The 69681-nt window shown below is 44.5% G+C and overlaps 6 protein-coding genes across 12 annotated transcripts; 2 read left to right on the top strand and 4 right to left on the bottom strand.

The window, feature by feature from the left end:
* Positions 1 to 9292: 9292 nt before the first annotated feature.
* LOC120646907 (pre-mRNA-processing factor 39-like) lies at positions 9293 to 17782 on the bottom strand. Its single transcript, XM_039923442.1, has 14 exons — positions 17595 to 17782; positions 17137 to 17496; positions 16920 to 17026; positions 16210 to 16439; positions 15384 to 15551; positions 14716 to 15058; positions 14076 to 14219; positions 12998 to 13150; positions 12800 to 12916; positions 12346 to 12426; positions 12106 to 12255; positions 11120 to 11380; positions 10573 to 10674; positions 9293 to 9801 (listed from the first exon to the last, which is right to left on the bottom strand). The coding sequence occupies exons 2-14, from the start codon at positions 17447 to 17449 to the stop codon at positions 9664 to 9666; spliced, it is 2307 nt and encodes a 768-aa protein (XP_039779376.1). The 5' UTR covers positions 17450 to 17496; positions 17595 to 17782; the 3' UTR covers positions 9293 to 9663.
* A 20914-nt stretch (positions 17783 to 38696) lies between these two features.
* On the top strand, positions 38697 to 41467 carry LOC120646905 (uncharacterized protein At5g01610-like). Its single transcript, XM_039923439.1, has 3 exons — positions 38697 to 39060; positions 39549 to 39603; positions 40865 to 41467. Exons 1-3 carry the CDS (start codon positions 38965 to 38967, stop codon positions 41239 to 41241), a joined length of 528 nt encoding a protein of 175 aa, XP_039779373.1. The 5' UTR covers positions 38697 to 38964; the 3' UTR covers positions 41242 to 41467.
* Positions 41468 to 42677: 1210 nt separating this feature from the next.
* LOC120646904 (uncharacterized protein At5g39570-like) lies at positions 42678 to 44303 on the bottom strand. Its single transcript, XM_039923438.1, has one exon. It carries the CDS (start codon positions 44165 to 44167, stop codon positions 42959 to 42961), a length of 1209 nt encoding a protein of 402 aa, XP_039779372.1. The 5' UTR covers positions 44168 to 44303; the 3' UTR covers positions 42678 to 42958.
* Positions 44304 to 44719: 416 nt separating this feature from the next.
* LOC120646906 lies at positions 44720 to 45895 on the top strand. 2 transcript variants are annotated; one of them, XM_039923440.1, is made up of 4 exons: positions 44720 to 44974; positions 45108 to 45233; positions 45331 to 45424; positions 45516 to 45895. In XM_039923440.1, the coding sequence occupies exons 1-4, from the start codon at positions 44815 to 44817 to the stop codon at positions 45652 to 45654; spliced, it is 519 nt and encodes a 172-aa protein (XP_039779374.1). In that variant the 5' UTR covers positions 44720 to 44814; the 3' UTR covers positions 45655 to 45895. The 2 variants fall into 2 exon arrangements, with proteins under 2 accessions (XP_039779374.1, XP_039779375.1); XM_039923441.1 differs by having other exon boundaries at positions 44723 to 44974; positions 45108 to 45197.
* Positions 45807 to 54815, bottom strand: LOC120646901. Of its 3 annotated transcripts, none has more exons than XM_039923431.1 (9): positions 54322 to 54812; positions 53261 to 53449; positions 52644 to 52736; positions 52269 to 52451; positions 52094 to 52196; positions 51835 to 52020; positions 48814 to 51212; positions 46897 to 47510; positions 45807 to 46187 (listed from the first exon to the last, which is right to left on the bottom strand). In XM_039923431.1, the coding sequence occupies exons 1-9, from the start codon at positions 54520 to 54522 to the stop codon at positions 46184 to 46186; spliced, it is 3972 nt and encodes a 1323-aa protein (XP_039779365.1). In that variant the 5' UTR covers positions 54523 to 54812; the 3' UTR covers positions 45807 to 46183. The 3 variants fall into 3 exon arrangements, with proteins under 3 accessions (XP_039779365.1, XP_039779364.1, XP_039779366.1); XM_039923430.1 differs by having other exon boundaries at positions 46897 to 47513; positions 54322 to 54809; XM_039923432.1 differs by lacking the exons at positions 45807 to 46187; positions 46897 to 47510 and adding an exon at positions 47533 to 47664 and having other exon boundaries at positions 54322 to 54815.
* Positions 54816 to 58171: 3356 nt separating this feature from the next.
* On the bottom strand, positions 58172 to 66878 carry LOC120646903. Of its 4 annotated transcripts, none has more exons than XM_039923434.1 (9): positions 66326 to 66878; positions 64855 to 65043; positions 64570 to 64662; positions 64195 to 64377; positions 64020 to 64122; positions 63760 to 63945; positions 62473 to 63617; positions 60648 to 61261; positions 58172 to 58769 (listed from the first exon to the last, which is right to left on the bottom strand). In XM_039923434.1, exons 1-9 carry the CDS (start codon positions 66524 to 66526, stop codon positions 58748 to 58750), a joined length of 2736 nt encoding a protein of 911 aa, XP_039779368.1. In that variant the 5' UTR covers positions 66527 to 66878; the 3' UTR covers positions 58172 to 58747. The 4 variants fall into 4 exon arrangements, with proteins under 4 accessions (XP_039779368.1, XP_039779367.1, XP_039779370.1 ...); XM_039923433.1 differs by having other exon boundaries at positions 60648 to 61264; positions 66326 to 66877; XM_039923436.1 differs by having other exon boundaries at positions 58172 to 59504; positions 66326 to 66877.
* Between the last annotated feature and the right edge of the window lie 2803 nt (positions 66879 to 69681).

Raw genomic sequence — 69681 nt, 5'->3', positions numbered from 1 at the left:
CCATCCGTCTCTTCCCTAGCCCTAGCGCTCATGCAATTGTCTTTCTTCTTTTTGAAGACCTGTGGCAACTCCCGCAAAAGCAAGAGAAAAAGGTAAATTAACTTTTCTTTTACCACCGTTTCAAACCTGGGGACTGTTGAACTAAACAGGGCCCTGCTTTCACATTTTAAGTTTTTAACCACTTCATTTCGTTACTTTTCCAAAGAATGAGCACTTCAGGTACGGTCCAGCAGTATAATTTCCGTGAAAATTTTACAGAAAGAGCGAGGTTAAAGATCTAAACACCGAAACTTTATAGCGAGATAAATTCTAGACTTCACTTTGAAAATCTCTTGTCCAGCGATTCGAGTAGTAATTGGACCGGGGTTCCATTCCAACCTCAGGGAGTAGTCAGGGTCAAGGCGTTGTCCTGTCGTTGGTAAAAGTAAAAACACTGGGCGTGAGAGGGCAGTGGACTGTCTGTGCGCAAACCACCAAAACTGGGTGCGAGAGGGATGGGATGCATGGGGATGGAGGAACCCATACCCATACATACATCCATAGGGTTTGAACACAAACACACATGGCTTCAACACCATCGTACCGATCTTGGGGCCTGTTTGGTTCCGCCTATTGCACCTATCGCAAAAAAAAAAATTATATGTATGGAGTACTAAACTAAATTTATTTATAAAATTTTTTCATGGATGATTGTAATTTTTCGCGATAAATCTAATAACGGTAATTAATTGATGATTGGCTACAGTAATGCTACAGTAACTAGCCTCTAATCGTCGTGTGTCAAAGGCCTCATTCGATTCGTCTCGCGAAGTAGAGCAAGATTGTGAAGTTAGTTTTGTAAATTATCTTTATTTAATATTTCTAATTATTGGTCAAAATTTACGATACTTCCTATCACAAACAAACCAAACAGAGCCTTGATCATATCTTTGCCGTGGCCATGGAAACGGTGCTGCCTCACTGGCAGGGGAACCCGCTTTGTTTAGTTGTCTTCAAAATTTCAAAACTTTATAAAATTTTGCATCACATCGAATGTTTCAACACACGCATGAAGTATTAAATGTAACTAAACAAAATAACTAATTATACAGTTTATCTATAATTTGCGAGACAAATATTTTAAACCTAATTAACTTATGACGAGATAATACTTACTAAATACAAACAAAAATACTATAATATTTTACACAAAAAATTTACACATCAAGACGAATCGATCGATCTCTGCCAACTCCTGCGGCAGATCAGACCAGCTCTTTTTGCGTTTACCGAGGAAATTCCATTCCTAGCTATACTATAGCCGCGTTTAGTTCCCAAAAAGTTCCAAACTTTTCCGTCACATCGAATTTTTCAACACATGCATGAAGTATTAAATGTAGTTAAAAAAATAACTAACTACACAGTCTGACTGATTATCACGAGATGAATCTAACGACGTTAATTAATCCATGATTGGACATTAATTATCAAATAAAAACAAAATATGCTACAGTGTCGTAACTAGGGATGGCAACGGGTACATACCCGTCGGGTAGTGGCCACCCATACCCGTACCTATTAGGATTAAATTTTACCCGTCGGGTTACCCATACCCGCATACGGGTAAGAAAATGATTCCATACCCGTACCCGTCGGGTAATTTTTACCCGTCGGGTAACCCACACCCGAAATCATACCCGAGTATTACATATAAATATTAGACATTTACATGAAAAATAAATCATTACAAGCTTCATTTCAACAAGTTAATGGCTCGTATGGGTTAACATGAGTTAGAGAGGGTTCAACAATATATATACTAGGTGGGTTTAATTGGATTTGAGCTAAATTCATAGGTCATATGGGCTAAAATGAGTTAGATACTTAGGCTCATTTGTTTTTCCTGCGGGTATTTCTTACCCACGGGTAGGCGGGTATGGGTAGTATAAACCCACACACGTACCCGCCATACCCAATGGGTATAGAATTTTGTCCAATAATATACCCACGGGTAGAAAAATCATTCCATACCCACCTTCTTATCGGGTAAAACCCGTCGAGTACTCGGTTTTCGGGTACCCATTGCCATCCCTAGTCGTAACCAAAAAATTTCGCGATCTAAACGCGGCCTCGGCATCCTCACCTTGCTTCCTTGCTTGCAGTTTTGGTGCATCCGTTCAGAATCGGCCATCGGGCCCACACAAAGCAGGACATAAGGAGAGGTGACAAGACCATGGCCCTTCTGAATAATCACTGCTGAAAATTAAAGAAAGTAAACCCAATATGGCTCACAAATATCGGCTGTGATTTTATTTGAAATCACCTGCTAGTCCGCGATCGCCCTTGGGTCCTCGACGATCGCGTGCGCCCGTTGGCCGTGCAGGCGCAAGCGCGTGGGCGTGGCAGCTAGCAGTTAGAGTAACTCCAACAGACTATGTAAACTAAGATAAGTAAAACTAGCAAAACTACAGCCTCTCTATCTCGTTCTCGTAGCTATACTATGCGGTATCCCTCATCCCGCGCTTGGTAATTTTCCACAACGGATCGCACTCGCCATCCACCTCCCTCCCGCGTGGGACCGGGCTACTGCGCCCTCCTCTTCCTCCGATTCCCAGGACCCACCATGTCGGGCGGTGGCGGTGCCCGCCGACCTTGGCCGCCCCGACTGTCTCGCGCCGGCGTCCCCGCCCCCGACGTCCCGCGCCGGCCTGCCGGCCTGCCGTCCCACGCCGCCAGCAGATCCAGCCTCCATCAGCCAGCCCCGCCGCCCGCCTTGCCCCGCCCGGTGGCGGAGCTCGGGCTCGCGGCGGCGCTGCTCGCGCACGGCGGGCGGAGCTCGTGCGGTGCGCGGCAGGCGGAGCTCGCACCCGTGGGGGCGCGGCTCGAGCGGCGGTGGGCGGAGCTCTCGCCCGTGGCGGCGCGGCTCGCGCGCGGCGGCGGCGGCGTGCAGAGCTCGCGCGCGGCGGCGGAGCCCTCGCGGCGACGGGCGGAGCTCGCGGTCGCGGCGACGGGCGGAGCTCGCGGTGGAGCTCCTCTCGCGCGGCGGCGGGCGGAGTCGGCGGTGAAGCCCTCGCGGCGGCGGGCGGAGCTCGCACCCGAGGCCGCGCTGCTCACTCGCAGCGGGCTGAGCTCGCGCGCGCGGCGGAGCCTGAAGGGCACGACGAGAGAGACGGACGGGAGGGAGGTGATTTGGAGAGTCAATTTGGAGAGACTATTGGTTTCCTATCCTTTTTGAGAAGCTTTAATTCTTTTAGATAGTCTTTTAGCTCTCCATTTAGCTAGAATTTTTAGCTAATCTTTTGAAGATGCTCTTAAATCCCATCTCGAAAACTTTTCCAAGAAAGAAAGAATAGCATCTTGAATATTCCATCACCAGAAAACGGGATGTTCCTGTGGGTTTAAGTTTTTTCGTGTGGCAGTGAATTGGCGTGAGAATTGCACATGGCACACGACGATCCTGTGGTAGATAGATACTTGAGGAGGTTCATGGCTGGGCTCACCGGGACCGGGCGTGCCGTGCTGCTGTGTAGTACGCTTGAGTGGAAACCCCCAAAACCATATTAATTACCTTTCGTAAAAACTATCGGCCCCACCTGGCAGTGACCACGCTCCACACGTGTGAGCTGCCGGGGACATGGGAGCAGGGTGGGCCGCCAGTTGGCTAGGTGTAGATTTTCTTTCGTAAACAAGTCTCTTGCTGGCTGGGCTCACTGGGTCCGTCCTCCTTGCAGGCAGCCTACCAAATCAGAATCTGTAGCAATACCCCGCAGCCGCAGAGAGGGAAGGGCGATCATCCGTGGCCGCATTGGATCCCAGCCAGCCATTGAAGGGGTTGTAAACTTGCAAAGAGAGAGATGGGTTCAGAATGAAAGGTTTGGGTTTGCCAAAAAGTTTGAGTTTTGGTACTGTAACATATTTCGTTGTTATTTGACAAATACTGTCCAATCATGGACTAATTAGACTTAAAAGATTTATCTCGTGCTAATCAGTTAGACTGTGTAATTTGTTATTTTTTTCAACTGCATTTAGTGCTCCATGTATGTGTCAAAAAATTTGATGTGATGGGTGTGTTAGAAATTTTTTTGAAACTAAACAGGACCATGATACTACTACAGTAGTAGTTGACACTTTCGCCTAGGGACCATACGAGCAGCAACGGAGAAAGGGTCCAAGGCTGCTCTCTCGGGTCCCCTTCCAGCGGCTGTGTCAGGTGCAGAGGGAGCTGCTGCTGCTTTCCTTCTCTTGTGTCGTCTGCACAAAGAGGAACGGCACAGGCACTTGTCGTTACTCGGGTCTCTGACCACGCAGCGTGGACGAGAGCAGGAAGCCACTCGTTGAGGATGACTAGGATATGAAGGTTTTCAAAAGGGTTCTATAGGCAGGAGGAATGCACAGCGCTTTTCTCTCCCCCTCTCTGTCTCGGTTCATTTTGAATTGCGAGTTTAAATTTCAAATACAGACGGGTCAAATTGGGATGGAGTGGAGGCAGGCAGGTCAATTCCGTGCCAGATGCGCCGGGGCAGCTCGGCCTGCTTTTTTTCCCCCGTTATGTCGTCTAAGCAGCAGGGGTCAGGCTGGGCCGTGGAGGAGCTGCAAGTAGGGGTGGTAAAGGGTTTAACATTTTGAACTAGAAAATTTAAGGATCGGGCTCTAAAAGGGTCGGGCTCTAAACATATGTATTTTTGAACTAAAAATTTTAAGAGCTTTATTGGGCTGTGAAGAGATCATTAGGGTCATGGCCCATTACCACCCCTAGCTGCAAGTCATGCATGCATCCATGGAGGGGCACTGGTCTGCATGTGCCTCTGTGGTTGGTTGCTGTACCGGCGGGAAAGAGAGCCAGCTGCTGCCGTTCGTCCAGTTGCCGACAACTTTTCACGGCCCATCGCATGCAGGTCGCCATCTCCTACCCCGTACTACTGCTGGCTCCTGATCAGTTCTGGCCGTACTACTGCTAGCTCCTGATCAGCTCTCCTAGCCTGGCTTATCCAATGCAAAAGGTACCTCCTAGCCAGGCTTAGAAAGAACGAGCAAAATGGCCGTTCCCAGCAAGCCAGGCTTGCGCCAGCGCAAGAAGCCTCGACGAGTGAATTCTATCACCTCCGCCGGTCCTTCCTCTCACCTCCGTTCGCCATATCCCCTTTGTCTCTACCTCCGTCAGTCGCCATGCCGCCTCCAAACATGTTCATCCACCTCCGCCTTGACGGGAAATGCGCTCTCGCGCAGCTGGCGCCGCTCACGCACGAGGCTCCTGCTTCCCGCGCCGCCTAGCGCAGCTCGCTCGAGGCCTCCGCCGGCGGAGCTAGCCCATGGTCGCTCGCACATCTAACTCCGGAAGCTTTTTGCGGGCTCCTACAAGCGCCGCCAGGGGCTTGCCCGTCGGGCAGAGCTAGCCCATTGCCGCCTCGCGCAGCTCCTACCCATGCCGCAAGGGAGCTCTCCACGGGCCACCTACCAGCACTCACTAGTGCTCGACGGAGCATGGCCGCGGCCGCTCACGCGCGCGGCTCTTGCTTGCGTTGTCGGCCGGAGCTCACCCACTGACGCCGCGCCTACGGCTCCAGCACGCGCCGATAGCCAGAGCTTACCCACCATCACCGCGTGCAGCTCCTGCCCGCGCCACCAGGAGGGGCTCTCCTGCCCCGAGTCGAATTTGCCTGCGTTAATGAATAAACTTTGCTATTCATCAGCAAGAGGGGTAACTCCACCTCTATGCGGTACAGGGTCTCATGGCCAACCAACCAAACGGAAGCTAAACTAGCACAAGCTTATATTTAGCAGACAACCAAACGGCAGCAACTGCACTGCTCAAACTAGGCTTAACCCAACCTGGCTTAGATTTTAAGCTTGGCTAGCCTAGCACAAGCAACCAAACGGACCCATTATGGCCAAGGAGGGCCATGCCCCCCGCGGCCCCGCCCAATGAAAATCCCCAATGCATGAACAGTAAATAATTGCTGTTCATTAATTTTTAGAATACATTGCTATGGATGGCCCCCAGCTGGTAAGCGCTCCGCCCGCCAGCCCTTTTTCACCTGTGCGATCTCAGAGCAATCAAGAGGGTTCTGTTTGATCCAACGGGACGTGGCGTGGCTTACAAGCAAAGCTGATGCTATCTCGTCGCACGATTTTGGACGTCGTAATTGCATGCGCGCGGTGCGGGCCCTGTTTGTTTCCCTATCATAGCATAGTACACAATTTTCGAGAAAAAAATCTCACATACATGGAGTACTAAACAAAGTTTATTTACAAAAACTTTTTCACGGATCAGTGTAAGTTTTCACAACGAATCTAATGATAGTAATTAATCGATGATTGGCTACAGTGATGCTATAGTACCATCGTCAAATCGTGCAGTCAAAGACCTCATTAGATTCGTCTCGCGAAGTAGAGTAAGATTGTGGAGTTAATTTTGTAAATTGACTTTATTTATTATCCCTAATTATTAGTCAAATTTTTTGTGCTACCTGTGCTGTCGCAACCAAACAGGGGCGCGGCCGCTACCCATTTTCGCTTACGTTGGCGCGCCCAGTGGCACCTCTCATCTCTCACCTCCTTCAGTCCTTCCTGACACCTCGTAATATACACGGCTCAGCCTTTAATGTACACTGGAAAGTTGTCTCTTTATTAGCACGATTTTGGACGTCGTAATTGCAATGCGCGGTGCGGGCCTGTTTGTTTCCCTATCATAGCATAGTACACAATTTTCGAGAAAAAAATCTCACATACATGGAGTACTAAACAAGTTTATTTACAAAAACTTTTTCACGGATCAGTGTAAGTTTTCACAACGAATCTAATGATAGTAATTAATCGATGATTGGCTACAGTGATGCTATAGTACCATCGTCAAATCGTGCAGTCAAAGACCTCATTAGATTCGTCTCGCGAAGTAGAGTAAGATTGTCGCAACCAAACAGGGGCGCGGCCGCTACCCATTTTCGCTTACGTTGGCGCGCCCAGTGGCACCTCTCATCTCTCACCTCCTTCAGTCCTTCCTGACACCTCGTAATATACACGGCTCAGCCTTTAATGTACACTGGAAAGTTGTCTCTTTATTACCATGGCATTGTTTAGGGTGTGTTTAGTTCGCGAAAAGTTTGCGAAAAAATTGTTATAGCACGTTTTGGTTTTATTTGGTAATTATTGTCCAACCATGGAGTAATCAGTCTCAAAAAATTCGTCTCGTCATTTACAACCAAATTATGTAATTAGTTATATTTTTTAACTACATTTAATACTTCATGCATGTATCGTAAGATTCGATGTGATATGCGTCAGTGAAAAATTTTAGGAACTTTTCGCGGAACTAAACATAGCCTTAGTTCCCCAAAAAGCGTCCAAAATTATTCACTCACGCACGTCACATCAAATATTATGATATATGTATGGAGTATTAAATGTAGTTAAAAAATATAACTAATTGCACAGTTTAGTTGTAAATGACGAGACGAATCTTTTGAGATTAATTACTTCATGGTTGGACAATAAGTGTTAAATAAAACCGAAACATGTTACAGTCACTTTTCGCGAACTTTTCGCAACCAAACACAGCCATGCGATCCTTTTATTTCAGTGGCGTATGGACTTTGGCCATCTCTTCTTGATCGTACTATACACGGTGATCAGGCTAGCAGGGGTGGTGTCCTCAAGGCCCTGTTTTGTTCAAGCGAAATTTTTTTTGTGTTGGAATCTTACTAATTTAAAATACTAAATGAAGTCTATTTACAAAACTTTTTACACAGATGAGTTGTAAATCGCGAGACGAATCTAATGGTGCTAATTAATCCATGATTAATCAATAATTAGCAGATGGTTACTGCAGCATCACTGTTACAAATCATGTATTAAGTAGGCTCATTAGATTCGTCTCACGATTTACAGCCCATCTATGCAAAAAGTTTTGTAAATAGACTTCATTTAGTACTCCATGCATGTGTCAAAATATTCGATGTGACGGTTTTTTTTTGCGTTTACGGGGTTTATGGAGTGAGAACTAAACAGAGCCTTATTTCGCACTGAGTTCTATTCTTACCCGTGTTCTAGTAGTAGTACGATGCCGATTTCTTCAATAGTTCAAATGGACTCTGGAAGCCTGCGCACATGGTCAAGAAGCAGTTCGTTCCTGCGGAGAGCTCAGCATCTCACAGAAGACAAGTGATTCTCATGGTTTCTTGTAGCGTGTCAGCTTTATTTTTCACTCATGCATCTTTGTGAAGATCTATGTTGTCATTTGTGATGAATACTACGATGTAGTTGAAACTAATTTGCTAGTTTGAGTAGTCTTTCTAAAGTTTGCCTATAAGCTCTTGTTTGGGGATTACATTAGAGCAAAATTCCAATGAAAGCTAGCAGTTACCATCATAAAACAATATCTCTCCTTTCTTTTGTTACCTTTTTTCTTGGGGGAAGATATTTCTTGTAAAGTTGCAGTGTACTAAAGCACTGGTGTAGCTCAGTAGAATGACCATGTAGTAATATTTTTTTTTTGGATAAAAATCATTCAAGACATTCGCATCACTTTGTGTAAGGTTTGCATCATATGAGCCCTTTCTGATACAAAATGGCTCAATATCTGTGCACATTCAATCTTTCTGCAGAACATAATTTGAAGCTGCAAATCTCGTGTTAGCATAGAAAAGATTGTAGGACCAGAAATTGATGCGCCCAAGTTCTTTTAGTGGTTTGGTAAATCTCATATCTTGCACAAAGTCATGGCTTGATGCTGCAGTAGCTAATTGCATCACAGCAGCAACATAAACATAGATGGATTACAAGGGAAACAGTCTGGATTTAGGCAGAACATGAGTTGATCAATTGCCCGACCAGGGGATGGACAAACAAGCCACGGATATCAGCAGGGCAAGCTAGTCGCTCTAATCTAAAATCACCTACCACCATATTGCAAAAGCTAAGCTGGCACCAACAGCATTAACTGCTTGCCAAAATTGATTTTGCGCGAATGACATACACTTTCATCGTGTGCTTCATGTTTTCAAGTAGCTCAAAGAGGCAGAGATCTCCCATCTGCCACTTGTTGTCACGAACAAACTGTTTCCACCCTTGCAAGAACCTTTTTGTTCCGGGGTTTCCCTTCTTAAGTACACACCGCACTTCCCAACTCTTGCCACAGCATTGAAGCATCAATGTTTGGTCCACAAATGGCAGATATACATCAGCATATACTCGTGGCATGTCCTGATTGCAGTAGAGAAGTGTTAGGTGGGGGAGCAGCAGCCGCGTCGAGTCGCGCACGACCACGATAGTCGGGGAACTATAGTTTACAACGATAGACGGGAAATTCACAACTAAATTGGCCACGACCAGGAATAATGTTGATTATGAATAAAATGGCAATTCATATGCATTGCGAACACGGCTTTACCAATCACCTCTACAGTTAGCATTAAGCTAAATGAAAATTCCTAGACAACATAATGTTCTGCCTATTCAAATCTCAGATGGGCTCAAGTGGTCATCCACGGTACACTACTGCAAATAGCATCCAGATAAAAGGCGATTACACTTCCACATTCACACCGTCTTCCAGGAAAACTAGCCGTACAAAGGGCCTCGCGATACCTTTGACCTGGGGCACAAGCAAACCTGCCAATTAGACTGCAGAACACATGCGCAAGGCAGGTTCACAGGCTCAATGAATCACCATCCAGATCACTCTACAGATCAGTAGTAGGTTGTGCCATAGTAGGGTTGAGCTGCTGCTGGTTGTTGAGGGTAAGCTGCTGTCGGTGCCGGTGCCGCTGCAGGCACTGGTGCTGCGGCCATAGCTGCAGGTTGTGCGTAGCTTTGTTGCGTGTAGCCCTACAATAGGTTTCAAAATTTGAATCAGATGACATCCTTCAACACAATAGAAGGGAGATTTTTTTTTATATAAACAACACAATAGAAGTTAGTATAGTTGTGAACATATGGGGGAAACCCTCATTGGACAATTGAGGTATATCAGGCACAAGAGGCAAGTGTAAGCACAAAGTTGAGAAACAGCTCGAGTTAAACATGACTAAGACTTCTACCAGGTTTAATCTAGATGAGCATGAACTACTGCTGACTTCTACCAGATTTAATCTAGATGAGCATAAACTACTGCTGGTTCATATCTTCTAACGGCAATACTGATTGTACACACATAACGATAAACATGATTCAACTAAACAAAACATAGGTTACAGCCGCTAGGCCTGCTGTACATCAATTGTTTGACAGATCAGAAGCAACTATTTGCAATTACCATCAGTAAAATTGACTGCCAGTAAATAATGCCATGTTTGGATAAGACTGCCTAAGAATCCATCAGAAATAAATATATGGACTAATGAGAACCATCGAAAGAACGACAATAACAACCCTAAAACACAATTGATTACAGCTTATACTCTGCCATGACCCTATTGAAATTTGAATGTAATTTTCTTTATTGGGGATCTGGATACATGTAGGAAATCTAGATGGTGGGAAGAGTGATTGATTGTAGCATGGTCATTCCTTGCAACGATTTTTGGAAGATACTAAGCATATTATTTTTACTTTTGAACATAGCATTTCCAAAATAAAAGCAGAAATAAAATTCAATACCTGAGCAGGGTATGTTGGAGGGTATGCACCATAAGCAGCTTGTGCAGCAGGCTGAGGCATTTGATGGCTGTAATCATAAGTTCCGTATGCAGGATATGTAGCCTTCAATGCAAAAGATGTTGAAGTCAAAAACAACAAAATGATAACATCATCATTTTAGCCAAACAAATAGAAAAGGTGGCTAATTGTTAATTTTAAAAGAAAAAAAACATCTAAATCCCCTGGCCCTGGGTTCTAAGTTATTCAAACACAGTTGTGAAAGGAATAACAGAATGAACTTCTAGATCTAGCAAAGAGCACGCCAAATCAGATGAAACAATTTACAGTGAGGTGTCAGCTTAGGAAACGTGGATGATAGCTGCAAATTCAGGTAGGCATAATGGGAGGCATTAAGATATTTAACAATTTATATCTATTGTGTTTGGGAAGATTTAAAGAGACGATCAAACAATATCCCTCTTCTATTCTTTTTTTCGAAAGTCCATCCTTATCTCGATTAGTGCACCCAAAAAAAGCTGAATCTCGCAAATTTATATGAATACGTGACCTGAGGTGCATATGCAGCTCCCCATGGTTGCCCTGATGCTTCAGAAGTCGCAGGCCAAACTGGAGGATTGGAAGCATTAGGGTCAGTCCCCGTGACTGGCCGAGTGCCACCAGTTTTAGCCAACTTGTCCCTGTCTGACACAATAGCATCATCTGCTTTCCGTTTCTTTGATGGCAGAATGCTTCTCTTGCATGAAAAGAGAGTTGTGTGCCGAGTTAAAGATTTCTTGATTGACTTCGCATCCCCAAAGAGATCCAAAAACTGTAGGCAATTTGTAAGTGTCATTAATATAAAGTATCAAACTGGAAAAGCCCAAAATACAAAATAAAAGAAACTTAGATCATTTACATAGTACAACAGAGATCATTGTGATTCAAGAATAGGACTTGACTTTAACAAGAGTTCTGCTTGCATATAACTTTCAATTCGTTACATAAACAAAAGTTGCAAAACACTACAGCTTCATTGAACCAAAAGTCCAAATATTTTCAGAAAATACTTCATGTTCCCAAAGATGAGGACTCAAAAAGACTCGACCACAGGAGGTGATGTCCCCTTGGTTTGTCTTAGAGGCGAGTACCTAACCCCTTTAAGAAGCTACTCACAACCTACGAGCACACAGGTTTGTGCCAGCAGCCTCTCAACTGGAGGCTCTAGCGGTCTAGCCATCACTTGCAAAAAATTATCACAAAATACTTCATGTTCCAAAAAGATGAGCACTCAAATAATGCTACCGACCAGTTATATGATGGTCCTTAAATATTAGTCAAGAGCATTAATGGCATATAGTCCTGGTAATCTTTCATCTTGCACTATATATAATCAGCACTAAATACACCATTTTCAGGAAAGCATTATCATATATGGCTTTCATTAGGGAACGATCTTACTTCGCACTTCTAATTTCACTTCAGCTATGAAATTCATGTAATCCAGCCAAACAAGAAGGAACTACGATATAGAAGGGCGCAGTTTTTGATTATTACCTCCAAAAATATGGAAGATATTTCTTCTTTGTCGACAAGACTTGACCCCTCTCCGTGAGATGACTCATGTGTAACAAACTTCTCCACAAGTGAATCTAAAAGGTCAATACGCTTTTCACATGGAAGGATTGACTCTAGATGAATGACAGCCTGTAAAATAAAGAGGTAATATTAGACAAATTAAGGACAAGGATGCAGAGGAAAATCAGAAGAATTCGGAAAAATCTTGAAAGTCGTAACCTCAAGAACCGGTTTCGTTATGTTCAATTGCTCATGCAATTCAGTTAAGGTCTCCCTTGCCTTTTCCAAGTCTCGGATGGCCTACACATTTCAAGGAATACATCACTTCCACCAACTGAAATTGTGGATAGCAGGTAGAAATAGAATAATGCTGGAAGTTCCATCCAATCAATTAGTCAATAAACAGTAAATGAAAAAGAAACAAAGAGAAGAACATCTCCTAGCTCAAACTGACAAAACTGGAGTGCCTAAAAATGCAAATTGCGAGATGTATGCTAGATAACATATTTGTTACTATATGAATCCTGATCAGGTGCAGTTTTTCACACTACTTTTTTAATGGCTAACCACATATGTTCAATCAAAACAGTCAGATATTCAGATATACAGCATAAAAGGCTTTACCATGCTTTTTTCACATTTTGATAATATAGAAATTGTTATGAAAACCTACCAAAAATAAGAAGCGTGAGTACTGAATAAGCAATGTTGGCAAGAGCTGGCTTTGCTCCTTTTCCCTTTCAGCAGCAATGGCCTTCTCATAAACTGAACAAGCTGATTCTTTATCACCCTGCAAACAGAGACAGAATAAACAAACTCTACAAGGCTTTAAAAAGGGAAAAAAGAAAAGGTTATTTGTTCAAAGATGTACCAGTCGGTGCTCCATATTAGAATGCTTCACGATGGCCTCTAGAAAGCCAGGACATAGTACTGAGTAAAGATGCTGATATTCTGCACGTGCTCCAGAAACATCTCCATTAAGCTCCTTAAAGCGGGCACTAAAAAGATGGATTTCTGGCTGCTTCTGTTAAAAATCAGAGAAACAAGATACAGCTATCAGCAAATCTAAGACCACTTAGCATACATAATGCTGCACTGCACAAAATCAATCATTGCTGTCTATGTTTTTCTTCTCAATTAGATCCGTGTTGTTTCTGCAACCTGCTGGTGGTGATGTGGTTGATTTTGTAAGAGACTGATTGTTCTCTCTTTGCCTTTAATACAAAGATACGCAGATCAATTGTGTGCTCAAGAAACCAAAATTGACCATGACAGTATAATATTTTTATGCTTATCATAGCATCTGCATTCAAATGAGATTTCAGAAAGCCAATCTTCCAAAATCAGAATACCATCCGCAATTTCATCTGTAAAGAGTAAGTAAACATTTGAAGATCCTACAACCTAACTAATGCAGCTGTTTAATTGACTTCCCATTTTGTTCTCTTTATTTGCATTTGTTCATGCCAATAAGGGATTTGGACTAAAAGGAACACTCATCTTAGTACAAAAGATACAATCAATAATGTTTACATAGAATTTGGTTAGGTCCACTTTCGAACCTTGTTGATGGTAAATTCACAAAAAGAACAACAGATAAAGAAGAGATAATGAATAAAAAAACAGAAAAAATAAAATGGTATCAACTATCAAGTATACTCCCTCCATACTTGAAAAGAATGTTGTTTTGGACAAGATTTGGGTCAAACATTGGGAATATAAATCATGAATAACTTTCAAGTTGTTGAGTTTCAAAATAGATACAAAAACCATATGAATAGATTTGTCTTGAAAAATACTTTCATAACAGTATAAATATATAACTTTGCGATAAATATTTTTCTAAAAATAAGAAGTCAAAGTTAAGCTTTGGAGACCGTGCCGCTGTCCAAAACAACATTCTTTTCAAGTATGGAGGGAGTATTGTTCTACATGCTATAAAATCATACCTTCACAAAAACATGAGTAGCACGCGCCAGGGCATTGTTTGCTAGTTCTAGACTACCTTTATCCTCCATACATTGCACGTAGCGGATCCAGAATTCTGAATAATTAGCACACGCAATAACACATCTTTCGTACAATTTGATAACCTGAAAAAGTATAAGGCGCCATCAGAGAACATAAGCATGAGGGGGGAAGGGGGTATCTAAAGGGAATATGAATTTGTTATTGACAAAAAAAGAGAAGTTCACACAGATTACTCCATTAGCTGATTACGGAGGCCCCTCCATAAGAAAGGAGGGACCATCCTTGCTTGATAGATAGATGGTTAAGAAGGTGAGCATTAAGCAAATACCTGCATATATGAGATTAAAAATTCAAACAACTGGTATTTGGTACCATATATCATTAACCCAGAACGACCACTGCCAAATGAAAGTTTGGAGTACTTAGCCTCATCGAAACCAAATATTATGTCCACGCTCTATCCTCAGTTCAATATCCCATTATAAAGGAAGCTTCTCCAAATACTAGCCGTTAAAGCATATAATGGAGCCAATAAGACTGGATTGTAAGTTTTTCAAACATTCCATAAAATCTACTAAATAAAAGAGACAAAATGTTGCTAGAAGTGCAAAATCATACCTTATTGATGTCTTCTTCCTTCTCGATAAAGTCAAGGTAGTTATGCCAATTTTCAAGCTCTGGATTGTCAAGAGGCTTGACGTGAAAATATGGTCTTCTAATAGCTAGCTCAAAACCAATAATCTTAGATTCATACTCTTTAGCCTTCTTGTACATCTCTTCTCTCATGGATATATACTTTGCAAGGTTCTCTGCTTCAGGTTTGCTAGATTTATCAGGATCATCAGGATGTGCCTCACCATCAAGAGCTTGATTACTGTTCTCAGAAGCAACACCATACACAGAAGCTTCCTCCACAGTCAGTATATCTGAAAGAGCCCGTGTTGAAGCCAACTCCTTGAGGCTGTGCAAAAATAACAGTTAGTAGAACTATATGTTTACATTTGTTGTATTTTCATAAATGAGATTATATATCATGACCCCAACTCAAGTGTTTGAAATATCAAGCACAATTAAAAGCAAGAAAAGGAAATTATGAAATGGTATGAAGGAGCAGGTGTTTGTTTCTATTCACACATGGCACAAAGTGTTGTCAGTAATATGTTGCCTTGATCCACTTATCAGCCAATGAAGCTAACATTTAGTATGATGCCGGCAAATAACATGCACAAAAGAAAGCTTCACTTCCAACTTCCATATTCATAACAGAAGTAATACAAGTGACTTACCAATTAAAGTACCGATCGAGCTGTTGTATGGGATGCTCTAATATTCTTGTATATATCACAGCTAGATGACTCCATGCCTGCAGTGATTCTTCGTACTTAATATACTCATCCCACAAAACATTAGATCGATAGTCTGTTCCAACGTATGCCAAACCTCTTTCAAACAGTCTGCAAAAACATAAGATGCAAAGGTACTGAAAAGGTGAGGAAACGGAAAAGTTACTAATTAAAAAATGGAACAAGAGACAAAAAGAACAACATCAAAACACAGTTCAACTGGAATATGCAAATGCTAGTATACATCTAGGAAGGACCATTGTTCTTGACCAAAAAAAGCTCGAAATACCTAGTATGACTATATGCTGTTTGTATCTAAAGTTTTTTATTTTATTTTATATATAAAACAAGCATGCTATTATGTGAAGTATAACTACTTAACTAATGTATGAAGTCTGAAGTAACATTTTTCTCAAAAGAAATGCCTGCATAGGGTTTTAAGTCCACAGGAGGTGCAATAAATAGTTTATATTTAATTAACTAGAGGCAGGTAGACTACTGGTACTGGGTCATTGACCATTGACCCATCAGTATTCAGAGACAGGCAAATCACTCTGATATCATACATGAAATTTAACTGTACTATATTTTCGGATGGAAATTGCTGCCACATGGAAGACAAGTAGGGCTCTAACATATTCTAAAGAGCTTAATCAGGAATTCCTACATACTATAAAATTCAAATGCCCAGCCATTGAAAATTAAGTCAGGAGACAGATGGTAGGCACATAAACTTCATCAGAATAGGAATGTTGTGTACGATTGGTACCTTCGGATGATATCTGGGTCCTCATATGTTGAAATTGCAAACTGACAGTAGTTATACCAAATTTCCACTGAATAAGTAACTGCAAGAATTGCTCGTTCATAAACCTCTATAACTTTGCTGACGCCATCAAGTCTACCTTCATGATCTGCATATTTCTTCCAATAACCAAAGCAAAGAGGGAACTCCGCAAGAAATGCATCATACACTTTCCGTATCTTCAAAATATTGCTCTGGGGCGAAAATATACAAAAACACACATTAGCATAAAGATTTTCATCATATCAAGAGTAAAGAGTTCCATTTTTTATTAAGATTGACTACTCAGATAGATTACATCAAGTGCACTTTATTTAAACAACAAAGACACACAAGACTGATGCATTAAAAGTATGAGGGACATCATACAGTTCAAAGTTCAAGCTAGGTGGAGGAAACACAAGGATCACGAAATCTACAATCAGGATAGAGGGATGAAGCAATTACTCAAATTGCAAATTCATTGTACAAAATAAAGGAAGCAACTGTGTTCTACACATAGTAAATGCATAAAATCACAAATATATCCCATATCAAAGCCACAAGGAACTCATGTTCTACATATTGAGAAATAGCATATATCATAAGCTGTTGTAAAAATTACAAATTAGCTCCTCTACACATACTGCAAGCTCAGCCAAAATCTCAAGAATAGTTTATGGCCAAGCTATTACCTCAGCATTTTTCTCTGTTTCTTCAATAAGTGCAATCCAAGAATTGAAATCTAAGGAATTCGCAGTAACAACACTCCACAGCCTAGCCTCTTCCGCTGAAAGCACAGCTGCAATGGAAAGCAGCACGTTAAGAGCAAACTGCAGGTAGGATACAGATTTAGGGGAGCGTGTGACCCCAGCACACAAAATTAGGGGAGCTTGCAAGCCCAACATTTACCTTCTTCATAGGATGGCTCCGGAACAGGCTCGCCCATCTCGTTGATAGCTGCGCCGCCGTTCTCCGCAGCTCCTTGGTAATTAGCCATCTCACCAGCCGTCCCATTCAACGCCGCGTGCTCAGCCGGGTAGGCAGAGACATCAGGTGCCTGGGCTCCACCGTCATGGTCCACGGCGCTCCCGGCGGTGACAGCCGGTGGATTATGACCGTACGCGTTCGCATCAGGATTGGCAGTCGTCAAATCGAAAGCCATGGCACCAGGCTCCGCGCTACCAGAATCGACACCGGCAGCAACGCTCTGATCTTGCTCCATTGCGCGCGAATCGCAGGAGTCGTACCCCAAGCAACCAAAGCGAAGACCTAAGCGGAGAGAGAGGGAGCGCGCATGGAAGGTTAAATTACCGCCCGAGAAGTGGAACGAGCGTGTAAAAGTGAAGGGGAGGATGAGGGGCACGCACCGGAGAGCAGCCGATGAGTGGAGTCGGGAGCCGGGGAGTGTTGGTGTTGAGGGCGCCGGCGAGGAGGAGAGGGGTGCGGCGCCTGCGTCCGAAGTGGCGCTGTGGAGAGCGGAGAGCGAGGGGTTAGGGTTGGATCGGGGCCTCGCCGCCTCGGGGGACGTCGCGGTTGGAGGAAGAAGAGGCGCGGATAGGTGGGCCGGACAGGGGTAGACGCCGGCGGGCTTGCGCGCTCAATTGGCCGGCCCGTTGAACGTTTGGCCCATATTACGCTTCATGCCTTCTTTTTCTTTAAAATTCAGAGCTCGCACTTTTATTACTGGAAAAATATTGAATGCAAAGTCGAAACGTGAAAAATCCCTTAAAACCATACTTGAGAGTATTTAAAAAAATAAAATGATGCACATTCGTAGTGTATCTATCGGATGTACTTTGTGGAAGTTAGGATACAAAAGTATTATGTAGAAATTCATTAAAAAGGATATTTTTCAAGTGCATGTGCACTCGGATACAAATTTTGAGTATTTTTTTCATCTGGTGCACATGAACATGAAATTTTGTATTTTCATTTAAATTTATCTAGTTTGAGCTTGCATTCCATTTTTTTCACAAAGTACATCTATTGATGCACTATGGATGTAGGGGGAGAGCAAGAGAATAATCGATGCGATGAAGGAGAAGGTCGCACACCAGGGGTAGAAAAAAGAAGAGTAGATCCAGATGACAAGGAGCGGAGGAGCAAGAGCAGCAACCAGCAGGGGGCAGAAAAAGGATAGGAGAGAGAGGGCGAGGATTAGGAGCGACGGCTGCACATAGAGAGGGGGTACAAAGTAGCGGGGAGCGCCACTTAACGCCGGATGAAAAGTGGGGTGCGCCCCAGACGCACGGCAGTGCTGGTGCACCCTTAGTGAATCGTGCGCACTCCTTAATCGAACGGTCATTCTCCCACATTTCCGCAAATCGGGCACTGGGCCCGCGTCGAATTGAAGCCGAGCTGGCCGTGTGGGCATAAGGTCGCCAGATGCGGGCGGGGAGGGGGGCAAGTGGTGGTCATCTAGACCGGGGGCGCGTCAGCGCTGTCGTGCGCCCGGGGCGCACCCAATTTTCTTGCAGCATGAGGGGGTGGCGATGTAGGACGAAGACTAAAGAGAAGCAAGCAGAGTGAGAGAGAGAGGGGGCAAGAGAGAGACATAGAGAGGGCGTAGATAGGTGGATGACGCAGAAGGATGTAACAATAATATGGATAAGGTATAGACCTGGTGACATACATATTGATCAGTAAAAATCATCAACCTCAAAAAGACGAGGTGTGTGCGATGCAATCCATCCATCCCTAAAGGGAACGATCGAATTATGCTAAATCCACCCAGTGCTGCCCCCTCCCCCCATTGAGACGCTCAGCAAGTAGTGCACCCACTGATTTGTACCCCAAATCTTCACACTGTAAAAATCGAGGGCTCAAAATACACCTAGCAGATCTACAACTCCATCTAACGGACCTGGAACATCTGCTTCAACGCGTTGAAGCGAAGCGACCACCCCATCGCCCGCGCGGCGCGCGCGGCCGCCCCTCCCCCGCGCCCTGCGTTTGAATCTTGCCAAATTGGTGTCGGTTCTTCTTCTGGCCGGACAGACTCCCGCGCGCCGAGCGGCCCGCGACCTCTGCCCTTACGCGGCCGCAGCCACGCCGGCCTCCGCCTCCGCCTCTGGGTCCGCCGCAGCCGCGCCGGCGGCGCCCTCCGCCCTGACGCGCGCCGGTTGCCCCCTGTGCCGGACTGAAAGCATCTAGGTCCCTAATTCGAGTTTTGGTAATTAATGACAACGGTTTGTGGATTAATGATTTCATTTGAGATAATGAGTATAGGTTGATCCACGGATGAAAGAGATTTGGTTGTGAACGTATGGAGTTTTGGAGATGATGAGCAAAGCTCGGGCTCAAGGCAAAGGTATAAAATAGGGTTTTTGCATTTTACCGGTCACAAGGCGATTAGTGGATGAAAAGTGACCGGATTTGTTGGATAGATAGCCGTACTATCAAGAGGGGTTGTGTACTCATGCTTGACGGGTCTTTAGTGCCATTTTGCTTAAAATGTCTAGTTGCATGCATGAGGGCTAACGGCGTTTTGAAAAGATTTGAAAAAGACTAAGTTTGAGAGCTGACTGAGTAACGGCGGACAGTCCGCACCAGAGGGGCGGATAGTCCGCACCCGTTCCAGAGAGCTTGCAGAGGCTCTGGTGGGCTGGCGGACAGTCCGGCCATGGGGAGCGGACGGTCCGCCACTGTATTTCAATTTAGTACCAGAAAGGGTGTCTCTCTGGTGTGGGCTTCAAAGTTGAACGGCGGACAGTCCGGCCATGGGGAGCGGACGGTCCGCCGGCTAATCTTAGTTTTGTACCAGAGAGGTTGTTTCTCTGGTTTGGGCTGAAAGGTGAACTGCGGACGGTCCGCTCCTGAGGCGCGGACGGTCCGCAGGCTAATCTCAAAGTTATTCCAGAGACGATGTTAGTCTCTGGTGGTGTGGAACTCTTAACTGCGGACGGTCCGCCCCTGGGGCGCGGACGGTCCGCCAGGGCTTAACGGCTAGTTCTGACACGCATTAAATGCACTCTGACTCACTGGTTTATAACGGCGGACAGTCCGGTTTTTGAAACGCGGACGGTCCGCGACTTCGCAGAAAAGAGTGTAACGGCTAGTTTTTGAAGGGGTGTCTATATATACCCAATGCCCGGCCATTGGGTGTCTCTCTTGGCCATTTGGACAGCATTCTTGACACATTAGAGCTAAGGCATCCCTCTCTCACACACACTTGCTTAGAGATTGCATTCTTGAGAGTGTGAGAGCTTCCTAGTGCATTGCATCAAGAGTTTGAGCTTTGTGGCATTAGGGAAACTTCAAGCAAGCGTCATCAACTTGTTACTCTTGGGAGTTGCCGCTACCTAGACGGCTTGGAGAAGAGGATTTCGTGGAGCACCTCCAAGGAGATTGTTGAGGAGCCCCGATTTCGGTTGTGAGAGGTCTTGTGCTCACCTCACCGGAGTGGTGAAGAGCAACTCTAGTGGAATCGAGGTGTGGAGCGGTTCCTTGATTCAAGCCGGCTCAAGATCAAGAGGTTCTTGATAGAGGAGCGGTTGATTCTTGGAATCCACCTCAACGTGGATTAGGGGTGACCGGCAAGTCATCGACACCACGGGATAAACTCTTGTGTCAAGCTTGGTTACTTCTCTTGCTCTCGTTAATTCTTGTTTTACTTTGAGCAATTTACTTTACTAGAGCTTGTTTTGCATCTTGTCACCCTAGGTTGCAAACCCATCTAGAGATAGTAATAGCTTGACATAGGGCTTTCCTTTGGTACTAATTAAATTTCTCTAGTGTTGTTGACTTTAGATTTTAAACCGCCTATTCACCCCCCTCTAGTTGGTGTTCTTGATCCTACAAGTGGTATCAGAGCTAAGTACTCCATTAATTGCGGATTTAACCATCTTGGAGTAGAATAATGACTAGTGATCATGAGATTCATGTTGGGAAGCCACCATTCTTTGATGGAAACAATTATGATTATTGGAAGACTAGGATGTCGGCTCATCTCAAAGCCATGAGTAGAAAACTATGGAGAGTAGTAAATGATGGATATGTCATTTTGGACCCAAAGAGTTTGACACCCCTAGATGAGGAAAATGAGACACTAAATGATCAAGAGGTTAATGTGCTCTTTAGTGCTCTTGATGTGAATGAATTTAATAGAGTCAAGAGCCTCACAAATACAAATGACATATGGAAGAAGCACATGGAAATTCATGAGGGCACATCAACTGTGAAGGAGGCCAAGTTATATTTGCTTAAAGGGAATTTTAGTGAATTCACCATGAAGAATGATGAGAGTATAGCCGAGATGTTCTACCGGCTAAATGACATTGTGAATGACCTCAAGGGACTTGGATTTGAGGTACCGGATGGGGATTTCAACCACAAGTTTCTTAGATGTCTGCCAGGAAGATATGACACAATTGTGACCTTACTTGTAAGGTCAAATGTGAAGACCGCAACTCCCACACAAATATTGGGAGAAATTCTCACCCATGACATGTTCAAGAAATCTCAAGATGAAGCTCATGGTGGAGAAATTGATATGAAAAAGAAAAGTGTGGCATTCAAAGCTCAAGATAGCAAAAATGAAGAAGAAAGTGGATGCCAAGAAGAAGAATCGGATGAGGAGATGGCTCTATTTGTCAAAAGATTCAATAGAATGATGAGCAAGAAGAACTTTGGCAAGAGAGGTCAATCATCAAGAAAGAATCATTTTGTGGACAAGACTTGCTTCAATTGTGGTGAAGTAGGTCATATCATTGTCAATTGTCCAAACAAGAAAAAGGACAAGAAAAATAATGAAAAGAAGAAGAAGAAGAAGTTCATCAAGAAGAAGAAGAATGGCCTAGCTTATTTTGTTGAATGGGATTCCGATGCAAGCTCCGATGATGATGATGATGATGATGATGATGATGATGATAACAAGCCATACAAGGGAGTTGCCGGGATCGCCATCAAGGAGGCTCCATCACTCTTCTCTACACTACATTGTCTTATGGCAAAGGGTGGTGCAAAGGTACAACAAGATGGTGAACTTGATGAACTTTCATATGATGATCTTGTTGAAATGCTTAATGATGCCGATGAATTCATGACAAAGGAAAAGGCTAAGTTGAAGGACTTGAAGTTGAAGTTTACTTCTCTTCAAGATTCCTATGAGGAGCTAAAGACTTCTCATGAGAATCTCAAAGAAACTCATGAGAAGCTTGAGGAAGCTCACAATACCTTGCTTAATCATGAAAAAAAGCAACTTTGAGCATTGGTGTTAGTTGTGATTTAATTGATGATAAATCTTGTGGCTCTAGCTCTACTAGTTCTCTTTGCACCAAAATTGATAACCCTACTTGTAATGAATCTTTCATTATGAAAAATGATTTGTTAAAGAAAGAGGTTACTTGCTTGACTAATGATTTGAGAAAATGCTATGATAGTAGAGCAAAGTTTAATCATTGTTGGGCAAGCCAAAAGTTCACCTTGAACAAGCAAGGGTTTGGATATATTCCTAAGAAAGGGAAGAAGGCTTTTGTGCAAACCAAAACTACTTTTGTGAAGAGTAGTGGCAAGCCATATTGTGAAAAATGCAAGAAAGTTGGTCATGTTTAGAAGAATTGCACCAACAAGAAAGTCGTATCTTTTGATTCAAGTTACATTCTTATGAAAAATTCAAATGGCAATGTTAGTGCAAAATTTGTTGGGATACCTATAAATGGTGCTAAAAAGAATGCCATTTGGGTGCCAAAAGTCTTGGTCACTAATGTGGTCACTAACATTCAAGGACCCAAGAAAGTTTGGGTACCTAAAAGAGTTACTTCCTCTTTGTAGGTGAATTACAAGTCCGGAGGAAGACATTGTGTGCTTGATAGTAGATGCACTCAACACATGACCGGAGACCAATGATGTTCTCCTCTCTAGATGAGAATGTGGGTGGCTATAGTGACATCATCTTTGGTGACAATAGCCAGGGCAAAGTCAAAGGAGTTGGTACAATTCCTATCTCAAGTGATCATTCTCTTTCAAAAGTATTGTTGGTTGATTCTCTCAAGTTTAATCTCTTAGCGGTCACTTAACTTTGTGATTGTGGATATAAGTGTAGCTTCACTAAAGATGATGTTGTAGTGACTAGCTTGGATGGAAAAGATCACATCTTTACGGGATTTAGACATGAGGATGTATATCTTGTGGATTTTGCTACTAAAGAGGCAAATTTGTCTACTTGCTTGTTCACTCAATCATCCTTGGGTTGGTTATGACATAGAAGGCTTGGTCATGTTGGCATGAAGCAACTCAACCGACTTTTGAAGCATGATTTAGTAGTTAGGTTGAAGAATGTGAAGTTTGAAAAAGATAAGCTATGTAGTGCATGTCAAGCCGGAAAGCAAGTTGCAAATACTCATCCCACTAAGAGTGTCATGTCAACCGAGAGACCATTGGAATTATTGCATATGGATTTATTTGGTCGTACAACATATAGAAGTATTGGTGGAAATTGCTATTGTCTTGTTGTAGTAGATGATTACTCAAGATATACACGGGTTTTCTTTCTTCATGACAAGGCCGATACATATGACACATTCAAGAAATTCTTTACAAGGGCCGAAAATGAATTTGAGCTCAAGGTGAAGAAAGTGAGGAGTGACAATGGAAGTGAGTTTAGAAACACAAGAGTTGGGGAATGGTGTGATGTGAAGGGAATCAAGCATGAATTCTCAACCAAATACACTCCGGAACAAAATGGTCTTGTTGAGAGGAAAAATAGAACCTTAATTGATATGACAAGATCAATGCTTTCCTAATACAATGTTTCGGATAGTTTGTATTGCCATAGATTTCATAACAAGACCCCATATGAGTTGCTCATTGGAAGGAAGCCAAATATATCATATTTTAGAGTGTTTGGTTGCAAATGTTATATTCTCAAGAAGGGAACTCGATTATCAAAGTTTCAAAGCAAATATGATGAGGGTTTTCTTCTTGGATATTCATCTAGTAGCAAGACGTATAGGGTCTACAACAAGACACATGGCATTGTGGAAGAAGCATATGATGTTGAGTTTGATGAAACCAATGGGTCTCACAATGAACAATAAAATCTTCATGATGTAAGAAGTGATGGTTTGAGAAATGCAATGAAAAACATGTCAATTGGTGATGTTAGACCAAGAGAAGAAGATGAAGATGAAGATGGTCCTTCTATCTCTATTAGAGTTAATCCTTCAACTTCTATCTCAAATGATCAAGCACAATCAATTGTACAAGATTCAAGTAATGATGATTCTCAAGTACAAGATCAAGTTGGTTCATCTAGTGCATCTTCTTCATCAACTCAAGAACCCATTGTTCCTCAAAGAATTCATCATGTTCTTGCAAAGGATCATCCGGTGGATCAAATCATGGGTGATATTAGTAAGGGTGTCCAAACTCGATCTCGCATTGCTTCATTTTGTGAACATTATTCTTTTGTATCTTTTCTTGAACCTAACCGTGTAGATGAAGCATTGAGAGATCCGGGTTGGGTGAATGCTATGCATGAAGAATTAAATAATTTCACCCGGAATCATGTTTGGGATTTAGTTGAGAGGCCCAAGAATTATAATGTTATTGGCACTAAATGGGTATTTAGAAACAAGCAAAATAAAGATGGAATGGTTGTGAGAAACAAGGCAAGATTGGTAGCTCAAGGCTTCACTCAAGTCGAAGGTTTGGATTTCGGTGAAACTTTCGCTCCCGTTGCTAGATTAGAAGCTATTAGAATTTTATTAGCTTATGCTTGCTCTCACAACATAAAACTTTTTCAAATGGATGTGAAAAGTGCTTTCTTGAATGGCAAGATTAGTGAACTTGTTTTTGTTGAGCAACCTCCCGGTTTTGAAGATCTAAAGAAGCCAAATCATGTATACAAGCTCTCTAAAGCTCTTTATGGTCTTAAGCAAGCTCCACGAGCTTGGTATGAAAGATTGAGGGACTTTTTTATATCTAAGGGCTTCAAAATTGGTAAGGTTGATACTACTTTGTTCACTAAAGATATTGGTAAAGATTTGTTCGTTTGTCAAATTTATGTTGATGATATTATTTTTGGTTCAACTAACCCAAGTTTTTGTGAGGAATTTGGTGAAATAATGTCTAGGGAATTTGAAATGTCCATGATTAGTGAATTGAGTTTCTTTCTTGGATTTCAAATCAAGCAACTCAAGGAAGGCACCTTTGTGTGTCAATCAAAATATGTGAAGGATATCTTGAAGAAATTTGGTATGGAAGATGCAAAACCAATCAAGACTCCTATGGCCACCAATGGGCATCTCGAACTAGATGAGGGAGGTAACCCGGTTGACCAAAAGCTTTATCGTTCTATGATTGGTAGTTTGCTTTATTTGACCGCATCTAGGCCCGACATCATGTTTAGTGTTTGCATGTGTGCACGATTTTAAGCCGCACCTAGAGAATGTCATTTGACCGCCGTCAAAAGGATCTTGAGATACTTGAAATATTCTCCCAATATTGGTTTATGGTATCCCAAGGGTGCTCATTTTGATTTGGTTGGATTCTCGGATTCGGATTATGCGGGGTGCAAGGTTGATAGGAAGAGCACTTCCGGTGGTTGTCAATTTCTTGGAAGATCTCTTGTATCTTGGTCATCAAAGAAGCAAAATTCCATGGCTCTTTCAACCGCCGAGGCTGAATATATTTCGGCCGGAAGTTGTTGTGCACAATTGTTATGGATGAAGCAAACTCTTCTTGACTATGGTGTGAAATTTGATGAAATTCTCTTGTTATGTGATAATGAAAGTGCCGTGAAGATTGCTTCTAATCCGGTTCAACATTCAAGAACCAAGCATATTGATATCCGCCATCATTTTCTTAGAGACCTTGTGAACAAGGGTGATATCAAGATTGATGGTATTGGCACGGATGATCAATTAGCCGATATATTTACCAAGCCTTTGGATGAATCTCGGTTTTGAAAGTTAAGAAATGAGTTAAATATCATTGACTTCTCAAATGTGGCTTGAAAACTAGCACATGTGGCATATGGCTCTTTCATGCACTCTTTGTTTCATTTTTCTGAATTTTTGAGGTATTTTTGAGCCAATTATGAGTTTTCATGATTTTACTCGATTTATTTTTGAATTCATGTTGAAACTTGCTCATATGAGTCATTTGAAGGTTTTCATGCAAGATTTGAGATTTTTAGATTTTTATATGAGCAATGATCCCAAATTGAGGTTGGAATTGAGAAAAATGGCAAAATTCTGGACTGACTGAAATTTGGTGATGCGGACAGTCCGCGGATAAGAGGCGGACAGTCCGCCGTTCATGAGACTTGTCCACCAGAGGCTCTACAGAGAAGTTGTCAACCGCAAAAATACACTGCGGACAGTCCGCCCTGGTACCGCGGACGGTCCGCGTGAGTTGGGCAGTTTTTACCAGAGGCAGTGTCAGTCGGGCTGTAGTGTAAAAAATTCAAAGGTGGACGGTCCGCCAGGATATCGCGGACAGTCCGCGAATGGACAGAAAGGTGGGGTCGGCCAGACTTGGTTTATAAGGGGTGTCCCTCTCACTCTCCTCCACCAAACCGCACACATATTCAAAAAGGCTCTCTCTCTTTCTCTCTCAAGCACGTGGGGGAGACGACAAGGTCAAGGCTTTTTGGCGTGGTTCCCGGACGGTCCGAGCACATCCCCGGACTCTTCTCAAGATTGTGCATAATGTCCTCTCGGTATTTTGACGAATCCCTAACTCTTGTTCTTGGATTTCTTTATTGGAAAGAGTTAGGGTTAGATGCTCCGATCTATTTTTTGACCATGGATTCGTGCAAATACTTGGGGGATCTTATTCCTAGTGATGAGGAGATGCTAGAGTTAAAATTTGGTTGGTTGATTTGAATCGAAACTCAAAATATGGGTGAATCAAAGATGAGGGCGATTTTGTGTTCCTGCACAGAACAGATGGGTCGCGAACAGTCCGCCTGTTGGAAGCGGACGGTCCGCCGTGGTATTCATGAACCGCGGACGGTCCGCGTTCAGAAGTGCAGACGGTCCGCCAGTATCAGATTTTTCAGATGAATGCTGAACTGACTTATATCATTGTGGATTGATACTATTGCATTAGTAATTGTTCTTATGGTTAAATCTTGATCTCAGGCCACCCCGGAAGATCATCAAGGCCACAGCTTCTAAAATCAATAAGGCAATGACTTCCAAAAGGCAAAGAGACAGTGATGACTCCGATGATGTGGACTATGCTCCAAATGTCAGTGAGATGGCTGCAGCTTCTTCAGTAGGAGATGCAGGTGATGAGTCTTCAGAGGAAGATACTGAGGGGGTTGATAATGATGTTACAGATTTGATGGGGCTAGATCTACCTAGCCGACAGTGGACTGCAGAAAGCTATGCAAATGCAAGAGCAGTGGATCAGTTCAGCTTGCCTCGTGATACCAACATTCTCTTCTTCAAAACCGAGGTAAAAAAATGTTTACTTTGGTCATCTAGTTAAGAAAAATGTATTCAAACATCAGACCATTGACCTAGGCTATATGAGACAACAAAAGTCATGACTGATCTAGTAGATAGATTTCAGCAAATGAGGTTAGCAAATTTTTTGCAGCATAGGTGTGATTGGAATGAAACTGTGATACGCCAGTTCTATGCCACTCTAGAGATCAACATGGTTGAGGAAACATTTAGGTGGACAACTGGCAAAAGAACATATGGTGCTACATTTGCACAGTTTGCTGAGGCAAATCAATTGGATTATAATTTCATCACTAGTGAGCAAAGTATGAATATTGTGTTAGAAAACCCTCTAGATGAGAATGACTATACCATGTTCTATGAGCCTGCACATCTTGGAATTGCTAGAACTTTTGGGGGCACTCAGGGTCTGAGGCATCATCCTGCAGTGATCAATAAGATTGTCAGAGTCACATTCATGCCTGAGAGTGGCAACAAGGACAAGATTAGAGGGCACTATTGGAATGTGATATCTCATGTCATGAACGGAAATAGAATAAATGCCATTGCTCATATCATGGATCAGCTTGCAGATTTGAGACTTAACATGGAGATGAACTTATATTTTGCTCCATACATTATGTCCATCATCAAGGTTAAGTCTAGCTTCAGAGGGTTATGTGAAAGCAAGCACACACCTTTCAGGTCATTCAAGAATGACAATGCTTTTCTTTTGAGGCCTTTGACTCCTTTCCCTGGAGATGATATGGATGCTGAAGCACAGAAGCAGGATGATGATAGTGATGAGGATGCTCACATGGGAGCAGCTGCAGCTCAGCATGCCATGCCACCACCGCATCCTACAGCACAGCAGCAGTACTTTGCATCCATGCAGGAGAGCATGTCCTCTCAGATTGCAGGGTTGGCTAGTCAGATGCAGAATCAGATGAACCTCAACTTTCAGAACATGCAGCAGCAGATGTTCCAGCCCATGATGGCTCAGATGCAGGGGTTTCAGGAGAGTTTACACTTAGATATAGCAGCTCTTGACTCACGTTTTGAGGATTTGCCCTCTTCTGAGCAGCTTGAGCAGAGGCAAGAGCAGCTAGAGCAGTGATTTGATTCTTTCAGCACAGCCCTCACAGGGTTTACTGACCACTTCTACTCAGTGTTTCCGGCTCCAGTGCCGCCTCCAGAGTTCTACCCGCACCAGCCGTTCTACCCACCGCCACCTCCTCCACCGCCGATGGATTGACTTTCTTGGCAATTGATGCCAAAGGGGGAGAAGGAGCTTTGGAGTGCTTGGATCTAGGGGGAGCTCATGGACTTCTCATGGAGATCATTCGCTTTCGGCTTCCGCTTGCCACTCATGCGTATTTGTGTTGAACTATTGCTTTACATATTTATGTTTGATCGGTTTGAGATTTGTGTTTGGATTTGAACATTTGGTTTGTAATGTGTGATGAACTATGTTAGTTTGAGCTACTCTTATCTATTTATGTTCATCTTGTGGTTGTGAGGTTGTGCTAACCAAGCTAAATTTGATATCATATATATCTTGTATCTTGTATGCCTCGATTTCCACTTGTAGGGAAAACTTCGTCAAAAGTTTCAAATATATATATGTGTACTTGGTATTCATGCAAATTTATATGCACATATCAAGGGGGAGTTCTCTCTACTCATAGAACTTGATAAATTTATTCATACCATATTCTGAAATTTTCAAGAAAATGAGTAAGTTCTTCCAAAGTTCAATTCCAAGTCCACCTTATGCCTAGTGTATAAAGTTGACTTGAAAACTTTTATCACTCCAAAATTTAGTGTTGTCATCAATTACCAAAAAGGGGGAGATTGAAAGCATCTAGGCCCCTAATTCGAGTTTTGGTAATTAATGACAACGGTTTGTGGATTAATGATTTCATTTGAGATAATGAGTATAGGTTGATCCACGGATGAAAGAGATTTGATTGTGAACGTATGGAGTTTTGGAGATGATGAGCAAAGCTCGGGCTCAAGGCAAAGGTATAAAATAGGGCTTTTGCATTTTACCGGTCACAAGGCGATTAGTGGATGAAAAGTGATCGGATTTGTTGGATAGATAGCCGTACTATCAAGAGGGGTTGTGTACTCATGCTTGACGGGTCTTTAGTGCCATTTTGCTCAAAATGTCTAGTTGCATGCATGAGGGCTAACGACGTTTTGAAAAGATTTGAAAAAGACTAAGTTTGAGAGCTGACTGAGTAACGGCGGACAGTCCGCACCAGAGGGGCGGACAGTCCGCACCCGTTCCAGAGAGCTTGCAGAGGCTCTGGTGGGCTGGCGGACAGTCCGGCCATGGGGAGCGGACGGTCCGCCACTGTATTTCAATTTAGTACCAGAAAGGGTGTCTCTCTGGTGTGGGCTTCAAAGTTGAACGGCGGACAATCCGGCCATGGGGAGCGGACGGTCCACCGGCTAATCTTAGTTTTGTACCAGAGAGGTTGTTTCTCTGGTTTGGGCTGAAAGGTGAACTGCGGACGGTCCGCAGGCTAATCTCAAAGTTATTCCATAGACGATGTTAGTCTCTGGTGGTGTGGAACTCTTAACTGCGGACGGTCCGCCCCTGGGGCGCGGACGGTCCGCCAGGGCTTAACGGCTAGTTCTGACACGCATTAAATGCACTCTGACTCACTGGTTTATAACGGCGGACAGTCCGGTTTTTGAAACGCGGACGGTCCGCGACTTCGCAGAAAAGAGTGTAACGGCTAGTTTTTGAAGGGGTGTCTATATATACCCAATGCCCGGCCATTGGGTGTCTCTCTTGGCCATTTGGACAGCATTCTTGACACATTAGAGCTAAGGCATCCCTCTCTCACACACACTTGCTTAGAGATTGCATTCTTGAGAGTGTGAGAGCTTCCTAGTGCATTGCATCAAGAGTTTGAGCTTTGTGGCATTAGGGAAACTTCAAGCAAGCGTCATCAACTTGTTACTCTTGGGAGTTGCCGCTCCCTAGACGGCTTGGAGAAGAGGATTTCGTGGAGCACCTCCAAGGAGATTGTTGAGGAGCCCCGATTTCGGTTGTGAGAGGTCTTGTGCTCACCTCACCGGAGTGGTGAAGAGCAACTCTAGTGGAATCGAGGTGTGGAGCGGTTCCTTGATTCAAGCCGGCTCAAGATCAAGAGGTTCTTGATAGAGGAGCGGTTGATTCTTGGAATCCACCTCAACGTGGATTAGGGGTGACCGGCAAGTCATCGACACCACGGGATAAACTCTTGTGTCAAGCTTGGTTACTTCTCTTGCTCTCGTTAATTCTTGTTTTACTTTGAGCAATTTACTTTACTAGAGCTTGTTTTGCATCTTGTCACCCTAGGTTGCAAACCCATCTAGAGATAGTAATAGCTTGACATATGGCTTTCCTTTGGTACTAATTAAATTTCTCTAGTGTTGTTGACTTTAGATTTTAAACCGCCTATTCACCCCCCTCTAGTCGGTGTTCTTGATCCTACACGGACGCCGTGCCCCGCGGGCGGAGCGGCCTCCGGCCTCCGGGTCCGCCGCAGCTGCGACAGCGGCGCCCTTCGCCCTGACGCACGCCGGTTGCGGAGGGCGGACGCTGTGCGTTGTGGGCGGGGAGCCGACTGCGGGCCACACCTCCACGCCGGACAAGAGCCGACGCCGAACTACGCCACCACGCGGAGCAAACGGGACACCAACGCGCGGCGGAGAAGGTTGGCTTGGATCGACGACACAATCCCCTACGCCGCTTTCGTGAGGAACGAGACACCAACGTGAGGATCTCCCCACACTCCTCCCCTCCCCGCCGCCACCCTATATCACCAGATCTGGCGAGTCGGTGGGCGTGGATTTGTACGGGTGGGCGGGCGGCGTCGGACTGCGGCGGGCCACGGCAGGCGAGCCGGACAAGGCGGTGGAGCATGCCAAGGGCGGCGCAGGCGACGCCGGCGCGCGCGAGCGGGCTGCGCCGGCGGGCGAGCCGGCACCGGCTGCATGATTCTGCACCCCATTTGTGAAGGGTTTTTTGGATTAGTGCCATTACAATTTTTGAGCTTTGGAGAAGTACCATTACTATTCACCTATTCTGAGTTCTACCATTACAATTCTTCCTCCATTTGAAACATGCCATGGTATACGTCTGGAGAAGCATTGGGCCCAGCTGCAGCGTACATGTGGCCATCATATTTTTGTATAGACATAACTACCCCTTCCACCGTTCTCTCCCTGTATCGCTGACATGTAGACCCCACTAGTCATCTTCTTCCTCCTTCCTTCCCCATCTTCTGCATGACAGCTTCCCAAATCCCCTAGCGGCGGCCATGGTGGGGTGGACCTCCTACGCGGCCATGGCTTCGGCGGCGGAGACGCTGACCTCGCCAGGGACCACCGTGCACTGACAGGCCTCACATGCGCACGCGAGGCTTGTCTGGCTGGCTGCGCAGCACATCGAGCGCCACCCGCCGGAGCTGACCGTCGCGCACGCCTAGCTGCCGTCCAGACGCAGCGTGCCACGGCCTGGCACCGCTGCGCGCTGCAGTCCTGCGTGCTGCGTGCTGCCTGCGTTCGCGAGTTGCTTCCCCAGATCGAGCACACCTGGAAAGGCAAGAACAGAGGAGCACAAACAAAAACGACTGAGACATCAAATCCATAATAGTTCCTCAATACACAACGGATCCAAATAAAATTTTGACCATAGATGCGCAAACACAAGACCTAGTACATCCAGAAGAAGATTGCGAAACGGTCAAGAATCCATCACGAATCGAAGGAAAAACCGAACCCTATTCAAATAGCTCGTTCTTGGGGAAAACTCAAATTCCGAGCCGATTCGCGAGAGATTTGAGGGGGGATTGAATCAAAGTTGATCACAAGATTACTAGCAACGAAGCCCCTCAAACAATTTCACGAATCCGGGTCGAAATCATGACGAACAAAGATTCACTGGTGGCCGCCGGACCTAGGCCTGCGCAGCCTGGCGGCGCTTCTCCCCTCACCGCCCGCGCCCCTCCAGCTCCGGTGCAGGAGTGGTGGCAGTGATCGAGCCCGAGCAACTCGGCGCGGCGGTGGCGCGGCGGTGGCCCGAGCTAGTGCGGGACGTGCCGCTCCTGGTGGACGCCGCGCTCTAGGGCATCGTCGCAGCCGTCGAGTCCGTCGTGCTCATCTCCATGATGTGCTGCTTCTTCCTCTGCTGCGGCTGCACGCTCTGAGGGGCGGCCTCCGACGAGCTCCGCGCTGCCGGCGGCTACTTCGTTGCCGTGGGAGTTGGGAAAGAAGTTGTCATGGTCTCATGGAGAAGACGGCGAAGGAAGGAAGGAAGGAAGGAAGGAAGGAAGTAGATGACTAGTGGGTCCATACGTCAGTGACGTAGAGAGAGTAAAGGTGGAAGGGGTAGTTTTGTCCATACAAAAATATGATAATGTTGTGTACGCTGCAGCTGGGCCCAATGCTTCTCCATACGTATACCAGATGTATACCGTGGCATGTTTCAAATGGAGGAAGAATTGTAATGGTAGAACTCAAAATAGGTGAATAGTAATGATACTTCTCCGAAGTTTAAAAATTGTAATGGCACCAATCCAAAAAAACCCATTTGTTAACTCATTCGATATTCTCTCTCAGATCTAAAGCAGGTAGATGGGCGGACATCTCATCATCCTGATGCAGGCGGCCGCGACGCGGGGCTCAAGGCCGTCGGCTATGGCTTCTCGGTGACCAGTTCCACTCTTTCCCCCGAAAGGTCAGACGAAATCATCGAGAACCTCACACTTCTCTCTCAGTCGATTATTGCAGGCACCACTACCACTCTGTTCGTTGTGCTGTGGCTGGTGACTGGTGTTGATTTGTTATGAGAGAAAAGTACTGCTGGCTGGCTGGTGGCTACTGGCTGGTGCTGGTTTGGTGTGAGAGAAAAACACTGTTGGCTGGATGCAGAGAACAGAGTGTACATCGAGCAGCGGCAACTGCACCCTTCCCTGCCTCAGATGCAAATCAAAGCAGCAGGCAGCAGCAAACTCGTTTTATTCCTCTGCTTCTACTCCAAGGCACGACTCCAAATCAGAGCAAAACCTAACGTTGCATCCTGACCTCCTCTGTTTTTTCCTCCAAATCCAAGCTGTAGAGTAGTGGGCAAGCACTAGAGAACATATTAGGATTACGAAAATACATATTTGTATGTAGTAAAGCTAGGACACTGCAGCTAATATTGCCTTCTCTTTTCATTGTTAACGCACAATAGCAAAATGATTGGGAAATATACCCAATTAGATGCTTATGTATACTGCTTGCTTTTATTCTCTAATAATACCATCTTTTTTATTTGACTAATAGTCAATGGTTAATTATTGTGGCTGATTTGTGATCTCAAAAGCCAGCCTGCTGTCTGCTCCACAGGTCGGAATTTTTAATCTTGCCATGCCGTGTGAATTTTTTTAGCAATAAAGACCTATGCCCTATTAACTCTACTAGCACAGTGACAGAAGGTTTATGTTAGAATTGGTTTATGGGATATATATCTCATTAGCACACTGTTTCATTTGTGAACTGATAAGAAGTACAGTAGGATTGGTCTTATTTGTTCTTTTTCATTTTTCATGCAAATTGATTTTTTCCATGTGTGTGCTCAGCTAAACTGGTTAATATAACGTGAGAGTCACAATCCTGGGGTCTAGGCAAACTATACTTTCTGTTTCTCTATGTTTACAGTTTTCGAAAAAAAAAGGAAGCGCTACAGTGTGGGTCATGATTGATGACGATGGATGTTAATTGGTCAGTATGGTGTGCATATCTGATAATGCAACCAACTCTTGCCAATACATGGCTCCTGCTCTGACTGTAGTCATTAGATTCTCTGTTGAAAATTTTTATTTATCAGTTCTTATTTCTGAAAGAAAACTATATAGCTTGTGAGGCGAATGCCCCAGGGCCGCTACCAGTGTGCATTCAGAGAAGCGGGAATATTATAACTTGTTTAAGAAAGATGAGTGGAGATTAAACACTTGCTGAGTGGTAGAAGAAGGCGCCACCAAACCTCTTTTAAAGTACACGTCAAACACCTACCACAATGCTAAATAAAATGTAAGGAACATGTATCTCCTATTTGGATATTAATAAAGCTTAAAATAGCATGTGCTTCTCATGCTATATTTATTATTGTGAAACTATATTTATTTTTTTTGTTTCAGTTCTAATGCATTTTTCTGTTTCAGTTCTACTTTCACACAAACTGATCTTTCTAGGAGATATAATGATTTCACTGAATAACTTCAAGGAATAAAGTTTGAATTATGTGTACCAGATCAATTTGGCAAAATTGCCAGAAAACATGTTCTTTTTTCTACGATGGGATTTGCTGAAACATACCTGGAAGGGGTTAGGGAGTTCACTGCCTTGCTACAATGCAAACTTCTTCTGTGTATATACTGCAAGAGGCTCAGTCCCCTTACTGTATTGGTGGGTGAGTACATATGGGAAAAGGGGAAGTCAGGTGATTGCATTTCTTGACTAGAAGAAGCCATAATCAGCAATTGTATTGACTAGAAGATGGAAATGATGTTCTATTGGCTAGCATATAGGTTGTTATATTTCAAAAGTAGGTTACAGATCAAACATGAGTTAACCCTGCGTCTAACGCTTTTGTTCTCTTCTATTGCATTTCGCCCACAAGACTGAAGGAATATTCAGAACAACTAACCATTCTTTTTTTTCAAGGGTTTGCGGGAGCACCGCTATGTCATTTATGAAGGAGAAGCATGCAGCTTAGATATTGAAGGAATCTTGAGAACTAACATGCTGGTTGGTTTGCTATGGCTGCCAGTGAAGCAGATACTAATGGATTTTATTCTCTGTAATGGAGTTGGAAAAATAATTAAGTTATCTATATTTAGTTTACAAGAAACAATGAGGTAGCTAATTAGACCTGAGGCTTATGCATGCATGAGTTGAAGACAAACAAATACTACTGAAATTGTGCCCTACAATCTGAAGGGCAATTTGTTACACATGGACTTTATTTATATATTGGTACTCCCATGAACATGATGCTTGAATGCTTAAATGGGAAAAAAATATAGATGTATTCCTATGAATAAATTTTCTTCAATTTACAGCCTGCATTTCTTTTTGTTAGAGGAACAAGAGATGTAATATTTAAGATGAAACGTAGATGGCATGAAGGCTATGAAGAAAGGAAAAAATGCATATGTTGCATGGTCAGGAATGCAGTAGTGTTTTTTTTTCATTTTGGTTTAGGCCATTTAATTTGCTCTTCAGTTTGTTGATTCAAATTTTGAATAGTTTCAACATGTTCATTGTATTATTAATATTTTCACAACTTACTATTTTGCAAATTTGGAGGAGATTCTTTGATGCTATTATGTTAGATTTTAATTTGAGCTCAGTGATACAGACTTCATGTTCTCATCAGTTGTACCACTATAAACCATAAAGTAAACATCCCCGTCACTTTGTTGTAAATCACTTTGATGTGATACTTAAAAATGAATCGGATTAATTGCACTTGCTTTGAGATGAACTAACGTGGGTGTGATTCTATCAACTTGTCAAACGTCAGCTTCTATACAAACATATTCTGTCCAGTCCAATTATTGTGGGTGATGTCGATCATAAACACATTGCAGTTTTGTTTGTCATATAACTTTCAACTGTAACAATGCTAACATTTTCTGCCAGTCGTGGACTCGTGGGTGGTGACGGTTGGATATTTGGAACCTGTGTTTTTTTAATCTGCAATTTACCCGGGCACCTTACTAGTAGAGTTTGAAATAGACAGTCCGGATAATATGTGTTAGGCGTACACACACCAGAAAACCACGTTGCAGCTGACCGAGCTGGTTGCATGGTCATCGATGAGCTTGTCCAGCAGTAAGTTCCACCTCTTCCTCGGTCTCTTGGCCATAGCGCACCGCACACACCACCTTGCTGATGCAACTCGAGTATAGTTGGCCAAACAGACCAGGCCCGCTGGGCCGGCACTGGCACAGCACTAGAAAGCACAGCCATATAACGGCCTGGCACGTGACCCATCGTGCCAGTGCCGTTGCTTGGCCGAGAGCCATGCCTGGGCCACATTCATGGCACGTGGCACCAGGGTTAAAAAAACCGGCCGGAACCGGTCCGGTTACCGCGATTACCGGTCTAACCGGCCCGGACCGGTTCCGGTTCCGGCCGGTTTCAAACCGGCCCAAATTCAAATTTTAAATTTGAATTCCAAAAAATGGAAAAATCCCAAAAAATTCTTAAAAATACTTCAAATTGCGACGAATCTAATGGTGTCAATTTTTTTCAAATATTCGTTCATTTAGTATACTTTACGAGCATTTGAAGTTAAACAAAAAAAATGTGCATACAAAAGTATACAAATACAATGTAAAAATAGTACAAAAGAGGGTTGGAGGGTTCATTTAGTCTAAAACATATTATACAAACATTCATTTAGTATACTTTGCGGGCATTTGAATTTAAACTAAAAAGAAAAAAATTTGAATTTAACCTAAACCGACCGGTTACCACTCAAACCGACCGGTAACCGGTGGACCGGTAAACCGGTCTAACCGGCCGGTTAGCCGTTCGAAACCGGTATAACTGCGGGTTTTGAATTCAAATTTGAGTTTGGCCGGTTTTTACCGGTAACCGGTCAAACCGGACCGGTTAGCCGGAACCGGGCGCCGGCGGTTCGTAATCAACGGTCGGTAAAAAAATCCCTGCGTGGCACTAGCACGGGCAACAAGAGCGGCGCACGCGGGGGCGGGCGAGCAGCTGCATGGCGCGCGGGGGTGGGAGACGACCGACTGATGAGGGACGATGGCGCGTTTGGGCAACAGTGAACGAGCAGCGACGGTGCACATGGGTGGCGAGCGTGTAGAGGGAGGCGCGAGCACCAGCTGCGCGGCGTGTGCAAGCAAGGTCCGTCGGCTGGCAGCAGCAGCGCCGCCGCACGACCGGAGACGGGCTGGTAGGCTGGCCGTGCTTATCGGCACGGCACAGCACGGCTGAGCACCCAAAGTGCCGTGTCTGGGCCGGGTCGCCGGCACGGCGGCACTACGTGGCATGGCACGGCAGCGTGCCGTGCCTCGCCGTGCTAGGGCCGTGTCGTGACCAGACAGCCCGTTTGGCCATGTATGTTACTCGAGCCTCGCCAAGCTCGGTCCCACCTGGATGTTGAACCCTCCTCTTAGGCCCAGGCCAAGAGTTTGGCGTTGGTATCTGTGAGCTCCCGGAAGAGCTTGCTCCGGTCGGCCGGTCCTCTTCCTGGGAGAACTTGCCCGCGGCCCCGTGGCCGCCGCCCCAGCCGGACCTCCCTCATCCCTGGCCGGGCGTTGGGACCGAACCTTCGTTCCTGGCCTTCCGGAAGTGCTCGCCGGCGGCGCGGTACATGATGACGTCCGAGCTCGTAGACCGCGGCCGCGACGCAAAGACGTGGTTGGCTAGTTGCCAGCCAACCAGGTAGCCAGAGCCAGCCAAAAGAAACCGTTTGGATAGCGTGCCTGCGTGTGGCTATCTGGCCCTGCGTTGCCGATCTATCACGAATTCACGATGCGCTCCCAGCATCAGACGGATCACGGTGGGCGCCGCCGCGCGGCCGCCCGCGTCTCCGCTAGCCAGCGGCCCAGCGCTCCTCCTGTCCTGTGCGTTTCCCGTTTGGCGCTCGCGCTCGGGGATGGCGCGGCGCCCTCGCAGGCCGTTGGACGAGACGAAACGGGCGCTTGGAACTGAAGGAAGAGCGCTCGGCTCGGCTCGGCGCGGCGCGGTGCCCTCCCACTCCCAGCGTACTGGGGCCGCCGCCCCGGACTGGTCACGTCACCGTCATGCGGGCTGGCACCAGGGGCCCCCGCTCCTGCCGCTGCGCGGTGAAATAGCCAACAAGCTATCCATTGGACCGCGCGGATGTACAGTATTTTTGTTCGGCAAATTTCCCAAATTCGGATTTTGGATTAACCAACGTCCTAAATTTGAATAATACATGCGTTGTTTTTTTTTCCAGAAAACATCCGAAAATAAAGGAGAAAAGAGAGAAAGAGGACGAAAGTCACGGCAGCAAACAAGGAAGCAATCCTCACTATCGCAAAGGATCCGGCGCCGCAGCCCCGCGGCCCTCTCGATTCGCGAGCCGTTGCTTATTTATCGGGGTCCGCCCGGGCCGAGCGCCGCAGCTTTGAACCGGTTCTCGTGTCGCCCATCCTGCGGCACCCCACCCGCGGCGCAGAGCCGGCCCGACCGCCTTCGCCCACGCGCTCGTCTACACGTTCACACAAGCGCGGCGCGCCTGCGCCACGCAGTCGTCAGGGCAGTCGGCAGTTGTGAGTTGAGCCGAGCGGCAGCGCGGATGGAGGGGATGGAGAAGGCTCTCACCAAGCTCGGCAGCTTCACCATCTCCCGCAAGGCCAAGAAGGAGCTCTCGGCCATCGGCGACGACATCTCCGTGAGTTCTCGCCGCCATTTCGCTTCTCTCTCCCCCCTTTCTGCGCAATCAGTTGCTCGCGGCCATTGCGTTGGATCCGTTGCCTTTGATCTCGACCCTGCCCTGGGGAGGTCGAGGTGATGAACTGCTGTATGGGTGTGGTAATGCGAGGTCTAGTTCTCCGGGGTCTTGACAGGGCTGACTACTCAATTCAGAGTCCTTGGGGGCATTATTCGCGCATCCTTCTCATGTGCATTTCTTTTTTTTCTTGGCTTATTTGAGGCTGGATCAGATTCGTTCTCTTGCACCTTTACTCGTAGCAATAATACTTTGTTGCTTGAATCTATTTTGTGCAACAATGTCCTACTGGAGCGATAAAGGGAAAAAAAAAACTCTGATCGAACTGGCACCATTTTTGGGGGGCGAGCAATCTCTTCTCTGTATATAGAAGTAGTTCAATTCAGCAGCATTTACAAGATAAGTCTGACAGCCTTTGATCTGATCCGCAGCGTTTCTCCAGCACCGTGGAGGAGAAGGCGAAATGGGTGTTCGAGAAGCTCAAAGGTACAGTTGTTCTGTTCCATTCCACGGTTGGTTTCGTGGCGGTGGAAATAAAGAGTGAATCTGAAGAGATGTTCTATGATGAATTAGAACATTCTGGGTGCATGTTAAGTTGTTTTGGCAACATCATTAGTACAAGCGTCCGTGTCTGTTAGCTTTTCTTGCATCATGCGTAAAACCAAAGCAACTCAAAAAAAGGAGGTTTCTTAAATAATGATTGTATGCGCCAGCTGCCCGATTCCTAGCCTTTTCTCTGATTTGGATCTAGCTTTTGTTGGATTTCCTGTACCCTTTTGATCTGCAAAGTATAGGGCACATGGAGGCCAAACTGAACTGAAATGACTTTTGCGACATTCTGCTGCCCTGCAATAGTTGGCATCTGGCCCAGTGTTTGTTGATGCCACTATTCTGAAGTCCATGGAGCAATGGATAGGGGGCTTGCTCACCTAACAGCTTTGTTTTACTTGCAATCTTTGCATTGGTCCTCCTGAAATCTTTGGCGGTATTAGCAAGGCTGTGCAGTATATGTCATGATCGTAGGAAACACCAACCACAGCCGGTTGATTTGCCAGCTGTAGTGTCTATTGTTTGTCATGGTACTTGCTTCCAAGTGACGTCTATTTTATTGTGGCTGTATTCGCATAATTGCATGAACAATATCAATTAATAATGTACCTTGACAACTAACCTCTCAGTTCTCATATCAAAGCATTGGAGTACAAGATAACTCTGTTCTGAATAGACTGGTGGCAATCTGGATACTTCTCCCGTTCCTATTTTTTCCTTCCTTTTGCAGGTCTCATCAGTAACGTGTTTGTACACACAATTATAGCATTCATGTTTAATTTCTTTCTCCTGATTTGTTAAGGCTATTCATCGCTCTATAATTATTTCTGTTTGCCGGATTCCAATTTATGTGATGAACAGCAGCAGCAGCATCATCATCATCATCAACAAAGCCTTTTTGTCAGAAGCAAGTGGAGAGACTATGTGATAAACAATTAAAATGTCATGGAAATCTTAGTCTCTTTAAAGTCATAGATTTCACTTGTATTTTCTTTTGAAATTCCATGTCAATGTTGAGTTCCTACAAGGCTCAACATTTTCTGCTTCTGAATTCTATTTGTTTATCACTTCATTAACCTCATAGGCTCATCCCCTAGCACTCTCAGCTAGACCCTCTGCATGCAAAGTAGAAGGCGCAAACTGTGTCTTCGATATTTCAATCATATTCACTGACCTCGGATTCTCCTATCCTATCCAGGACACAAGAAGTCACTTCCTGATCTCCTGCGTGAGCACAACCTCCCTCCAGGCCTCTTCCCTCGGAACATCATCTGCTATGAGTATGACGAATCAAACTCAAAGCTAGTGGTGCACCTGTCCAAGCCTTGCGAGGTGAGCTTCAAGGATTCCTCCATTATACGGTATGCTCCTCGCGTCAAGGCGACTCTGTCCCGAGGCAAGCTTTCTGGGATTGAAGGCATGAAGACCAAAGTAGTGGTGTGGGTGAAGGTGGCCAGCGTGAGCCTCGAGAGCTACAAGTCCGACAAGGTGTGCTTCATTGCCGGCGTGAAGAAGCTGAGGCAGAAGGATGCTTACGAGGTCCCCCGCGAAGCCGTCTCCGTCGAGGAGTTCTGAGCTCGATTGGTTGGGCGTACTTGTCTTATCATTCATTCTTACCATTTTTTGGGTCCCTGTTGTGTGATTCTCAAGGACAGATTGGTGATTCATGTCCTGTGATTCGGTAGATTTGTATAATGCAAACATGGAGGATTTGTTATGGCTGGCAAAAGACAACCCGTGCAATATTTTCCACGTGAGTGATGTCTCCGTAATGTGAACATTCAGCATGTGTTGGTTCTGCTTTGCTTGCTTCTAGGGTGTATCTGTTCCTATTTTGTTTTGCATGGTACTGCATGCGGTTGGTTGGTGGCTGAATTGCACAATTTGTTTCAGCGAGCATTCAGTCATGAGATTGTTTCCCCTGATCATAAGCATTGGCACTGTTTTATACTTGATTGACAACATATGACAAAAAAAAAACTACGCAGAGACTGGCCCCCTTGTATGTAACCAGGAGCTGTGCATTTTCATAATCAACAGTGGTGATAAAATTCGACTGCAAAATGCACTGGCATGATCGCATAGTCCATGAACCATGACAACATTCTTGACATATTATTAAGTGAAACGCAAGAATGACAATCAAATCAGGTAGCATCATCAGGAACAGTAAAAAACAATGAACCAACTTCTCATTAAATATGGACTACTCCTGGAATGTCTGACTTCTTTTTATATACTCTTGTTGCCTCTATTTTTAAATCTGTTAGGTCAAACCAGTCAAGAAAGATTGACCCTGCAGAAAGATACTGTTGTGCTACTTTGAATGAGTAATAGGAGATCAGAAATCATTGGGAATTGGACAAGTGGCTAAAAGAAGATGCCCTTTGTGGAAATGTTCCACCATGGTGGAAGAAGGGAGATGCTGTTTGTGCTTGTAAAGGTCTTAAAGCTGATGGCATAACATCGGCTGTGAATCTAATTCAGTATTCCTCTTTGCCTTTTTTTTCTAATTGATTGACTTGTACTTCTAACTTAGGTACTACATTACTAATGCCAAATGCTCAACCATTTAACAGTACACGAATAGCCAAAACATCAACATGACAACATTTGACATAAATTAGCAACCTAGCAGGCACAAATCACAAGGCCAAGTGAGGAAAGGAATGGCAACTACTTCTTAGAGATAAGAGCCAAAGCAGCAACATAGAAGTCAAATGCACATAAGAACTGCTGTTCAATCTATCCATTGCAGAAGCTATTTCGTAAGGCGATAAGCCTAGAACCAGCACTGAAGCGCCAAACAAGTTGATAGCTGAGACATATATGGCTGGTTGGCTTCTTTGTCTTACTCTCTGAGGTTCAGCAAAAATGAAATCCAATTCAGGAACAGATGCACGGAATGCTTTACTATTTAGCATGATAAGATCAAGTGCCAATATATCCACATACCAATTTCACATAATAGCAACTGGTCAAAAGGAAACTCTTTTAACAGCAGCAGCTAATGGATCAATATGTATTCAACAGTTCCATTCATTATAAGTTGCAACAATATATTAGTTTTAAGTCAGAAACAATACACAACATGAACACCAAATCACCCAACCTTTTATTTTCCCAGTATCATAAAAAGCCCATTAGGCAACACAGACAACATAGACAATTCCACTCTTATTACACCCTAGGATGGAAACTGCTGCAAATTTCACTTGTAAACATTGAACAGGACAAGGGACTAACCAAACACAAGCAAGTCCTTCCTGAACCATGACATGGCAAGGATTAATCACCGCTTCTTCAAGAACCCTTCTGCAAGTTTTAAGTAGTCACCCATACCACCCCCACTCTCCCCTTCCCCATCCTTTTTGTTCATGAAACCCTGTGCCAGCTTCAGGTAATCCCCAATACCACCGCCCTCTGACTCATCATCACCATGTTTCTTCTTCTTCTTGTCATCTTCATCCTTGCCATACTTCCCTCCACTATGGCCACTGGTCTTCTTGTACCCCTCCTCTTCTTCATATCTTCCCCCTGAATGCCCACTAGGCTTCTTCTTGTAGTCATCTTCTTCGTAACTTCCTCCATGGTCTCCCCCACTGGAAGCCCCATAGCCATATCCACCACCACTAGGCTTCTTGTATCCATCATCTTCTTCATACCTCCCTCCACCATAACCGCCACTTGGCTTCTTGCTGTACTCATCTTCATACCTTCCTCCACCCCCATATCCACCAGCATTAGGCTTCTTCCTATAATCATCTTCATCCTCATACCTTCCCCCTCCATAGCCACCGCCACTTGGCTTCTTTTTATACTCATCTTCTTCATACCTTCCTCCACCATAGCCGCCACCGCCACCACTTGGAGGCCTCTTGTATTCATCTTCTTGCTCATACCTCCCCCCACCATAGCCACCACTAGCGGGCTTCGTATTGTAACCATCTTCATCCCCGTACCTTCCCCCTCCATAGCCACCACTGCCTGGCTTCTTCCTGTGATCTTCCTCTTCCTCATACCTTCCACCTCCATAGCCACTCCCACCACCAGGCTTCTTCTTGTACTCATCCTCCTCATACTTCCCACCGCCAGGCTTCTTCTTGTACCCTTCTTCCTCATCCTCATACCTCCCCCCTCCGTGGCCACCGCCGGGCTTCTTCCCGTACTTGCCTTCCTCCTCCCCCTGATGCTTGCCGCCGCCGGCGCCCCCCTCCTTGCGGCCGTACTGGTGGAGGTACTCCTCGGCCTTCTCGAGGTACCCGTCCACGGGCTTCCCCTCGAGCTTGCCGTACTGGGAGGCGGCGTGGAGCAGGTCGGCCGCCGCCCCGGCGACCCGGCCCTTGTCCACCTTCTCGAGGCTGTGGTCCTGGAGCGCCAGCTTGGCCGCCTCCGCCACGAGCTTGGCGCTCGAGGCGAGGTCCCCGCTGCCCCCGCCGGACGGACGGTGCTGGGACGAGCCGCGGCGGCCGGTGCCCTCGTCGCCGTCGTAGGAGGCCATTCCCGAGGGGCGGATCTAGTCTAGAACGGGGCAAAGCCAACGGGGGTTTTGCTTTTGGGTGCGATGCCCGTGTCGTCGCGGTGTCGGGTGCGCTTCAGCTCGTCGGCTGGGCAACACGACGGGTATATTTGCCCGTCGTGGGAGGGCACCACCACTGCGGCTTTTTACACGGAGCTTCCGTCTCGGGAAAGCGTGGGAGACGCGTCCGAAACGGCAGACACGGCTGCGATGAACTGGGGGAACTGGGGACACCGGACACGGGCACACGGCAACCCCGGCAACGCCATGACGCGCGTAACACATCGGAAAACTCACGAACGGGCATGGTATTTTAGGCAATACACCTGCACATAACTTTAATAAACTCTAGAAAAATGAGACTTTATTCTTCTATATGAAGTAAGACGAACATGACAGAGTTGCTGAGAAGAAAATGAACGTCTAGTAGACTTAATCCTTTGCTGCTGAAAAAAGATCTCAGGAGTAATCCCCAGATCGTGTCATCGTTAGTGGCTCACAAGAGGACAGGTCGGCACATATCATTCCCGTCATCAGCAACACTCCCCCCAGGCCAATCTTGCAGTGCTCCATCCACTCATCTATCCTCTCTCGCGTTGCTAGGCCTACCAGCGAGCGACGAAGCTACCATGCTCGGCCTCCGCGGCCTCGTCGCCGCGCCCGCACCTGCCGCCGCACCACCACCGAGGGGGCGGTGCAGCGCCGCCGCGCCGCCGGAGAAGGCTGGCCGGGTTTCCTTGGCCGTCCCAGCGGCCGCCGCGCTCTCGCTGGTCCTCTGGACCAATCCAGGTACAGAACTTGCACACTACTACCAAGTACCAACCACGCGTAGCGAACTAGCGATCAGTGCTCCAGTAGCCTACTATGGCGGAGCTACTCACTCCCATACTGAAGCCGGGGACATTTTGTCTGCGAACTGCAGCGAGCGCCGGCATCCTGTCAGGTTTCTCGGGGTTGGAGTCGACGCCAGGCCCGGACCTGCCCCGGCTCGAGTTCCTGGAGAAATGGAATGGTCTGCTGCTCAGCTCAGTCACCTTGTTCAGTTCATGTAGTAAACGCCATGGACATGTCCTCGCTGCAAACTTCTCGTTCTGTGGCCCTCTTGACTGACGGAAAACCTTCTCTTCCTTTGTTGCGCTCTCAAGCCGAGAACCAGAAGTACGCCGAGTTCGATAACAGGTTCAAGAACTCCAAGGTACTGCAGGACTTGCTCGAGAAGTCCAAGAAGAACAAGGAGAAGTAAACCTGTTTGTTCACGCTCCCTGAGATGCATCTTTGCGCTGTGCCGATGCTAATAGGACGGATGTGTTGTGCATGGGCGGTTTTGCAGGAACGAGAGGTTGATCCAGGACAAGTACTGCCTGCGGGGCGCCGAGTGGGGCGTCGGGGACTGCTCCACAGAGGGCATGTCGGAACAGGAGCGGGAGGACTTCATCTCGGAGCTCAAGAAGAGAACTGGAGCGGAATAGCGAGCTGACGGCCTCATCTCTAGCATATTAACGAGGAGGGGGGAACACTTCGCCGGTCGCCGCCGCTATTTTTGGGGAATTGCCTTTTTTATTACCATGGGGGTTCTAATCTAGGAAGGCCGACGAAATGTTCTTTCCGAGCGCACTGGGAGTATCAAGAGAATGTACACGACCATCAAACGACCTCAAAATTTATTACAATGTACATGCACCAAGCGGAAAGTGCATCTGCAGCAGCAAATCACCATCGCCACACCATCGCAAGTTCTTGAAATTGTCCTAGTCCATGAAGAAACCGAAGTGTGTTCTGAAGTAGAATATTCCAAGGTTATACTGTTACAGGACTGAATGGTGGCCTCAGTTCTGAAATCACCTGCCAACATTTCACTAGATCCCTACAAGCAGTTGATACATTGGCGGAGTGCGCCCAGGTGGAGACATTGGCGGAAATTCCAACAAAGAACACAGATATGGACCTTGCTATGGCAGGGCTTCGATGCCAAATCAAGTGACTTTGCCATCATTCAAACTACCTTGAAAATGAACAAAAACAAATTTTAGCTTTGTGCCAGCAAATGCTGCTAAATACTTAAAAGTAATACATAAATAAATTCATGGAAGCAAATTGCTGATGGCATAATTACCCGTGGCAAACATACTCGCCGATGTGGTATTAGTTTAGTGTGGCTACGTGCTAATTTCTACCATTGAAACTGGATACCAGGCGCCAATTAACTATTTACTGTACTTGCGACTGCTACAGGCATCAGTTCAACAGACTTACAGTCTGTAAATAGTTTGGACGCATGAAGGCCACAGGCGACAGAAAATGAGCAAACGTTGATAATATATGCAGCTGAGGTTACTGGTCATTATCACCATAACAATAGTGTGACAAATTAACCATGGCAGGGTGATCTCTTCTCAGCAAAAACTATGAAAGATCCACTGAGGCACGAAAATTAAACTAAACGATTCAGAATCACGATCTGTGGCTTGCATATACTATTTTATATTGTCCTCAATAACATGAAATATGAAGCCGACTATCTCTTTGAACCATATTCTTCAACAAATGAGCACATAACAAATTTAAACTTCAGCAATCCTTCATTTTCTGTAAATTTTAGCTATAGGTTAAAACCTACTGGCGACAACTGCTATCGTGTATTTACTGAGTTTTTACTTAAAAGATTGAAAATAGAAACAGTGATGAACAAAGAATATAGAAACAAGTACTACCTGCGAGGCTGAGGTGAGGATGGTTGATCAGGAGAGGAATGAGAGGAACCACTCCTATATGGACCACGCCTTTGCCCATAAAAACCATTATGCATAACTTGGCGTGACGACCGTGGTATGTCATCACCATCTGCTGTGGGGAGTGGCCCAAGAGAACCAAATTCAATTGGTTCAGATGAGGATGCACCATGATTTGTGCCTGGTTCATACGAGTACACCATAAAAAACGGTGGTCCTGGAGGGCCAGATAAAGCACTGGGACCATTTGAAGCTGTAGATTGTGGTGTATAAACCCCATGCGCTGTGTTCCCTTGTCTGCGCATAGAGCTTGTGGATCCAAAAGATTGGCCCTGCACAAGATATTGAGAGCTTGCTTCATGCCTGTATGAGTCATTTCTATAAGTTCGGCGTGGCCTATCAGGCTGACCCTCATCATTGGCCTGTCTATCAGACCGCATGCCAGACCTCTCCGACTGGCTACGTCCATAGCTGTGGTTAGGATTTCGTTGTTTTGAGTTTATCCAGCTTCCTTCCTTGTCACTATAGTCACTCCTGTCACCATTATAACCGCCTCTGTAGTTTCTTGAATTTGAGTGCCTGTCCCTATACGGAACCTTCTGAACAGAAGCCAAAGAATTGACAGTTTAGTATCTTGCAGTCCAGACTATCAATTTCATAAATCATTGCTTGCTAATAAATCTCTCTCTTTTGGAACAAAGAAATCACTGTGCCTAGAGTTACAGAAAGTAGAACTGCCATAAAGAAAACCTACAGAAGCCATATTCCAAATGTCTTATTTCAGTCATGAAACAAACTCATTAGTTTTCTTCATGTCCCACAACTACACATAATACACTTAGCTGATGATTCATAATTACTGATTAAACACTCTCAACGATGTATGAAGTTTAGGACCTAGACAATCTAATCATCACAATTTTGGAGCTTATCAATCAGCAGGCTAAAATATTACTACTTGTTTTAGGACGTTGCTACAGTGGGGCGGTCTAGGTTGCCCTTAAAGAAGCTCTGCTATGATTTCACTATGTTGGTGGGTAACACATGAGCTTTCAAGTTGACTGAACACCATTACAAATAAAGAATCCTTCAATGAAAGAATGCCTGGTTGGCAGAAAAGGAAGATTCTGTTGAACCTCAAAATACTTTCAAGACTATGATTCTAGTCAAGTTTATCTGGAGTGCATCCTTCATATAGAGCTTAAAAGCACCAAAATTGTTTCTAGCATACAAGCTTCAGGACAGTTATATAGCTGGTTCCAACGAAACTGTTTCTAGCATACGAACTTCAGAATGATGTACACTGGCAAATAATAAATAAAACAAGCTAGCACAGAGCAATTTTCACCAATAAGCGACTCAAAGGTAGCAACCACATAGAAAACAGTTTGCTGCTTGTGTCTAGATTCTGGAGCCCAAGCACTATGATATTCATTATGACGTAAAGGAAATCTTCCCATGAATCTGACAGGTAAGAGTTAAAAATCTAATTAGCCCGTTAAAACTTCGAAATTTACCAAAGTGGCCTAGCAGTATCCACTAGCCTACCCCAACTTGCTTGGGAAAAAGGCTATGTTGTTGTTGTTGTTGGCCTAGCAGTATCCAACTATGAATAGTTATGATCATCAACTGAGGCACTGGATGGAACAGAAGAATTTGGCTAAATTGGATAGATCTTAGTAACTCAGTAGGAAAACCTCCCCCATATCAAGAGTTGAAATGAGTACAAACTTTTGAGAAGTGCAGTTACGTTGGAGTCTGTTAGCCACATACCAAAAGTCTAATGCGGTAATACAATAAAGGATCAAGCTTTCTAAGTTTCCATTTTTCTAATATAGTAGTACTAACAAATTGTCTATGCAAAAGATAAGATACTGAAAGATATTTTTAGATTCTTACAGGATTTGGCAAGTAGGTTCCAGTTCCGGCACGGTGTCTGGGAGCATCTTCACCATAGTTATGAAGAACGCCAGTACCTCTTTCCGTAGCAGGTTGCAGAGGCATCACAGGAAATACTCGTTGACCAGGGGGGACCATCTGTGTCCAGTTAACATTTGCTGCAGGTGGCCTTCCAGGCCCTTCCCATGCAGCATGGCCCTGCAAATACATTTGTGGAGCCGGAAAAGGGTATAAAACAGGACCTAGGGGATGAGCATTCTGGCAGAGTCGCCCATACTGTAAATTATGCCAGTGGCTAACAAAATCACTGTTCAAAATGTCAGGTTTGTGTTCTCCAGATGGCTCAGTCATAGTACTGCATGATGTTGTTGAGGTAGCACTGGAATCTGTTGAGGTAAAATTTCGACCCGCAATATTGCCAGGAAGCTGATCAATTCCCTCGCTTCTGTCAAACTGGGGACCAGAACCATCGCCATTCCCTGGAACATATGGGAGCATAACAAAAGGAACTAGTGGACCTGTTGGAACAAAAGTCAGTCCAGAGCTATCAGCTTGTCTCGGCTGTGGGGAACCAATAAGAAAAGGTGCAAACAATGGATTAGGCATGGCGATTTGTGATGGATCAACATCATTTGCTACTTGACTAGTTCTTGATTGCGTTGAAAAAGAATCGGACCCTGCTACTATCTCAGAAGCTTCATTAATGATTGGTACAACTGTCATATTCCTGGGGCCGTCATCAATTGCAGATGGGAGATGCTCAGTGACATTTCCCATCTGCCAACTGGTCTTGCTATGCGTGATTGTGGCTGGTGCTGCAAAGGCAGGTCTTCTTCCCCAATTGTCTCCAGATGATCTTGTTGTATTTACAGTTCCTTCGTCCCACGAACTTGCATCCAAAGCTTTGCCTCTTGATGAAATGGCATGTGAAGAAGGTACATTCACATAACCACTACTCTTAGAGTAAACTCCATTCGCTTCGTTACTTGTTTGATGTTGGAACATGCTGGTATAGGTTTCATCATCTACGCCATTATTCTCAAGAGCAAATTCCGTCCGCCTTTCCAAGGGGGCAACGTGCACACCATTAGGCAAAGAGGAGCGTTCCTTACCATCACTATCATAAATGCAAGGATCTCTCTCTTCAGAACCAAATTTTCTAGAATATCCAACACCATACTCATGCCAACTTTTGCCAGTATCATGACTTGCATCTGATGCAATAGGCTTCTCACTCTCACTACCATCTCCAACATTTGTTGCAAAAGTTGGATTGTGTATGTACTGGGTTGGTGGTGGAACAAATCCACGGAGGAACTGCATATTGGGCAACCATGGTGCCCCAGTTAAGTTAGCTGGTGGAACCGCAGCCAGATGCTTTTGTGAAAAACCTGCTGGAGCCAGTAAATGGGAATTTGTTACAGACAGATGAGAAGGTATTTGCATTGGCAATTGAATCTGTCCATTGAATCCATGCAACTTCATGGATTCCATTAAATGAACCAGAACTTGTTCGTCATGGCGCATATCCGATGATTCAGAGACAGTAGGAAGTTCTTCATTCATCACAAAACCATTATCTTCACGATAGCTGCTGGAAACGCTATTTGAGTCAGAGACTGCCTTTGCACTAGGGTGAGATGAGTTCAAGGAAGACATTGATTCATCCTGTGAAGACTTGGTGCTGTGGTTGCTGGACACTTCTGGAACCATGATATTTCTTCTGCTGCCGTAATCAACCTTCAAAGGTTTTTCCATACCAACCACATTTGCCCCCCTACCACGAAATCCTTCAGCAGAAGAATCTGTCAGTTCAGGGCTAGATCGGGTTCTTGCAAATCTAGACCTGTTTTGCCCATTCCTGTCATTGACAAAGAGACCATTTGGCACTCTCTTATCCCTTTCAGCTTGCATCAATCCAGCGGAGTGATTTCTTTCAAGCTGTTCAGAGACCTTGGTATTTCCTTGTGCTACATTCACCTTTTGGTACTGAGAATGAGAAAAAGAAGGATTAACTGTTCTTGGCAGATTACAACAATGTAGGTCACTTTTCTGAATTGTCTGAGAAGAAGGATAACCATGAAAAACTTCAGTAAGATTAGCTTGATCCACATGAAGATTATCCTGATTAGCAAGAAGCTTAGGATTTTCAACTTTTTTCTTAAATGCTGTTACACTTCTGTGACTGTTTGACAATACAGAAGGAACAACTTTCAGAGGCTGCACATCGACCGGACTTGCAATAGGCACATCAGGGCGACTTCCACTCCCATGTCTTATCCATGTATTTGTGAAGAACTGATCCAATTCAGCAATTAAATCTTCTTTTGGACATTCAAGTAACTTTCCAAGCCTTTTCGCCCCATAAGCAAAAGCACTGCGTATTCTGAAGTAATTGCCTGCAGAACCAAATGTCAACTCAACAAATGACAAATTTTTGTTGTCCTTGTACAGAATAAACTTCTCATTAAACAAATAAAAAAAGTGGTAGTCATCCAATCCATAAACTTGAATCCTCTTAAGAGACCGAATCAATCATTATTAGTATCAAATGGCCAATAAGACAAAATATTGACAGGATTACTTTTTAGAGTATGCAAACACAACAGGGGAAAATTTAATATTTAAGTGCCAGACAGTCAAAGTAAGATAGATTTCTTCTGTAAACTACGAACTCAACATATGTAAGAATGAACAAAAGTATTGACAGATACAGCTATCGCAACACTGCTCAGGGAGGTCCTATTAAAGGTCACAAAGAATGATGGTTCTTAACTTCACTGGTTTGATTTGCTGGCCACTTATGCATATATCAGTAAAACACATAAATTACACAAGGAGGTAACATAGCAATCAATTAACACATGCACAGTGGATGAATTACAGATATCATTGCATCCCATTCAAAAATCCTTAAATCAAACGCAGTACACCATCAATTTCATGGAAATAGGTGAACCAAAGAACATTTACTATGTTCAATTCACCTATAGGATGATCTATAAGTAGGCTCATAGTTACCTTTGCTGACACTTCTTCCAAGATTGTTGTTTGTGCGTAAAGGATCAATAACATTGAAGTGTTTGGAAACAAATGGTTGACCCTGATTATCCTGGGTGTGAGGCATAACTCCATACGCAGAACTACACGTATCCAGGAAGGACTTGTTCAGCAAACATTCACCACTATCCTTCCGCGGAGGTTCCGCTGCATGACATAACATGAATGATCACAAACTCGATCACTGATCTATCAAAACAAAGTGGCACATACAGATTACCAGTCATATCTGGAAGTGAACTTATAGGAACTGGCCCCCACAAGCTCAAACAAAATTTCTCCCAATCAAAGTTGCTGAAAAATTCTAAGAAACGGTGCAAAACCTGCACAAGCACAAACAGAAAATAAGCATTGGCTTCATATCAGGATATCCGAAAGAGAAGAGAGTGAGTCACCTCAAGAGGTCCAGTAAAAGAATTGTTGAATATATGAAATATGTACAGAACCAGTGTCTCCAATGCGTAGGTAGATATAAGACCATGGTGAGCTCCAAGAATACGACTCTCGTAGAAACACCATGCCTTTATCAATATGATACTCCGCTTGAATAAATGATTTCGGCTGATCAAGTTGTCGATCTATTAAAATGTGGAAACATTACAAGAGGTAGGGATAGAAAAATCAAGCATATTTGAGCCAGGTACTAGATGCAACAAGCACAGTTATTCAACTCAATATAAAATTCTTACAGTATTAACATATAAATGGTAAATTTTTGAGCAACTTGTCTGCACATACAAATTATTCTATATTTGAAAATAAGAACACACCTCTTCAAGAAAACAAAGTGTACATAGTCCACCGACTTGATTGAATGAGATGTCGACAACGATGTTTTCCACAAGACACTTAATAATCTTGACCTGTGCATGATACATGATACATATGAGAAAGACTAAAATGAGTGAAAAGCAAAATAATACAAGTGCCAAATAATTAAAGGTGACACAATCCGCAAAAGAAGATAAGGAAGGGGAGCGAGAAAATGCCATTGGATGCATTTTATTGTACATAGAACCTAGAAGTGTCATCAAATGCATAATCTTCTGGAATTCTATAGCATAGCTATTTTGCCACACCATATTGTGCAAAGGACGGTGTAGAAGCAGCAATGGCTATATTACTAAACTGAACTTTGGCTCAAGATATTGTTAGTTTCTGTTCTGCCTCCATTCATATAGCACAAAGTACTATTGGCAACTTCTGGTAATAACTTCAACAGAATTGTAAAGTTTTAAATGCAGGAACAATGCTAAATGAAACTCCAACATATGTACATAGTTAGAACTTAGCAGAGGAGCAACTCCATTTGGAGGTAATTCTGGTGCCTATACAGCAGTAAAATTATATAAAAAAAACATGCTGGAATTGTCACATTGAAAAATACCTCTGCCTGAATATACTGGACTTCTTTTACATGAAATTCAGCATTTTCACTCTTCTCTTCACGCTCCAATGCATCCCGGACAAGGTTTGCCCAAATCTCCTTTAATTCTTCACTATTACTAAAAGCAGTGACATCAATGTCACCATCAGGTAAGTAAGTCTTGAGAGGTACTGAACCAAAGGTAAAAACCTGTAGAGATAAAGAGATCAATTCTCTGTGAAGCACATCTAATCAGCTGGACAATTGAACACTGAGGATAAGGGCAAAGAACTTCAAAAACACTAGTGCAAAATTCCCCTAGGCATGCATAAGACTTACGGAAAAGTCTATTTCAATCATCCAATAAATATGACATAAGGTAAAAGTGGTATCTCAGTGCACCTGCTAGGCGGTATGGCAAATGCTCATGCCATCAGGCAATCCAGAATTTTCAGACATTTAGCTATTGATTTATGACTAGAATTACTAGAACTCTTCTGGCTAAGACATGCAAGTTTCTCATATCGTATTATTGGCAGAGACCAGCTCTGTGGTTCCACGAAACTTCAGTAACATGGTACTGGATGTGTGCAATACCCCATGTCACAGGAATGTGTATGAAAAGGGAAATACAGTTCGACTACATAAGTGTCCAGGATCTCTATTCCTACTCTTCCCCCAATGCACTTTTTTTTTGCCAATCATCCCCACTCTTTGATCTTTGATGCTTGTATACAGGTGTTCAAATATCAGATGTACTGATGTAGAAGCATGGGTGTAAGGTGACCAGCATCCCTCCTGCTCTTCTGTAACCACCCATTTTCAGCAAGCTCTTGCTCCAGAATCAACTTCGGTAGGTCAGACAAACATTTGAGAAACAGAAAGCAAAGCATCACCTATTGACTATTGCCCTCTCTGTAAAGCAACCATTACTCAAGTCAGTTCTACAATAGCAGTTTCATCTATCCATCCATACATCAGTCCTCACCGACATATACAAGAGCCTTCTACTTCAGGCAGACGCTATTTCCTATTACTACCTGCGGGGAGCAGTCGGACCAGTTGGTAACCAGGTAGTATACCTGACAAGAGAGGCAGTTCATGATAAGCCGCTGCACGTAGTGGTAGACGGCCAGCCTCCGGCCCTCGGAGTGTGCGTTGGGCTGGATGCGCGCGATCAGCTCCGCCGTGCGGCCCTCCGCAACCACCCAGCGCTCGGGGTCGAGTCGCCGTGTCACCCGGGCGGACGCATTGGGCAGGAGCCCGTTGGGCACCATCCCCATGCGCGCGCCAACCAATTCACCCTCCGCCTCCGCCTGGCGGAGCCAAAACCCTAGACCACGACACCAGCGGCAGCCGACCGCCGAGCACCCCCGCAGCAGCGGGCTACAACGGCGTCGAGTGGCTCAGAGCACGGAGCCGCCGCCCCTGGCGCAAACCGAGCCGGGCCCGTGGAGCCCCGGGAGGCGGATGGGCGGAAAAACTAGCGCGACGGATGGATCGATGCGGTCGTGGGAAAAGTGCGCCGCCGCGGCGGCGGCGGCGGCGGCGGCGGCGAGGGGAGTGGTCGGCGTGGAGGAGGGGGGGGGGGGGGGGTTGATTTGGAAAGGTGTGGGAGGAGACGTGCGGTGTGGGTCGGTGTTTGGTTTGGGCCTCGTGGGGATGTGTTGAGGCCTGAGGAGCGTCTCAGACACTTCGATAAGGCGTGCGTGGCCGCATAGGCAGCCGGGCGCCGGCAGTGTGCTTTGGCTCGAGCGGGGCCTCGAGCCCTCGAGCGGGAGCAGCAACCGTGCAACGCAGTCGGAACTGGATGCTCGTGAAACGAGGATTTTCAGAAGTTTTGCTTTGTTACTCGATTGATGAATTCATGCTTAAATCCTAGTGTAGGTAGAAGAAGAGAGGAAGGCCTTGATTATCCTATAAGCCGGGAATCCTTCAACCTTGTGAACAGTGGCGGAGCGAGCAACCACCATGACATTTTGGTTAATTTATATCTAAAAAATCAAAATAATTTATCTTTATCTCTATCTCTACTATTTCTAAAACAAGTAATGTTTTTTTATCTATCAATCGAAATCCTATTACGAGTCTAGCAATATTACCTGTAGCCAGGGGCGAAGCCAGACCACGGAACCACTGGGGTCGGCTCCCTTAGACACTGAGGTCTTACACATGAATGAATAGTGCTGAACAATATGTTTTCATTGAATTTAGCAAATTCCATTGGGGTCTGGCGACCCCGGTGGCACAAGGCAGCTTCGCCACTGCCTGTAGCAATTCACGGGCACTATGCAAGTTATTCTATACGCCGGGAATCCTTCAACCTTGTGAACAGTGCGGAGCGTGACTTGAAATAAACGGGGGCCAAATTACTCATTGACAATGAACAACTACATAAGTGCTAGATTAAACGAAGTGTTATTAGCTTATAACTATAAATATACTAGTGGCTGGTGCTGATTTGTTGTGAGAAAAAAATAATATTGGTTGGTTGGAGAAGCAACCAGCATAACAGAGAGGGAGGGGGAGCCTAGTATGGGCACCACCGTGCTCCACCAGTGCTTGTGAAGAATGTTCCCTATGTTTTACGGTGTGCAAGAAAACTGCATTGTTGGTCTTAACTAGGAGTGGTAAAGAGTCGTCAAATTTTGCTTAGATAATCTAAAGGTCTGGTCCTAAAAGGACCAGACTTTAATTTTACAATTTTGAGCTAAAAAATTTAAAGGTCAAGTTGAGCACTAGGTTGTTATCAAACTTCCGTCCCTCCTGTCCAGCTGCCAATATTCATTTCATACCCCTAGCACAATCTGTTATCTTTCCGGCTAGACTATAAGGGTAACCTCAGGTTCCCACGTAAGAACTACTTTCCGATCTGGATGGTCGCGAGCGAAGTTCCAATCCAGCAATCACAATGAGCACCATTCCTCGTGGCATTCAAATGCTGACCTTAGTTTTTGCCATCACCGCGAAAGAAATGCTTTGTTGCCCGAGCAAAGAGCACTTTTGTCAGAGATACACAACATCATCCGCAATTTTCCACACTAACAACATCGATCCGTGCATCTCTGTAAAATCATATGGCGCTTTATGCAGCTGTCAGTTAAGTTTCCACTTGTGATAATCTTTCTGCTGATAGTCCTACTAGGATGTCTCTGCAAGTGCCGCTGTTCTGGTCCTGTGACGTTTTTGTTTGAACTGCCATCATTTTTTATCCGGAACCGGTTCCTCTGCAGTACTGCAGAGGGACTCGGTGCCACTGACCTGCGGGCCCCATGGTTCAGGGGGCCACAGGTCAGTGGGAGAGTCTCCCTGCAGTACTGCAGAGGAGACTCATCCTTTTGATCCTCTACTTCGCTTAATCCCAGCTTCAATTGGCTTGTTAGAGAGATCTTCGATTATACCGGCTTGAATTGGCTTGTTAGAGAGATCTTCGCTTGATTTGCCATTAGATCGTACGCTCTCTTAAATTAACAATCTCCTATTCAAATAATCTATTTAAGACTTTCGATTGGATCTACATCCATCGAGTTCAACCCTACCGGGCCATATTCTAACCTACGATTTTTGTGGATGATGGACCTTCTGCACCTTCTCTGAAACCTCGTTCTAAAATTCTCATCCTGACAAAGTTATTCGCTGAGGACTGCCCATAAACACCAAGGTCTATGAAGGAGGTCATATGTTGAATCATGGTGGTTTACTGGTATCTTATACAGTACATAGCAACCTCTATTACCACATCTAAGCCTACTGCATGATTTATCGTCCAGAAATCTACAACATAGGAATTAGTTGCAGCAGCATCTTAACGATTGGTACATATACTCAAGGCCTTTTTTACCTGGGCATATAGGTAGCCGTCAGTCTACCGATTGATACCATTATAGTACATATCTTATCTTTCTTTCGTATCAAAATTTTTTCAAGCATTATCGTACCATCTTAATATAACAATACTTGAAATCGCTTAAATTTTCATTTTTGGAAAAAAAAAAGAAACCCCACCATCTGAGCAATTAAAGGCAATAGGTGTGGTTAGTATAGCTACTATTATTGCCTATATTGTTGAAATTTGTTGGGTCAAATCAGTCAAGAAAGATTGACCCAGTAGAAGGATACTTTGTGCTAGTCTGAATGAGTCATAGGAGATCAAAAACTGTTGGGCAGAAAGGACACAACAGGTTCATAGTTGTTCAACCACTTAATGTTTTAGAGGATGTTAAATAAGAAGATGCTTTTCGTGCTTGTGAAGGTCCTTCCGATTTGAGTAGTGCAGCTGTGCCTCATCTCCATGCCATGGAATTTGGGAAAGTCGTAACTCTATAATTGTGACACTGATTAACCCGATGGCATAACATCAGCTGAATCTAATTTCGGTAATCCACTTTGCCTTTTGTCTAAGTGAAAATTGATTGACTTGTACTTCTAAGTTAGGTAGTAAATTACTAATGCCAAATGCTCTACCATTTAACAGTACACAAATAGCCAAAACCATCAACGTTTGACATAAATTAGCAGCCTAGCAGGTACTACTCACAAGTGAGGGAAGAAACAACTACTTCAAGAACATAAGAGTGAAAGCAGCAAAGTATAAGTCGCATACGAATTGTAGTTCAATCTATCCACTGCAGAAGCTATTTCGTAAGGCGATAAGCCTAGAACTAGCACACTGATGCACCAATCAAGTTGAAACTTGAAATATATGTGGCTTGATTGGCTTTTTTGTCTTATACTCTCTAATGCACAGATGCACAGGAATGCTTTACTATTTAGTATCATAAGATCAAGCACCAACATATCTACACACCAATTTCACATAATAGAAACTGGTCAAAACAAAACGCTATTAACAACACCATCTAATGGATCAATATGTATTCAAGAGTTTCATTCATTATGAGTTGCAACAACATATTCTTTAAGTCAAATATATAACATGCACACCAAAGCATCCACCCTTTTATTTTTCCCAGTATCGTAAGAAGCCCATTAAGCATTCACATTACAACACGACGATATGGGGCATAGACACTCATTAGTCATTACATCATATCATAGTCATAGACTGGAAACTGTTGAAAATTCCACAACTTGCAAATATTAAATAGGACAAGGGACTGACCGAACACAGGCAAGTCCTTCCCGAACCATGACATGGCAAAAGATTAATCACACCGCTGCGGCGCTTCCTCAAGAAACCCTTCTGCAAGCTTCAAGAAATCACCCATGACACCCTCACTCTCCCCCATCCTTTTTGTTCATGAAACCCTGTGCCAGCTTCAGGTAATCCCCAATACCACCACCCTCTGTCTCATCATCACCATGTTTCTTCTTCTTGTCATCTTTCTCCTTGCCATACTTCCCTCCACTGTGGCTACTAGTCTTCTTGTACCCCTCATCCTCATATCTCCCCCCAGAATGCCCACTAGGCTTCTTCTTGTAGTCATCTTCGTCGTACCTTCCTCCGTGGGTTCCACCACTGATGTATAATATTCTAAGGTTTTACGGTCACAGAACAGAATGGTAGTTTCTGTTCAGAAACCCAGTCAAATTGGATCTGTCAAAATTTCAAAAGATACCCTAAAAGCAATTGATGCATTGGAATGCACCCAGGCAGCAATACTGGTGGAAATTATAACACACTGAACGCACATATGGAACAAAAAAGAAAAAAAATCATCTTTTACGCGTAAGAGTATTGTCCCTCCAGCTAAAACACAACGAGAATTTGTCACCTAGGATTCACCTAACTCCTAGTGCACCTAAGCGAAAAGTTTGTTGTATGTGTTACATGATCTTGATCCTACCTAGAAACGAGAACTCATTAATATCTTTCAGTTACAAATCACCAGATAATGCCCCGATCATGGTAGTTAAAACCCAGTGCTTCTTCAAGATCTTATTTGATTTTGATGCAGAAATGTTTCTGCTCCATTCAACTTAATACCGTATTCTTGAGAAGACTGTCATAATTCCTGGGTGTTACAGTTCCATGCTTTGTTCTGAAGATTGTTGCTTCGATTCCAGGAAGCTTCATAACTACTGGGACTGGTAAACTCTTTTGATGGTATTCACTATTTAGTGCTTGTGAGAAATCAGAAAGCATCATGAAAACCAGCTAGAGCACATTCTTGTTTTTGTTGTTGGCTGCTGATGGCCCAACCATCTGAACCCGTGCAGGACATGATCACGAGTAGTGGAGCAAAATGTTACTATCGCAGGGCTTCAATGCCAGAACCAAGTCACCATGCCATCATTCAACTACCTTCAAAGTGAACAGAGAAATAAATTTCAGCTTGGTAACAGCAAATGCTGCTAAATATTTAAAAGTAAATACATAGATCAATTCATGGATCCAAATTGCACGGCTGATGACATAATTATGCATTGCAAACATATTCCCAGATGTGTACTAGTTTAACACGGTTATGCGTTAATTTCATCCTTTGAAACTGGTTACCAAGAAAAATTTAACTAATTACTACCGACTGCTATGGGTGCCAATTCAACAAACTTACACTATTAAATACTTTGGACTTAATGAAGACTACAGGCGACAGAAAATGAGCACACATTGAGAATATATGCATTTGAGGTTTCTGGCATTATCACCATAACAATAATGAACTGAGTAATCATGGAAGAATTATCAATTTTCAGTATAAACTCTGAAAGGTCCATGGAGAAACAAAAATTAAATTAAACAATACCTAACTTTATTTCTGTGACTTGCATATACTATATTATTTACCCTTTATTTTTTCCTCAATCACATGAAATATGAAGCCGACTATCTCTTCAATCCACATTCTACAACACATGAGCATGTAAATTCATTGTCTGCTAATTTCAGCTATAGTTCATAACTTACTAGTGGCAACTGTTATCATGCATTTACTCTGCTTATATATACAAGCATACTAGTGGCGGCAGCGATCTCCTACTTGGCGGCGGCCAGTGGTTGGGGTGGTGGCGGCGCCATGAGGGGAGGCGGCTGCTAGGGCTAGGGTAAGGTGAGCGGAAGCGAGAGGTCACGGGTCGTGACGGTCTCTTGATACCATGATAGCGAGGGAATTCACGCAATATGATTCACTGTATTCCAACGAGAGGATACGTTACATATACAGGCAAGTCACCGCATGATTATCTCCTGATTTATAGAACAATATCAGAGATAGTCAATGGGGATTGCCAGGCGTGATGGCCTGTGATGGCGCAGCCCCAACTCTGGGCGCACATCAAGGAGGCCAGTACCTAGTCAGACTAATGACCAGGACCCCTAGACTAATAGGCAATAGTCTCTACTCTAACACTTATACATTTATGATTTGGATTTTTCAGACTGCTCATACTTAAAACATTGAAAATAGAAACAGTGATGAACAAAGAATATAGTAACAAGCACTACCTGCTGGGCTGAGGTGAGGACGGTTGATCAGGAGAGGAATGAGAGGAACCACCCCTATATGGACCACGCCTTTGCCCATAAAACCCATTAGGCATCACTTCATGTGTCGACCGTGGTATGTCATCACCATCTGCTGCGGGAAGTGGCCCAAGAGAACCAAATTCAATTGGCTCAGATGAGGATGCACCAGGATTTGTGCCTGGTTCATAGGAGTACACCATAAAAAATGGTGGTCCTGGAGGGCCAGATAAAGCACCAGTACCATTTAAAGTTGTAGATTGTGGTGTATAAACTTCATGCGCTATGTTCCCTTGTTTGTGCATAGAGCTTGCGGATCCAAAAGATTGGCCCTGCACAAGATATTGAGAGCTTGCCTCATGCCTGTACGAGTCATTTCTATAAGTTCGCCGTGGCCTATCAGGCTGACTCTCATCATTGGTCTGTCTATCAGACCGCATGCCAGACCTCTCCGACTGACTACGTCCATAGCTGCGGTTTGGGTTTCGTTGTTTTGAGTTTATCCAGCCTCCTTCCTTGTCACCATAATCACTCCTGTCACCATTATAACCCCCTCTGTAGTTTCTTGAATTTGAGTGCCGATCCCTATACGGAACCTTCTGAACAGAAACCACATAATTGACGGCTTAGTATTTCGCAGTCCACACTAATAATTTCATAAATCATTGCTTAATAAATCTCTATTGAAAAAAAAAGAAATCATTGTGCCTAGAGGAAGAGAAGGTAGAACTATATAAAGAAAACCTACCGCACCCATATTCCAAATATATCTTAATTCAATTATGAAAATAACTCATTAAATTTTTTTCATATCCCACAATTAGACATAATACACATAGCTGATGATTCTTTGTCATGATTAAACACTCTAAACATTGCATTAAGTTTAAGACCTCCAGGCACATCCCTATGGGGCTACAAATCATTATCAATGTGGCTAGGGCCTAGACAATCTTATCATCAAAATTTTGAAGCTTATTAATGAGCTGGCTAAAATATTACTGTTTGTTTTACGAAGTTGTTAGCCTAGGTTGGCCATAAAGAAGCTCCGCCCTCAATGCCAAGTTATGATGCTATGATTTCAGTCTGTTTCAAGACTATGACTCACAAGCTTATCTGGACTTCTGGAGTGCATCTGTGCATACTCCTTATAGTGCTCAAAGCGCCAAAATTGTTTCTAGCACAAGCTTCAGGATAATTACACAGCTGGATCCGACAAAACTGTTTCTAGCATACGAGCTTCAGAATGAACTACTCCGACTTATAATAATTAAAACAAGGTAGCACAGACCTATTTTCACCAATAAGCGACTCAAAGATAGCAACATGACAGAAAACAGTCTGCTGCTTGTGTCCATACTCTGGAGCCCAAGCTCTATGATATACATTACGACGTAAAGGGAATCTTTCCATGAATCTAACAGGTAGAGTTAAAAATCTTATTAGCAAGTAAAAACTTCGAAATTTACCAAAGTGATCTAGCAGAATCCAACTATGAATAGTTACGATCTTCAGTTTAGCAATTGAATCATTTAAAGAGGCGCTCCATGAAAAAGAAGGATTTGGCTACATCGGATAATAATTTATAGTAACTCAGTAGGAAAACCGCCCATGCATCAACGTTTAAATCAGTACAAACTTTTGACAAGTACAGTTACGTTGGTGTTGCTTACCCACATATAAAAAATGTACTGCTTATAATACCATAAATGATCAAGCTTGTAAAGTTTCCATTTTTCTAATATACTATTACTAAAAAGTTGTCTAAGCATGAGATAAGACACTGAAAGATATTTTGTATTCTTACAGGATTTGGAAAGTAGGTTCCTGTGCCTCCACGGTATCTTGGTGCATCTTCTCCATAGTTATGGAGAACGCCAGTACCTCTTTGCGTAGATTGTTGCAGAGGTATCACAGGAAATAATCGTTGACCAGGGTGGACCATCTGTGCCCAGTTAGCATTTGCTGCAGGACGTCTTGCAGGCCCATCCCATGCACCATGGGATTGCAAATACATTTGTGGGACCGGAAAAGGGTATAGAACAGGACCTACAGGACGAGCATTCTGGCAGAGTCGCCCATACTGCAAATTGTGCCAATGGCTAATGAAATCACTGCTCAAGATGTCAGGATTGTGTTCCCTGGATGGCTCAGTCATAGTACTGCATGATGCTGTTGAGGTAGCATAGGAATCTGGTTGGTCAACATCATTGAGCAAACTAAAACTTTGACCCGCAATATTGGCAGAAAGCTGATCAATTCCTTCGCTTCTCTCAAACTGGGGACCACAACCATCGCTATTCCGTGGAGCATAAGGGAGCACAACAAAAGGAACTGGTGGACCTGTTGGAACAGTCAGTCCAGAGCTATCAGCTTGCCTCTGCTGTGGGGAACCAATAAGAAAAGGTGCAAACACAGGATTAGGCATGCCGGTTTGAGTTGGATAAACATCATTTTCTACTTGACTAGTTCGTGATTGTGTTTGAAAAGAATCAGGCCCTGCTACTATCTCAGAAGCTTCATTAACTGTTTGGTGCTGGGCATGAGAAATAGAAGGATTAACTGTTGTTGGCGGAGCATGACAATGTAGGTCACTTTTCTGTATTGACTGAGAAGAAGGATCAGGATAACTATGACAAACTCCAGTGAGATTATCTTGATCTGCATGAAGATTGTCCTGATTAGCAAGAAGCTTAGGACTTTCAACTTTTTTCTTGAATGCTGTTACACTTTTGTGACTGTTTGACACTACAGTAGGAACAACTTTCATAGGCCGCACATCAACCAGACTTTGGGTAGGCACATCAGGACGACTTCCACTCCCATATCTTATCCATGTATTTGTGAAAAACTGATTCAATTCAATAACTAAATTTTCTTTAGGACATTCAAGTAACTTTCCAAGCCTTTTCGCCCCATATGCAAAAGCACTGCGTATTCTAAACAAATTGCCTGCAGAACAAAATGTCAACTCAACAGGTGAAACATTTTTGTTGTTCTTGTACAGATAAAACATCCCATAGAACGTAACAAAAGCAAAGATTATTGTGTTCAATTCACTAATAAATTGATTTAAAGTAGGTTTGTAAGGTACCTTTGCTGACACTTCTTCCAAGATTATTGTTTGTGCGTAAAGGATCAATAATATTGAAGTGTTTGGAAACAAATGGTTGACCCTTATTCTCCTGGGTGCGAGGCACAACTCCATACGCAACACTACAGGTATCCAGGAAGGACTTGTTCAGCAACAATTCACCACTATCCATCCGCGGAGGTTCAGCTGCATGATATAACATTAATGATAAAAAACAACAACCACTGATCTACCAAAACAAAGTGACAGGTATATATTACCTGTCATATCTGGAAGTGAACTTATAGGAACTGGGCCCCGCAAGCTCAAACAAAATTTCTCCCAATCAAAGTTGCTGAAAAATTCTAAGAAACGGTACAAAACCTGCACATGCATAAACAGAAAATAAGAATTGGCTTCATGTCAGGATATCCGAAAGACAAGAGAGTAAGTCACCTCAAGAGGTCCAGTAAAAGAATTGTTGAATACATGAAATATGTACAGAACCAGCATCTCCAATGCGTAAGTAGATATAAGGCCATGGTGAGCTCCAAGAATACGACTCTCATAGAAACACCATGCCTTTATCAATATGATACTCCGCTTGAATAGATGATTTCGGCTGATCAAGTTGTCGATCTATTGAAATGCAGAAACATTAGAAGAGGTACAGACAGAAAAATCAAGCATATTTGAACAAGGTACTAGACGCAACAAGCACAGTTATTCAACTCAATATAAATTTCTTACAGTATTAACATACAAATGGTAAACTTTGACCAACTTGTCTGCATATACAAATAAAGCTAGATTTTGAAAATAAGAACACACCTCTTCAAGAAAACAAAGTGTACATAGTCCACCAACTTGATTAAATGAGATGTCGACAACAATGTTTTCCACAATACACTTAATAATCTTGACCTGTGCAGGTTACATGAAAAAACACAAATGAATGAAAAAAATAATCCAAGTGTCAAATCATTAAGGGTGTCATTATCTGATTATCCCAAAAATAAGATAAGGTAGGGGAGTGAGAAAATGGCATCGGATGCATGTTATGTAAAAAGAAGTGTCTTCAAATGCATAATCCTCCAAAATCATAGGGAAAAATACCTCTGCCTGAATATACTGGACTTCTTTTACATGAAATTCAGCATTTTCACTCTTCTCTTCACGCTCCAATGCATCCCGGACAAGGTTTGCCCAAATCTCTTTTAATTCTTCACTATTACCAAAAGCAGTGACATCAATATCTCCATCAGGTAAGTAAGTCTTGAGAGGGACTGAACCAAAGGTAAAAACCTGTAGAGATAACAAGATCAACTCTCTGTAAAGCACATTTAATCAACTGAATAATTGAACACTGAAGATAAGGACAAGGATCTTCCAAAATGCTAGGGCAAAATTCCCCTTACATGCATAAGACTTACAGAAAAGTCTATTTCAATCATCCAATCCAAGAAACATGAAATAAGGTAAAAGTGGTGACTCAATACACCTGCTAGGCGGTATACCAAATGCCCACCAGACAAGCCATGATTGACATTCACATATTGCTATGGTTTATGACTACCAAACAGGAATTACTAGAACTCTTCTGGCTAAGACATGCAAGTTTTTCATTTTATACTATTGGCAGAGACCAGCTCTGTGGTTCGACAAAACTTCAGTAACATGGTACTGGAAGTGTGCAACGCCCCATTGTTAGAATTATTGTACAGCCCACTGGGCCTTGGCTTTGGCTGCCGCACAGGCCTGTTGCCGTGCGTGCGCCCTAGGGGTGCTTAGATAGATTGGTCTCTAGATTAGGCAAGGGTCTCCATTGATTGGTTTAGTTTCCATAACCCTAGGACATCCTTGCCTAATCTAGAGATCAGTCTATCTAAGCACCCCTAGGGTGCATGCACGTCAACAGGCCTGTGCGGCAGCCAAAACCAAGGCCCAGTGGGCTGTCTACAATACTTCTAACATCCATGTCACAGGAATACATATAAATACGGAAATACAATTCGACTACACAATGTCCAGAATCTCTATTCCTACTCTTCACCTAACTGACTTTATTTTGCCAATCATCCCCACTGTTTGAAACTTGATGATTCTAAACAGGTTGTCAAATATCAGATGTGCAAGCATGGGTGTCATGTGACCAGCACCCAGTGTTTTAAAGGGGGTAAGGCGAGGCGAGGCCAGCTGGGTACGCCTGGACGCTTAGGCGGCGCCTAGGCGACAAGGCGCCACTGTAACCCAAGGCGAGCTGGGTCTGCCTGGACGCCTAGGCGACGCCTTTGAAACACTGCCAGCACCCCTCCTTTTCTTCTGTAACAACAGGCCACCATTTCCAACGAGCTCTCGCTCCAGACAAACATTTGAGAAACTGAATGAGAAGTATCGCATATTGACTATTGCCCTCTATGCAGAGCAACCATTTAGTTTAGTCATTTTAACAGTCTCATCTATCCATCCACACATCAGTCCTCCCCAGTCCCCACCATATACAAGAGCCTTCTACTTCAGACAGACGCTAATCCCTATTACTACCTGCGGGGAGCAATCGGACCACTTTGGTATCCAGGTACAATACCTGGCACGAGAGGCAGTTCATGATAAGTCGCTGCACGTAGTGGTAGACGGCGAGCCTCCGGCCCTCGGAGTGCTCGTTGGGCTGGATGCGCGCGATCAGCTCCGCCGTGCGGCCCTCCACGACCGCCCAGCGCTCGGGGTCGAGCCGCCGCGTCACTCCGGCGGATGCATTGGGCAGGAGCCCGTTGGGCACCATCGCCATGCGCGCGCCAACCAATGCACCCTCCACCTCCGTCTGGTGGAGCCAAAACCCTAGACCCTGACACCAGCAGCAGCCGATCGCGGAGCACCCCCCCAGCAGCGGGCTACAGCGGCGACGGAGCAGCCGTCCCCGGCGCGAATCGAGCCGGGTCAGTGGAACACCGAGAGGCGGGCGTGCAGAAAAGCTAGCGCCAGGGATGGATCGACGCGGTCGTGGGGAGACGGAGCGGCGGCGGCGGCGGCGGCGATGAGGGAAGGGGCCAGCGCCTCGTCGGGGGTTTGATTTGGGAAGGTGGGGCGGAGACAGGAGACGTGCGGTGCGGTGCGGTGCCGGTGCGGTCGGTGTTTGGTTTGGGCCTCGCGGGGATGTGCCGAGGAAGACTTCGATGAGGCGTGACCGCGTGGGCAAAGTGTGCTTTGGGCTCGAGGTCTCGAGCAGGTGCAGCTGCCGTGCTACGCGGTCGAGACTGGAGCGTGTTGAATGGGTATTTTGGATTTTAAGAAGTTTTGCTTTGCGATTGGATTGAATTCATATGTAAAACCTAATTCTTAATTATTTATTAGGGCATACAGATCTGATGACAACTTAAATATTCGATATATTGAAACACAATTATGACTCGAAACATTAGTAATTGATGGTCATTCCTATATATAAATCCATATAATTTGAATGTACTAAAGAATAATTTGAATTGGAAACACTTCAAATCCATATTACGTCTACCTCTGCATTCATATTCATCCACCAATACATTATAAAGATAGGAATGTACATATTATTGTGATTAATTTAGTAGCTGCTAAGAATTTCTCTAACAGCTGACGATATCCTTTTGTCATATATGGAGGAGGGGGAGTGAGAGACCGAGAAAAAGAAGCTTGCTAGCATGTCAACAAGAGCTGAACATTGAGTAAACGATATTTTTATCTCTTTCTCCCACGTCCTTCCATGCACAATTCCAGATTTTCCATACATAATTCAGTAATGATTTCACCAGCGTTGTTGAGAACGATCTAACTATAGCGGCGTTGCGATTATGATTGTAGCAATCCATCAGCAGCTACGACAGGTACAACAACTTTAATAGTTTTAGTCGGGCAAAACCATACGCAACATCCGCAGCATGAGTATCTAGGGTGCAGCTGCATCATAAACCGTCGAAAGAAACAAATTGACACTAAGAGTAGAAAATATTTCCAATAAAAATTAAAAACTTTTCTCACTTGCACTATTTGCTTACATGCCGCGCTCGCACGTCACCTGCCCGTGCGCCCGTACCCACGCGCTCCGCGTGCCCAGGATGCCCGCCGCGCCGCTCGTCGCTGCCTGACTCGTCTCGTCACCTGCGCTCGCCGCGCCGCCCGCCGTCGAGCACGACGTCGCCGCCCGAGCCGCACTGTCCGCGAACAGCACGACGACAGGCACAGCAACCGGCCCCCTCCTCCACGTGCTCGACGACGTCCTCGACGCCCACGCCGCCGCCCTTTGCACGCCTCGTCCTCGCAGCCGCTAGGCGCCATCGCCTCCACGACGCCGCGCCGGCCCCAGCCACCATTACTGCCCGTGCGCAGAGCACCGGCCGGCCATCGGCGCCCCCCTCTCCACCGCCTCTCCCTGCCTATAAAAGGGTCCTCGGCGTCGCCCTCGCTCCCACAACCCCGGCCGCCACCACCAGCGCCCCTCCCACTGCCCACAGCGCCGCCACCACCACCATAGCCGCCGCCTCCCGCCGGCCATCGCGGAGCCGCCTCCTCACTCCACCCCAGCCCGAGCCAAGGTGGGGAATCGAACCCCCTCACTCTCCTCTCCCTTTTCCCCTCCTTCACGGCCTCCCTAGTGCCCCCAAGGCCGCCGGCCCAAGGCCGCGCCCCCCTGTTCTGCAGGTCAGGAGGTAGAAAAAGGTCACTTTTGTGCAGAGCCCCCTCCTCATTTTTCTTTTTCTTTAAGAACCCCCTCTTCTTTAATCATTTTGCAAAGAAAACCCTCTCTTTTATTTTGTTAGAGAATTAGTCCCTCCACCCTATAAAATAATTCCAGAAAGGCCCCTACCCCTTTCCAGAGTAGTTCAGATGTTTCCAAAAATTATAATCAAGTCCTTTGCCTTTCCCAAATAATTACAAACAAGTCCCTGAACTCCGGTGTAAGCCCTAAACCTTTATAGAACCTATCATTTCATGAGCCAAACAATCTCCGATCGACCCGAAACAATACCACGCCAATTCTAACATAGTTTTGGCCATGCCATTAGGAAACCGCCCAAAAATATTACTTCTACCCCCATATCTCAATTGTTTCCGATTCGAGCTCAACGATAAAACTTTTATTTCTTTTTTTTGATTGTGTGTTTGTTTCTATGTGTCGTAGACCATGGTGTGAACGAGGGAGAACCCGTCGACGAGCAGTACTGCGATCAAGCGAACGAGGATCAGTTCCGCGACCCCGAACCCGAAGGACAGTACCTCAAGCAGGACTTCCCGGAAGGCTTCGAAGACGGCAAGTTCAATTCCACCCTTTGATGCATGTTTTGTCCTAGTTTTTATAAACACAACCTATTGGCCTAATTTATAAAATTGCATATATTTTGCCTGCTGAAAACATAGTTGGATAGCCACCCCTTGATTTGTTATAACTATTCCTTGACCACCTAGATTAATGTCTGAATGTGTTTTGTTTGGACGTTAATCGTTGTTAGAACGCTTAGGACATTATACACAATACAACTTGTTTTATAAAGAAAATGTGTGCGTGTGTGGGAAGGGAGAAAAGTGGAATTTCGAAAGATGAGATTAGACGAGATGGATGACACTTCTGTGTGAATTGTAGAATGGTGTGCTCGTGCCTGTGTGGCAGGGCAAAGAAGGGAGATATCCATCTTGTCGCAATTAAGGACCGAGTTGGTGTGTCATCTCACCTAACTTCACTATCGTACAAACCACTCGACCGTTGTATGGGCAACGGCTTAGCATAAACCCCACTAGTTAGTCTGATAGCCATCAGGAGAGCTGAGAGCAACGGGTGATCAAGGAGAAGGGATTAGCTCTGTGTGACTTATACCCCGGTTAAAACCTCTGTGATAGGTCAATGACCCCTTGGTAGATCCCGTGATGGCTAGTCAGGTCTAGCTAAGGTGGGTAATGGCTTTGTTGGGATCT

This window comes from Panicum virgatum, chromosome 9K (genome assembly GCF_016808335.1).
Source record: "Panicum virgatum strain AP13 chromosome 9K, P.virgatum_v5, whole genome shotgun sequence".
NCBI classification, from domain to species: Eukaryota; Viridiplantae; Streptophyta; class Magnoliopsida; order Poales; family Poaceae; genus Panicum; species Panicum virgatum.
This window is presented reverse-complemented; position numbering and strand designations above follow the sequence as displayed.

Excerpts from the sequence above, each read along its gene's own strand:
- LOC120646903 (XM_039923433.1), bottom strand. The coding sequence starts at position 66,526 with ATGGCGATGGTGCCCAACGGGCTCCTGCCCAATGCATCCGCCGGAGTG. Across the intron at positions 63,946-64,019 it reads TTCACTTCCAGATATGACAG|CTGAACCTCCGCGGATGGAT; the intron begins GTAATATATACC and ends TATATCATGCAG. Across the intron at positions 58,770-60,647 it reads TCCTCACCTCAGCCCAGCAG|AAACTACCATTCTGTTCTGT; the intron begins GTAGTGCTTGTT and ends GTTTCTGAACAG.
- LOC120646907 (XM_039923442.1), bottom strand. The coding sequence starts at position 17,449 with ATGGAGCAAGATCAGAGCGTTGCTGCCGGTGTCGATTCTGGTAGCGCG. Across the intron at positions 15,059-15,383 it reads CTCGATCGGTACTTTAATTG|CCTCAAGGAGTTGGCTTCAA; the intron begins GTAAGTCACTTG and ends ATTTTTGCACAG. Across the intron at positions 9,802-10,572 it reads CTCCAACATACCCTGCTCAG|GGCTACACGCAACAAAGCTA; the intron begins GTATTGAATTTT and ends AACCTATTGTAG.
- LOC120646905 (XM_039923439.1), top strand. The coding sequence starts at position 38,965 with ATGGAGGGGATGGAGAAGGCTCTCACCAAGCTCGGCAGCTTCACCATC. Across the intron at positions 39,061-39,548 it reads CCATCGGCGACGACATCTCC|CGTTTCTCCAGCACCGTGGA; the intron begins GTGAGTTCTCGC and ends TCTGATCCGCAG. Across the intron at positions 39,604-40,864 it reads GGTGTTCGAGAAGCTCAAAG|GACACAAGAAGTCACTTCCT; the intron begins GTACAGTTGTTC and ends TATCCTATCCAG.
- LOC120646901 (XM_039923430.1), bottom strand. The coding sequence starts at position 54,522 with ATGGGGATGGTGCCCAACGGGCTCCTGCCCAATGCGTCCGCCCGGGTG. Across the intron at positions 52,197-52,268 it reads CTTTTACTGGACCTCTTGAG|GTTTTGCACCGTTTCTTAGA; the intron begins GTGACTCACTCT and ends GTGCTTGTGCAG. Across the intron at positions 51,213-51,834 it reads TGGAAGAAGTGTCAGCAAAG|GCAATTACTTCAGAATACGC; the intron begins GTAACTATGAGC and ends TTGGTTCTGCAG.
- LOC120646906 (XM_039923440.1), top strand. The coding sequence starts at position 44,815 with ATGCTCGGCCTCCGCGGCCTCGTCGCCGCGCCCGCACCTGCCGCCGCA. Across the intron at positions 44,975-45,107 it reads GGTCCTCTGGACCAATCCAG|CGAGCGCCGGCATCCTGTCA; the intron begins GTACAGAACTTG and ends TGCGAACTGCAG. Across the intron at positions 45,425-45,515 it reads TCCAAGAAGAACAAGGAGAA|GAACGAGAGGTTGATCCAGG; the intron begins GTAAACCTGTTT and ends GCGGTTTTGCAG.
- LOC120646904 (XM_039923438.1), bottom strand. The coding sequence starts at position 44,167 with ATGGCCTCCTACGACGGCGACGAGGGCACCGGCCGCCGCGGCTCGTCC.